We start from the raw sequence: 55,400 nt of genomic DNA, 5'->3' as shown, positions 1-55,400 counted from the left end.
TGTAAATATTGCCATAACGTGAATTTTAATGGAAAATTTCCCCACATTTGCGTGGAAACTGAAGTTTGAATACGAGTAGATGTCGCCCCATTTGTTTGGGTAAACAATAAGTAAATGTAATTTAGCTTTGAAAATCCATTTTGGTACCTTTGTCAGATAAAGGGTTATTTAATTTTATAAGTCAGTGGCAAAAGGTCAAAATGGGGAGACAGCCCAACGTTCATATTAAAACACGTGTAGGTACAACTAATAGAAATCCTATAGGGAACATTAGAAGAAAAATAAATTGGTAGGTTTCATTTCAGCCANGAAGAAAAATAAATTGGTAGGTTTCATTTCAGCCATAGGACGTCCACTGCTGAACATAGGCCTCCCCCAATGCTCGTGATCCGGGGAACGCGGGTGTGGTCCCCGCCGCCGCTCGACTATTATGGTGAGCTCACTCGTGACACAAGCATAACGAGGGGCTAACGGGACTATTAGTAATTTGTGTAATAACAAATTAGTAATTTTTTTAATCCATTGGAACTAATGCCATTAGAGAATTTACACCATTTTTAAGCAGTTTGTATATTCTTAATACATTTTAAGCTTGTAATTTTATCATTTTGTAGTTACGAGGAATTTTGTTATTGGCCACACCTACCACGTTATTGAAATTCCACTTTGTATCGCTGTATGATGAGTTTTCAATAAATAAATAAACAGCTTACAATTTTACCAGACTGCGTACTTCATTAGTTAAATCAAGGAAATAATCAAACAACTCAAATAAAGAATCTAATAAGACAGTGAATAANTTATATGATTAAAATCATTTCGAAATCTGCCAAATTCTCGATTTCTGCATGAAAAATGTGACAACGCTCTTAAAGAAAGTTTTTAAAAATTTTGATGCCAGATTGGAAGAAAATTGTAACCGTCAAGGAAATTATTTTAAAGATGTAATTTAAAAATAAACATTGAACTACAAAATTATACAGTAGTAGGCTTAGTGAGGCGGGTCGTTACATTCCCTCTAATATGGTCGAATGAAGCGATGGCTGGTTCACTCGTCATGTCTGTGAACAGGCGCTGCTTTCGGGGACTGGTCAATCCAAGTTATCCTTTATATGAGAGTCATTACTAGGTAATAATTACTAGGTAGGTATTTAAGTATTTTAATCTGTAAGTCTAGATATTAGCACGTCACTACCTTGTTTTTAACCGACTTCAAAAAAGGAGGAGGTTATATGTTCGACTGTAGGTATGTATTTTTTTTTCTATGTATGTTCACCGATTACTCCGTCAATTGTGGACCGATTTTCAAAATTCTTTTTTTGTTCGATAGGGTACAATTCTGAGGTGGTCCCATTGTCACCAAGTCAGGATCTGATGATGGGATCCTAGGGAAATCGAAGGCAACCCTCAAATTTTATAGGCACGTATATCGTTTTTCAAACTTTTTCTTAAGTTATTTAAGTATTTGCTCCTGGAAATCATCATCTCATATTGATGAGCTGATGATAGAAGGTAAAACTCCTTAATGCTTAGGAGTTGGAGGATAATTCTTTTAATTTTATAGATAAGTATAGTTTCTAATGTTATTCAAGTATTTACATCAGATATTCATCATCTCATCATGATGAATTGGTCATGGTAGGTACAACTCCTTAATGCTTAGGAGTTGGAGGATAATTCTTTAAATATTAAAAGTACAAATAGACCAACAGTTGTATTCTTTCATGTTTTTAAAGTGGGCTGACGGTTTGAGGTCTTTTAGGTTTCCTATATGGTAACTTGTATTTTGTATGGAATATTATTTACACTAGACATGAAGAATTATAGTGTCAATGTACTGCCTACCTTCAGTGGTAACATCAAGGTAATAATTAGTTAACTAAAAAGCACGAAATAAGTAAAATTTTATAAAAAAAAATAAAACCGACTCCAAAAAACCTACACTAAAAAGTAGAAAAATAATTACTAATTTCCTACTTATTTATTAGGACGAATTAATATTTATGTAGGTATACCATGATTGATACTTTTGGAGTCGGTGCAGGCAAACTTTACATGTTTCATAATCTTGGCACCGACTCCAAAAGTATCAATCATGGTATACCTACATAAATATTAATTCGTCCTAATAAATAAGTAGGAAATTAGTAATTATTTTTCTACTTTTTAGTGTAGGTTTTTTGGAGTCGGTTTTTCCTTGAATTTTCAAAAGTGCATTTGTTTTTGGGCCAGCCCGTACTTTAACGTCCAAGTTAACTCAAAACTCCGTAATTTCCTTACTTGTAATTAACATTAGCATATTAATTAAGCAGATGTTTCCTCCCCTTACATTCTTAATAGGCAACTCAAAAGGCAAATTGAATTTATTAATGACCCGAAGTTGTTAATTAATTTATTCAATTACACTGATAGCGTTGTAATTTTGTGTGAAATCGATTTGATTGGGTAGAGGAAAATTTGTTTATTTATTTTATCTATATGTCAATTATGGTTATTTATTTGTCCTTACTTAATATATAATATATACTAATATTAAAAAGAGGTAAAGTTTGTGTGTTTGTAATTTGTTAAATTGTAAGGGGTAATCTCGGGATCTACTGAACCGGTTTTAAAAATTATTTCACCAATAGAAAGCCACTTTATTGCTGAGTGTTAATAGGTTATATAAAAAGCCGAAAAATTCCACGCGGGCGAAGCCGCGGGCGGAGCTAGTGACCCAATAAAGCAGTTATTTTTACGAATTTTTGGAATCGTTTTTTTTTTTTGTTTTTTTTTTTCTTATTTTTAGTTGATTCTGTTTTTACAAATGAAGGTTCACTGTGACTATTTGGTGACCCCAACATACAGAGAAGCAAAATCCGCAATTTAGTTTTATTTTGAATCTATATAGAGCTTTCCGAGATTCATACAAAGATCGTAATCTAAATACATATTACTCAAAGGACTGGCTGACAGGCTGACTGACTGACTGACATAGTGATCTATCAACGTACCACTGGACGGATCGGGCTGAAATTTGGCATGCAGGTAGATGTTATGACGTAGGCATCCGCTAAGAAAGGATTTTACGAAACTCCACCCCTAAGGGGGTAAAATGGGATCCACGCTTACGAAGTCGCGGGCGGCTGCTAGTAAACATATAACATTGTAATTAATCTGTTGAAATGGAAGAATTGTCTGACATATCAGCGTTAAGCCCAAACTATTGGGAATAAAAACTAATTCCTTTTCTAAAGTAGATGAGCACCTACTATACCAATTTAGAAGTGCTGTCTCCTACTAATGATCCGCCACAATATGCATCCGTCATGGCTCAAACTCTATAATTTCCTGCCTTATAATCTTACCTTGCTCATTATACTCAGATTAGCAATCAAAGGTGCTTTTAATTAGTGACCAGGATATTGAGGTAATTATGAACTAATTAATTTAATTATTGCAGATATTGGTCAGTTCAGTGGATTGATAAAATTATGTCAAAGCTATACAGTGTACAGCTTTATATAAACCACGAAAAAACACCTAATAAACAACCGCAATTTTATGGTATTGAATAATTTGAATTATTATTAATACTTACTTAAATAGAATTTTTTAATGTAACAGTTTAAGACTGGGTTGCACCATCTTACTTTGACATAAAAGACAATCTGTCAAACAAACAAAGTACAAATAAATAAAAATTCATTTATTTTTCAAAAAATACTTGTATACAGAGTTATTACCGAATCCTCCCGGTAAGAATACAAAATACCGGTTATCATTATAGTTACGGTTAAAGTTAAGTACTGCAACTCAGCCTAAGTATTTATCACTAAAAGTACATAAACCCTTCGAAATAGGCTAGTTTCCTAAAAAAATTTTTTTAGTCCGTCATGTTTAATATCAAAAAATATTGGACACATATATTTTTATTTGTCAATCTAACAAATAATTACATAGTTATGGTGCGTTGAAGTTCCGCACGACGTCACAACGTGCGGCACTTTTATGCAAGCATTAACGTCACGGGCCTCTTCTTATGAACTTTGGCGTGCTTTATCTCTTTAAATTTTCATTAGTTTGAAAAAGTGAAAAATACGTGTAGAGTATTTTTTGATAAGTTAACTGACGGACTAATTAAAACTCTTGCTTTTTGACCCAGGAAACATCCCTATTAACTTTATCATCATCAGATAATTTCGTCTCCACTGCAGAAGGAAGACCTTCTAATCTATACTTCTATACTAATATTATAAATGCGAAAGTAACTCTGTCTGTCTGTCTGTCTGTCTCTTTTTCACGCCTAAACCACTCAACCGATTTTGATGAAATTTGGAATAGAGATAGTTTGAGTCCCGAGAAAGGACATAGGATAGTTTTATCCCGGTTTTGGAAACAGGTACGCGCGTGAAAAAGTTTTTCTGTGACAGATAAAATTCCACGCGGGCCAAGCCGCGGGCGGAAAGCTAGTTCATCATAAGTAAATAAAAGATATACTGGCAAGACGGGTTGGGGAAGCAAGAAAACTGTTTCAAAGATGAATTCGGAACATGAAATATACAGTTTAATATACCAGAAGTAAATTGGTTAAGCTCCAAAATACCGTAACTTATGGTAGAGTTGACTAAACTTTTGCAAGCTCTACAATATTGACGTGACACTTCGCCGCCATTTTTAATTAATTCTGTCACAAAGTGGTATCTGTGCGATGCTCAGTTCCCAAGGGAATTAATCTAGATTAAAATCCACTTGGAAAGGATCGCAAACAAATCGTTGGATAGCTTGTTTTAAAAAATGTAATTCCTTCTCTTTGACGCTGAAGTGATGTGCCACTTTCCAGTAATCCGGATTTAAGCACGCGTGCGGATCTGGCCCTTAAAATTAATATACCTAGCGGTACAAAGCAACAAAGAACTGAGTGAGCGAGATGTCACTAGCAGCAACACTGGTATTTATTGTCCGTGGTGCATAATCTTTTCTTAAAGGTTTTAAACCTTTGTTTGTCACCTGTCATCCGCTTTGCAATGGAGGGAAGTCGAACCTTAATTTCGAACTCCTATGTTCTTCTGATTAATTTCGTTGCGGGTCCAATGACAGTTTAACTTTCCCCCGGGACAAACTTGACCTTCTTTGGTTGGGTTTTTGTGGCGGTCAAGCTGTAGATAATGGCTACACAGGAGTTGCAGTGGTGGGAACGAGAGGTGGGAATAGTCCCGTTAGCAGCAACACTGGTATTTATTGTCCGTGGTGCATATCTTTTCTTAAAAGTTATTGAACCTTTATTTGTCACCTGTCATCCACTTGGAGGGAAGTCGAACCTTAACTGCGAACTCCTCATAATTATGTTCTTCTGATTAATTTTGTTGCGTGTCTGACAGTTTTACTTTTCTCCGGGACAAACCTGATCTTCACTGGTTGGGTTTTTATTGGCGGTCAAGCTGTAGATCCTGGCTACATAGAAGTTGCAGCGGTGGAAACGAGAGGTAGGAATAGTGTCTATTATACGCAAAGGCATCAAGTTAAAAAAGTATTCTTCGTAAATAAAAAGCTTCGTAGCCTGAAATCTGAAAACGTAGGCCATTAGGGCATTTCCTTTAACAATAAAGGTAACTATTGCTTGTCTGTCTGACAATAAAGGTGATAATCGCCTGTCTCTAGACGATGTAGCAACACTGATAATCCAGGACAAAAGCAAAAAAGCCCTCAAGCAATAAATGTGTTTATCGCAGGTCTCATCAGGAGACAAAGTGATTTCGCTACTAAACTACAGTTTTGTTGTTGAAATGTAAACGGAAACTCAGACATATTTTTTTTTTATCCACAACGAGGAAGCTCTTGGCCTGTATCTCACCTGATGGTAAGTGATGAGCAGGCCGAAGGTGGAAGCAAGCTTCACCCGGAATCCTCAACCACGGAGGAAGTGGCTATCTTACCTCGAACTGCCGGAACACAACAATGCTGTTAACATTGCTGTTATGGCGACAGACTTAGGTAAGATGGTGGTAGCTAGCTAGGCGGACTTAGAACAAGCCCTACCACCAACCAAACCGAACAGAAAAATCTGCCCCCACTGGGAATCGAACCCGGGACCTCTGCGTCTGAAGCAGGTGGTCTTACCACTAGACCACAGAGGCGGTTATCAAAGCCTTCCTATCTATTTTATGAATTAAAATACTGCCTACATGTGCGGCATGTAATGCTGTCATAGTAAATGGGATAGATGATAAGTTTTACAACATGCTAGGTTGATGTAATTTCTACTCGAAATCGCGAAACTAAACCGCAGAATATAATACATATGAGTTCGAATCGACAAAGCCTTGTAGATGTTCCTCATACATTGTATGTATGTAATTTTAATATTATACAGGGTGTTGATTTCAATCCTCGCCATATTTACGGAGTTGATTAAGTAGCTTATTCTGATCACGAATCAGAAAAAAATTGACTTGAAAATGAAAACGAACTTTAACTTTAGTTATTCAAAGAAATTAACCTATTTACACTACCTACTTTACGTGGATTCCTTAGGCCGTAGGCTATCCGACATGAAAGCGAGTGATCCGCGTAGCTCGATGGTGCCGCAGTGTAAACGTATTGCAGTTGATTGCGAGCCACATACTCGTACAGTTGATTTCGCATGGTAAATATTCGCAAAGAATCGTCTTTCGTTTGTAATTATTTTTTGGCGGATAATGTGTTTATATAAGTCTTAGATCACCTAATTATATATGGCGAGGATTGAAATCAACACTCTGTATTATCAAATCTCTTGTCACACGGCTCTTTAGATTACGAATATCTTTCTGTCAATATAGGCACTTACGTTACTTACGCCCGTATTGACAAACGATGGCTGCTTAAGTGAAGCAGCAAATCGAACGTGCAGCGTTGAATAGAGCTCTGTGATTGATTCGTGTGTTACCCTGTGCGTCCACGCGCACTGTGATACCTCATAGTAATGTTTGTGAATACGGGCTAAAATCCAGGCTGAATTTTAGCCGAAATCTCTTCCTATCTAACAATGATGAAATGACGTATCCCAGTTCTTTACAGGCTTTTAGCTTGTTCTAAATCGAGAACACTGATGTACTTATTTTAGCATAAAGTCACGTAACACACGCGTCTTGCGTACATTATTATACCCAAACAGTGATATGTAGATTTTAGAGATGTAGGACGTGTAAAGTGCTTTTCAAAACAAAGACTTGTTTGTATAATTTGTATAAGTAAAGTAGAAATATGTAGTAATGCTAAACATCATAGCACGGGGATGATTAAGCATTTACACATAGAAAACCCCCAGTTTTAAGTAAGTACCTACGGAACCGTAAAACACTTATTTATTAAATAACGCATTTATACAGAGTGATTTTGCAAACTGTTGACCCAGGAGCGTCAGAATCATTAACTTAATCAATTTATGTTTACGTTATAAATTAAAAATAAAAAAAACTTTTTTAGAAAACTTTTTTTTTCATTTCATTATTTTTGACAACAGGTAAAAATAATTAAACATTAAAAAAGTGTTTACGTAAGGGTCCTTCCTTCCCACGGCAATCCAGTTTTGCGGTATCCAGTAATGCAGGATCCTGCAAAACTGGATTGTCGTTTACGTAGGCGTTACATAATACAGGCTGGTCGCATTAATATTACAAAGCACCTCGACACCTCCGTCGGTTTTATTTTGCCAACCCTTTTAGTGTTGCCGTTTGTGTGAACCCTAAATAGGGTTAGCAGTTCTTGTAAATATTTTAACTAGATTTTGCCTACAGCTTTGCCTGGAAAAAAATCAGTTTGTCACAGAAATAGGTATGCTGCACACCGGCTTCTTGACCACGCGGAACGACTGGCCAGCAAAAAGAACTGGATTTTTTTTTCATCGACGAATTGTATCTTGACTCTGATTTTTCTCACGTAATGCTTTCTCCACAACTCGACGTTTTAATATTTTTTTAAGTCGGAACACAACTATTATTTTAACGTTTTTTACCACATAATCTCTAGCAATGCTTTATTTACTACGCATTGGAACCACGTACTTAACACACATGATTTAGATCCGCCCTCAACCAGCCACCTAGCGTCAATTAATCAGTTATTCCGTACCCTTTTACAGTATTAGAGCATCTAATATTATCCTCCTCTTTCTTACCTTTTCTATTGTTTTATTTCCAACAGAATTAATTTTAAATTGTGACAACCCTATATTGGATTACGTAGCGTTTTCACCTTTGACTGACTTGCTGAAAAGAAGCCTTTTCACATTTACATGTGTCGTACGTTTGTAGAAAGAGGGCAATTTCTTTGGATTTAATTAGAACGTTTTAATTGCCGTTTTAGGTTTCTAATTAGTTTATTTTTGTGACCTAGATGTTTTTATAAGTATATATGGTGATAATTTCACATCATAGTTCGTTAGCTCGTTTCAGCCTAATGACGCCCACTGCTGGACAAAGGCCTCGCCCAAGGATTTCCATAACGACCGGTCTTACGCTGCCTTCATCCAAGTATTTCCCGTGACCTTCACGAGATCGTCAGTCCACCTTAATCAGGGCTTGCCCACACTTCGTCTTCCGGCCCGTGGTAGAGCGAACTTTTTTACATAGCTGACATAATTAAATACCTGTAAATGCTTTTTCACTCGAGTTTTAAAAACACCTAGGTTAGAGAGTGGGAAAACTATAGAAGAGCATTCTTGAAGTAGCTATCTGTCTTTTTATCCCACTGCGCCAGAAGGAGGGTTATGTTTTCTTTTTTTCATCTGACTAATGAAAAAAATCCTTAACGTCAATCCATTCACTAAATACTGCAATATTATGCAATAATCTGAGTGTAGTGTGACTATAGTCTGTACTTTAAAACTTTAATGGCCACTCCGCTACCCGCGAGTGGCTCACGAGTGGCGGACGAGTGGCCGACGAGTGGCCGGCGAGTGGCGGAGTGCCAGACAAGTGGCAGTGCCACGTCGAAACTGAATCGTGGTTTTACACAATCTTGCTAAAATTTAACGCATGGACTAGCTCAACATTATGTAGTTGTAACATTTTTTTTTCCAAAAACAGCCCCTCTTTTAGAAAAATATGTGTTTTCTGATGTTTCATCGAATAAGTTTACCAACTTAATGATTATTTTATAAATAAAGCTTGAAAATGCTTCATTGATAGTTAGAGGATCTGGTATGTATACGGTATACCTAACTAACTACGTTAAAAGAAATGGTTGTGTTTCTTTTTTAATATCATTACAGGTAGAAAAAATTCTCCAAAGTATCTTTCAGAAAAATAGCTAGTATCCTAGATAGGTATTACTTTTACGTTGAATGTATTTTTTATTAATATAAATTCATTTCCTTGTTCACAGGACTGCAGCGGAGACGTGAATCGTGTGAACAAAATTTGTGAAAGTAGAAAATCTCGAGTGTTCAGTGTTCACGTAGAATTTAGCAAACCAGTGTAAATTCAGTGAAACCATATTCTAAATTAAAAACCTAAAGCAAAACTAGTGTAAACAAGTAAGTAGATACCTAAATTTTAAAAGCTTCGAGTGTGCAAAAAAAAAACAGTTTCAAAATTCGAGTGCGACAAAACAAAAACCAGTGCGTGAATTTTAAAACGAAACAAAAGAGTGCGTTAATATTTAAATTTGAATAAAAAAACAAAGCCAGTGCGTAAATTTGAAATTGGAATACGAAAATCAAACAAAAAGTGAGCGCATAATTTTGAAATTCGAATACAAAAACAAAAGACAGTGCGAATGTTCGTCACCCGCGTAAATCAACAGAAGACAATACTCAGTGACAGTGACACTGGCAGCCAGTGGAGTAGTGAAGGGTTAGGCGGAGTAGTGATGTGCCAGTAGTGTTGGGATTGATGGTGTTGCCACAAATGCGGGCGAGCGGCCCGGGAGGCCGGCAGGTCAATGACATCGCCGGCACTGACTGTGCTGTTTTTAGCACTTGGTAAGTGTTCTTTTAAAGTACATTACATTAACATATATCTATATTTTTACTAGCCAATTTGCCTAAAAAGAAAAATGTTTAGTTGTTTATTTTAATATCTAGAGGCGACAACGATTTCGGTGCCAATTCGACAGTCACTAGTTCGATTCCCGTCGACCGTTGAACTATTGTGGGTAGGTAATGATAATATTAGTCAATGGACAAGACAAAAATCATGTCTAATGTCCGTGTTGCAACCACTCCTCTGAAGGTTGGAGACTCTACACTCGAAGTTGTTGACAATTATGTATAGGTACCTGGGACAAACAGTCCACCCAGTTAGGTAGTTGAAAAAAATCCGAAATTCACGCATTATGCTGAAAAAAGCTAACTCTTTCCATGAACCGTTTTTTTTATCAACAACGAGGAAGCTCTTGGCCTGTATCTCACCTCATGGTAAGTGATGATCAGGGCGAAGAAGGAAGAAGCGCAATGAAAATATACAAGAAACATAAAGATCTTTCAGATTCATAAGATTCCTGACTATAATTGCTTGCATAATAATCCCATAGTTCCTGTATTTTGTCTGATAATTCCATCGTCAAACGAAGATGAATCTTATTTCCTTATAATAAAGACTGTCTATTTATCTTATACTTTATGTATTGTATTTGATAAATTCATAGCCAAACGATAGTGAATCTTATTTCCTTGTATTAAGAATGCCAGCTATATTATCCTATACATCTTGTATTGTATTTGATAAATCCATCACCAATCGAAATTGTACTTTATGTCCTTGCAATAAAGACTGCCAGCAATATTATGTTTAGTATCGGATTAATGTCAAATATCTTTGGATATATCGTGAGTAGGGGTTATTGGTTTGACCCCAATAGGGAAAAAGAAGGGGATTTTTAATGGCATCTAATATAGCAGAAATGTATGTATTTAAAACCTTATTGCATACGAAATAAGGTACAGAACCGTATTAGATAAAATAGTAAGATCTCAGATCACACTATGATCTGAGAGTAAGATTGTAGAGATAGTTTAACGCTCGTATTCACAAACTCCCACTAGGTGGACCGACGATCTGGTGAAGGTCGCGGGAGGTGCCTGGATGCGAGCGGCGCAGGACCGGTCTTTGTGGAAATTCTTGGGGGAGGCCTTTGTCCAGCAGTGGACGTATTTCAGCTGAAGCGAACGAACGAATTCACAAACATTACTATGAGGTCTCACAGTGTGCGTGAACGCACGGGGTGACACAATAACCGGCCACAGAGCTCTATTCAACGCTGTGCGGTCGATTTGCTGCTTCACTTAAGCAAGCATCGTTTGTGAATACGGGCGTAACACTGCACTCAGAGGATTTTTTTATCCTGTTTTTGGAAGGTTTACAAATGAACGCTCTCGTATTCACAAACGATGCTTGCTTATCTAAGAGAAACAGCAAATCGAACGCACATCGTTGAATAGAGCTCTGTGACTGGTTCATGTGTCACCCTGTGCGTCCACGCGCACTGTGAGACCTCATAGTAATGTTTGTGAATACGGGCGTAAGTATTTATGTGACAGACCAAAATTCATATTATTATTAGCGACTCACAAGCAAAAGCTAGTAAGGTACAGTCAGCGTCAAATAGTTCGTGACACCCAAAGCAGCCAAAAAGTTCGCAACACGTCTTTGTTACAATTGGAATAAGGTTGAATTGTCAACTTATACCCACGATAGCCCAACGGTGATCCGTGAGCCGATCCGAGCCCAAGTGGTCAAAGTCAAAAGTCAAAATTTCTTTATTTGTTTAGACTAATAAATAGTTCTTACAAATCGTCATTTTGCTCTTAAGGAGCCTCTACATGTCTCATAATCTTTTTACCCTACCAGCGCTTCGAGACCAACATTTGGCAAGTGCTGAGAAGAAGCGCCGCAACAAACTCAGTCACCACNTAATATAAATAAATAGAAATAGTAGTAGTAGGTACATTCGATTCAGGAGCAGTTCACTGAATTTACCATGCATTCTTGTATGGTGTATCTTATAAGAATGGGTATACAAGATTGCGTGGTATATTAAACAAGGTAGTGACGTGCTAATATCTAGACTTACATATTAAGATACTAGTAGAAATGACTCGCATACATAAATTTGAATAACTTGGATTGACCAGTCCCCGAAAGCAGCGCCTGTTCACAGACATGACGAGTGAACCAGCCATCGCTTCACTCGACCATATTAGAGGGAATGTAACGACCCGCCTCACTACGCCACCACCCCAGAGACATTTTAGTGAGAATGACAATTCTAAGTTAGGTCGGACTGGCCGACTCGAGATCCGAGGAACGCAGGTTCGAATCCCACCGCCGCTCGACTATTGTGGTGAGTCCACTCGTAACACAAGCTTATTTAGCTTAACACGAGGGGCTGCCGGACTATTAGTAATTTATGAAATACAAATTGCTAATAATCTTTAAAAAAAAAACTTTTTGGCGACTATAGGACTATTTCTGATTGCATGTAAGAAAATATAGAAATAATAAATCGCACTATTAAAAAACTATTTACGATCCGTTTTTCGGTAATAACGTATTAAAGCTATAGGCCTTTAGCCTCCGTTTTAGCCAATTCAACATTTTTTCCTAACATAAGTCCAATTCTCGCTCTTGTCGGAACAGGTATTTATTATAAGGCTTATTACCCACTGGCAATGAGAACGATTAGGTATAGGTTTTATTATACTTAACTCAGTATTAGGTATACTTAACTCAGTGCCTGAGGTATGGAAGCAGTACAGTGTGCCTACCATGAGTTCACGTTAGGTGTGCTCGCTAGCGACTGCGTAAAAAATGACATTTAAATGTATGACATATTGTGCAGCGCCCCTAGCGGCTACTTTCAAGAAATAAAATCTTCATAGAATTTTTTGACGTATTCGCTAGCGAGCTCACCTAACGTAAACTCATGGTAGGCACACTGGAGGGTGTTTTTGAGACGTCAAATAACTTCAGATTTCTTTCAAACTTGTATGCTCTGTCACGTCAAATGTCAATGCACTCAAAATTAGTTTGGTTACTGCTTACACAACAAAAGTGACCACCGAACTAAGTGTTAACTATAACCAAACTAAGTCTAGCTCACTACAGAATTATTTGTTTAATTTACACAACATTTTTTTCCTCATAACCAAAGTGTTCGGTGGTCACTTTAGTTGTGTAAGCAGTAACCAAAAATTTTTTTCCATGCCTCAGCTAGCCTCAGCTACTCACTCAGAGTCACTAGACCTATAGTAAAATCGTATAATAGCCAGTCCAGGCCAGGTAAGCTCTATAATATGCTTACTTTAGTAGCGGTTCACCTCAATAGTCCAGCGGCCGGAAATCGGCAGTTCACGTCTAAATAGGGCTACCTTTTTCGACCTACCAAAAATAGTCGTACAGCTGGATAAAGGCCTCCCTCAAAGATTTCGATAACGACCGGTCCTACGCTGCCCGCATCCAAGCTCTTCCCGCGACTTTCACCAGATCGTCGGTCCACCTAGTGGGAAGCCTGCCCACGCTACATACATACAGCTCGCTTCCACCTTTGACCTGATCGTCACTTACCATCAGGTGAGATACAGGCTAAGAGCTTCCTCGTTATGGATAAAAAAAATCTTCCGGGCCGCGGTCGCCACTCGAGAACTTTAAACACGAGAAAAATAGTCGATGGGGGCAGAACTCGACTTCTCAAATCGGCAGTGAATAACCTTAACTTACCAAAAACTTGGCCATTTAAACTTCCCGAGTATAGGGCTATTGTCACTTTTTCGACCTACCAAAAAACTTAAACCATTCAAACTCCCCCGTGAGCACGTAGCTTTACGACAGACCTAATAACGCTTACGCGGCGCTTCGTTACATGCTCGAAACGTGTCCGACAAAACATAAAGTTTCCTACAATAAAAGCTTAGAGATCGTGGTTTATTTAGGTGCGTAAATCGTATAAAAACTATTTCTATAATCGTATTTGTTAGTGTATTAGGTATCTACGATATAGGCCACACTAATAGAAACTGACAATAATTTAGAGTAACTATTGATGAAAATGGACTCAAAAAGATTCAATATCCTTAAAATTACTTCACTTTGCAATCAATGGAGTATCTACAAGTATACTCAAAGCACTAAATACTTTACGAGAGCTCGACTTCTTCAACTTTATTTCTTTGAACATTATGTTACATCGCTTAAAGTAAAGACTACTTAAAAACATAAGTAAAGACTACTTTAACTTCTAATAATTTAACTTTGCATTTCAATTAGGTACTGAAACATCTCCTACACCATCAAAGTACCAATTTGTAACAGCACACAGTGTGATATTAATTACAAATAATCAATTTTTAGAATGAATTCTGTCATATTTACTTCACAACGCACTGCCCTACTTGTAGGGTAGAGTACCCTTTTTGTAGCCTAATAGGCTTTGCCTTGCAATTCTTGACTAATAGGAATGAAGAAATTGTTATTTTTATTACTTTAATGTACCAGAATGAGTGTCTGATGAAATAAACATGTTTTTATGAAATTTCCTTAGAGCGTAAAATTAAAGATTGCGAAATCGTAACAATAAACATACCAAGTATAAAAGCCCACAAAAATATAATAAAAATGTGTACAAAAATCGCTCCAAAACCACAACAATACGCCACATTCCCACCCGGTGCTCATCAATCAAACGTTCTGTTTACAAGTCATTTCGCACTGTATTGGCAACAAAATAATAATGTTTCGGAAGAAAATATTATATTTTCAGCCCTCATATTATGTTGTATTTCACGGAGCATTTATCTACCTATATAGATATATCTGTCTGTGGTTCTGTTACCTTTTTACCTTTTACTGATTTAGGGTTAGACTAAAAGCATAGAGATAGTTTGAGGGTAAAACCTACCATCTGTTCATCTGTTTGTCACCTGTTCATACCCAACTGATTTAGACGAAAGGTATAGAAATAGTTTGAGGCCCAGGAAATAGGATAGTTTTTATCCCGGTTTTCGAGCTCCGAGCTTTCGGCTGTGGAATATGCCCGCTATAGTGCCGGGTGGAAATTTATGCGGGCGAAGCCGCTGGCTGAAGCTAGTATACGAGTATCCTTATTTCCCTCGATCACTTCACCAATTTCATTCACATTTTATTTTAGTTTTCTTGCACTGTAGGTTCTTATGGAAAAAGAAATCAAAAAACGCGCACAAAAATTGGTCTATTTCCTATCAAACGAAGTTAAAATGGCTCTACTAAAAGTATTGAATTTTATTATTGAGTTTATAATTATAAATTTTCCATGAAATCTTATTCGGAATATTTTAAAACAAATATGTACTTATTTTCAAACCAGCAAATGATTTTCACCAAACATTTTATTTTCTATGAACTGGTATTTTGCCAAATATTTTTGAAACTTTCAGCGAAGCTTATGAAAAAAAAACTTCCAATTCTCGCGTGTTTGATATTGAAAACACTATCACTAATACTTATTTTTAAAACTTTTATGTCTGTTGGAATCGTTAGGCTGGAATTCTAAAATAGGTTTTGTAAACTGTATTTGAAAGATTTGTACAGTCAACAGAATAAATAAAGACATTTTTTTTTTCATTTTTGTATATTGTCTATCAATTGGGTAGTAGACTAACAGTAACCAAGTTTTAGTTAAAGAGCAACCAATTTCAGCCATATTAGTTTAAAATAAAATAATATTTTCTGACGTTTTGAACTCAAAAGTTTTGTCAATAGAATTAACAAACTTGATGTCATAGGTAGTAATTGGAGGCCTGAACTTTTTTTTTTGTTTATGTCATCCTTTTTTGTCGAAAAAAAAAATACATACTTACCGCAAAGTCAAACAGAACAGCGTCATCTCTTAATCAAATCTAGAACTAATCCCAACAGATACAATTCACTATCTTAAAAGCTACCTTAATTTTAACCGTTACTATAATCGGTGTTTTTGTTTGGAGTTTGACAAACTTTTGTTAAAGTTAATGTAAGAAGATGTGCACCATCAACTCAGAGTAAATTTTTGTCGTCAACTGTACCGTGCAGTGTGCATAGAATTAAATTACACAAACAAACATAAAGGTAAATGTATATAGTTTAAAATTTAGCTATCTACCCACGTATGCAGCTCTAACCGTTTGGTCTAGATAACTGCATCAGGTGCAATTTAGCTTTTATAGCTATGTTATTTAGTTAGAAATTTACGTTTGCATTTTGGCATTTAGATGCGAAATTGTTGGGGAAATCCTCAATTCTGTGGACGGAAATTGTCTTTTGGAGGTCCTGTGGAGCACTTTAGTCTTTACTAGCGGCCGCCCGCGATTTCGTACACGTGGATCCCGTTTTAGCCCCTTAGGGGTGGAGTTTCGTAAAATACTTTCTTAGTGGATGCCTACGTCATAACATCTACCTGCATGCCAAATTTCAGCCAGACCCGTCCAGTGGTTTGGGCTGTGCGTTGATAGATCACTATGTCAGCCAGTCAGTCAGTCAGTCACCTTTGAGTTATGTATTATATTTAGATCACAGTACTTTTTTCTGGTCAGCAATTACATTTAGAATAGCTTTTTGTTGCATTAGGGTAAATGTGCCTAAAACATTTGAATGTGCTAAAAAAGAAAAAAGATCAGAAAAATGAATTATCATCATCATAATTTCAGCCACAGGACGTCTACTGCTGCATATATGTTGGTCTCCCCTAATAAATAATAATATAAATAAATCTTTGGACAATTTCACACAGCGCCAGCTAGCCCCAATGATTTCCAAAAAGGAAGAATGATTACAAAAAATGTATGAATAAAATAATAAAAGCAATAACTGTTTCTAAAATTGAGAGGTTTGCAGGTTTCCAGACTACAGTCTGGAAATTTTAATAAGAGTTATATAAGTTTGAGAAACCCTGTCCTAATATTTGATTTGCCTGAACTTTAGTGGAAAAACAACCATACGCCACGCTCACGCTCGCGCGCTTTTAATAGGATAGGGTCATTCCGCCTATTCTCGTCCATCTTATTTTTATTGTTAGAAAACTGACTTTTATTACTGTATTATTTTTATTACTATTAAACTATTTTGCCAAAAGAGTTTTCCCAAATAGTTCTTACATTGGCACCTAAACGTCGGATCCACTCTTAAAACAGTGGAAAATAACCATAAAGACTTCTATGATTGCTTGAATGAATGACAGACGATATTCCTGAGTAATTAAAATAAGTATTATATGACACCCACGTTCAATTCATTGTTATATTATCCTGTTTCTCTAATTACGTTTTTTTTTTGTTATTCCTTAACTAGTCAATGATTTTTATGCAGAAAAATGCAGGTATTTGACCGCAATAACACGTAAGTGCCTACTCACTCTCGCATTGAAATGTTTTGTTAACCTCTCAGCCCCCAAGCGGTAGCCGGCTAACGCACCGCGTAACAATTGATTATCTATTGTGTCTGGATTCGCGGAGCTTGAAGGATTAAATTGAGAGATCTGACTTGATGGCCGCAAACAGGTGACGTTACCCTATAACCACGGGTAATATCTCGCTACTGGCGTCAAAGGCTTCGTAATTAGTGCCAATAAAACCCCTAATAGTGCACGAATAATTACTTATACGAATATTACTCACCGTTTAATAACGACGCGTTGACAAATTAGACCTAGTTAGATTTATATTAACGTAGCAATTGCTTTGATATTAAAATAAGAAGGCTATTTTGATATGCTAAATATAGACACAGACAAATTAGATTTAATATACTTAGTGTGATGTATATTAAACAAGAACTAAGTAAAGTAAAAATACTAAACAAATAATAAGAGACCTTTCAGTTGTAAATAACTAGCTTTTAAAAAGATTTTGAAGAACCTTTTCATCTTAATCGGTTTAGGGTGGATTCGACCAAACAAGAGTAAATATTAATCTCCGAATAAATCGTCAGTTTTGACACCTACTTCCCATACTGAAACTGTCAATGTGCCAGTTATACCAGGAGTTATTCTCGGATAAAAGTTTGGTCGAATCGGGCCTTAGTGGTTTAATCATAATAATAATCATAATCATAATCATTTATTTAAATTCCAAAAGGCTACAAGCAGACAGTTACTTTCACATTATCTAATAATTATTAGCACAGATGAAATAATAAGTGGATTAGACTAAAGACTAAAACTAACTTAAACAAACAATTTCTCTTTTTAATCGAACTGTAATAGATTCACCTTTTACAGGTAAATTAGTTCAAAAGTTGGACTTTCGACAGCTTTGTGGTTGTCAAACTATCGGTGACAAGGGTAGCCACTAGAGACAAGTTGGAACATCTTTGATTCGCTTAACTGTCTGCCATTGCTTCGTTGTAACAATCTGCTTTCAAAGAAAAGCTTTGTAAGGTTGGACAACACTGAAGCGTCCCATAATACATATGTCATTTACAGGATGATACTGTCAATACGGGGTTATTAATTCCGTTTTTTGCCAGGGTGACAACACAGAAATCCTACTTATATTTATAAATGCGAAAGTTTGGATGTCTGGATGTTCGTTACTCTTTTACGCAAAAACGACTGAACGGACTTTGATGAAACTTTACAGTATCATTGTTTAAAACCCAGAATATCTGTGATAAACTAAATTTTACGCGGGAGAAGCTGCGGGCAAAAGCTAGTGTCCCAAGAGAAGACCAACTGGCCAAATTACTACACGGGTAAAAAGCACAAAGAAAAAAATATTCTGACTATAAAATAAGGACTTTTCGCTGTCTCTCCAATCTCCATGTAAGTAAGCTGACAAAATACAGATGTTTTAAAAGTGCATTTTACATTTTTCACTATACCTACGCTTGAGTGACTTTGTGCAATTTATTAAATATGCGCGTAATTTTTTGTGCTTTTCTGAGCATTAAGCTTAAATAGCTCGTGTCTATGAATAATGGTTTAATCACAGTGATACGAGACTATTCCCACGTCTCCATCTCACAGCTGCAACTCATGTGTAGCCAGGATCTACAGCTTCATCATCATCTTCATCATCATTAGTTCAGCCATAGGACGTCCACTGCTGAACATAGGCCTCCCCCAATGACTTCCACATCGCACGGTTGGTAGCGGCCTGCATCCAGCGCCTTCCTGCTACCTTTATCAGGGCGTCGGTTCACCTTGTGGGTTGACTTTCCACGCTGCGTTTCCCGGTACCTACCTACGCGGCCTCCATTCCAGAACCTTGATGCCCCATCGGCCGTCAGTTCTGCGTATTACATACTAATGCAGGGCACATACCTTGCCCACTGCCACTTCAGCTTGCTATTCCGTCGGGCTATGTCAGCGACTTTAGTTCATTTACGGATCTCCTCATTTCTGATTCGATCTAGTAAAGAAACATAATAGTAGATCTACAGCTTGACCGCCAATAAAAATCGGACGACGATCTGGTGAAGAAGTGAGGCAGCGCAGAATCCGGTTGTCAAGGAAATCCTTGAGGAAGGCCTTTGTCCATCAGTGGACGTCATTTGGCTGAAACGAACGAACGAACTATATTCTCGAAATGTTAAAGGAATCTACGCTAAGCGATCGTTCTAATTTCTTTCATATTTGACGTCATTGCCTATTTACCGATTCAAATTTTGATTCAACTGTTTTTCCACGAGTAACTTTAGGATAATTTCTTTTCAAGTGGTTAAACGTTGTCAATAAAACGATTGGTTCTTGAATAAAAACTTACCCAAGCAATACTTACCCCAATAAGGTCTCGATCTCCTGCCGACCCACCTCAGGGAACGGACGGACAATTAGTTCCGCTTTGCGTCTGAAAAACGTTCTTAGGTTATTCAAGGAGACTTAATTATTTCAATGGTACGGCCTACGGGTATAGGCTTAGAAATGCGGAATACTTTTTACCCAATTTTGGTTCTTTGTTCCCACGTTTTGAGAGTTCCGTAGCCAAATGGCAAAAAACGGAACACTTATAGATTCGTCATGTCTGTCTGTCTGTCTGTCCGTATGTCACAGCTACTTTTTTCCGAAACTATAAAAGCTATACGGTTGAAACTTGGTATGTAGATATGTATTCTGTGAACCGCATTAAGATTTTCACATAGAAATAGAAAAAAAAGCAAATAATTTAGGGGGTCCCCAATCCCCATACTTTACAACTAATTATTCCTACATCACATTGTACATTTTCTAGCAAGTAAGATTATTCCAGAAAAAGTATCGAATAGCAAAGGGGCAAATACCGACGACAGTATTTGAAAGGGTTCTACCTAAACTGACATTAGATTTAACTCAGAAGCTACACAAAACCAGCTCTCGCTTCGCCTTTTTCGGAGCAACATCTGCGCTCTAATACGAAAACCATAAGAACTATAAAACTGCCATGGCATTCTTGCTGCAAACGGTGGGGACTTAGGCACTTCGCTCACGGCGACTTTGTAGTGATGCTGTCGCGCGTTTCGTAAATGACAGCATAGCTACCAACGCGCGTAAGTCGCATTTGCAACGCGCTACAGAAGTGATACCAACGCGCTACTACCGCGCTACGGCAGCGCGACTGTATCGATCCAAACGCGCGACCGTGTCGGACGACATCGGGGAGAAAACGGAGGGTGGCACGGCATCTGCAGCGATTGCAAGTAATTTTGTACCGTTACTGAATCGCGTTTGCATAGCGACAGTATCGCGTTTGCATCACGACTGAATCGTGTTTATGTGGGCGAGGGCACACAGCTAGCGACCGCATTGCGACTGTATCGATGCGAACGCGCGACAGAATCACTACTGCATCGCTACAAAAAGTCGCCGTGGGCGAGGGGCCTTAGTACTTATATCGTACATACGACAACACAGCAGACGTAACTTGAAGACCATGATATAACCCCTATTTGTCGCAAAATAAGAGCCACTTTTACTTTAAACTTGATGAGCTGTCACTGAGTACTGTACATCCACTCGAGTAAACAGCTTCTGAACAAATTAACTACCTTTTTGCATTAAATTTTGTGCGAAGTTGTCCAAAGTTGTGATATTCTAAATAAATTAATTACAATGTCTCTCAGGCGTCTGTGTATTAAAGTCAAGTTAAATTAGATTATTTTGAGCTAAATGAATATGAAAACTGCTGAAATGGTTCAATTATTTTGCTATCAATTCGGATGACGACTGGGTTACGAAATTATCTATTTAGTCCGTCAGACAGATATTAAAACTATAACTGTCTTTACGGACAAATAATTGAAATTTTGTAGTCTAGCCTCAGGTACTTGAACTTCACTTGATATATTATATGGCATTGTCTTCCAGTCAACCTTTTATCTACAATACCAAACCTTTCCTTACGCAGTAATCTGTTTTCAGGGCTGATTTTAATAAAACACCGCAAGGCTGGCCCGGTGCCAGACGACGCAGCTGTGTGCATTAATAAAAAGAGGCCAAGTGCACCCGCTCTTTGGGTCGAGGGTTCCGTACGACATTATAAGGCAGCCGCAAAATTCAAAGATTTTGAAACGTCAAGTGGTAAAAATCATTATCCCAGTATTGATAGTAGCGCCCTCCTGTAAATGTCATAATTATATGGTTGACTAAGCCTAGGCGCAGACCATCGATTTTTCGTCGTCCGATAGTTAGTCGGGCAGTTGATCAGTATGGGCATATATGGAAATGCGCACATTACGCCGATTCAATTTGGCCGATTCTTTATACAAATTAAAATCGGGCCCAACTATCGGCCTACTAAAAATCGATGGTCTGCTCCTAGTCTAACGTGACAAAAATCGTAACTAATAATCGAGTATTGATAGTAGCGCCCTCATGACCATGTCATAGCTGAGACGTTCCAGTGTAGGACAACTATAACCGTAGCAGAACCAAAAACTAAAGTTACCGATACTGTCACTTAAGTGACAATAGTTTCCCGCCTATTGTCAGCTTTACTACAGCACGTAGAGCTGGCCTTTGGGGCAGAAAAGTTCTCGAATGGTGACTACGATACGTATGTACGATAACGGAATTTTACCGTCGATCCATCTAGTGTGTCTCTTTTCTTATGGCCCGAATCCAAAAATGCAGCGTCTTATGTCCAGAAAAAAATATTTTATACGGTCTACATCTAGAAACTATATTTCAATTTCATTTTTTTTATTGACGTACAAAACTGTTTACAGCAAAAATATGAATTTCATATACAAATTAATTTTATGGACTAGGTTACCCTTACTATGTAATTGTATATTCATCCAATATAATTTTCGATTAAAATTTCGATTACTCATTAGGTCAGGTTGAGTTAGTTACTTTTCTATGAAATATGTTTTCCTAGAATAATAATTAACATGAATGCACGGGGTTTACTTTTTATTCGACAACTGGCCCCTAAAACCACCAATAACCAAACTAGACCTTTGCGGCAAAACAAATCTTGCTGACAAAGGAAGTATTTGGGCTACCTGCAGAATAAGTATTTTAGGACAAACTTGGGTTTTTAATGGAGAGGATCGCCTTGAGATTGTTTTTGGTCTTAAGGAAAATACAGGGTGTAAGAGAGACTGGTGAAAATTAAGCGGCATTTTAGTTAGTGACAAAAATGACTTCCTTCCCAAGTAACATTTTACTCCATTTAAGAGTTCACATTTAGTTCCAATGTGTACTTAAAGCATTAGTACAGTTCACTCGTGATGTATAAGCTGTATTATTGCAATTAATTACACCTATACCTGTCTAAGGGACTTATAGGAGTGTAGACTAGTGTAGAGTTATACTTTTATACGATTGTTGGTGTTATAATACTCTAACAACTATCCTTTAGTCAGCCATCTGACTAAGAGCATTATAGGAGGGTAGAATTTGTACCACAGGGTTACTAAATTGGATTTCAATAAATTTCAAGCCTTTAAAAAAACTATGGCAAAATTTTATACGATACGTTCTTAACAAATTAGGAAACGAAGAGGAACAGTAGTTAATAACATAGACAATCGATATTGTTTTACACGTTATCACGATTTTGAGTACAAGTTTTGTAATTCCAATTATCGTAACGCACACTTGTACCTAATCTACTTTGCCAGTCTTTTGCTTTCATTTATTGTTAGTCAAACATAACTACGCTATTAAAACTTTAAAATATGATTTACTAAAAAAAAATTCAAAATCCTTTGGTAAAGTTCCATACAACTTGATGTGGTACAATTTAGCCGACTAGGTGATAGTGCTTTTAAAAAATCGGTAAAAAATATAGCTTATAAATACCGAAAAATGTTTCAAATAATTTTAATCCACACTAATTTACGCTTCTAAATAATATATTAGAAACACCCTGTGATTAAATTTAACAAAATTACAATATAAACATGTATTGTCAAAAGTTACTTGAAAACAATGAAAAAATACTTTTCAAAATAAAACACACGTGTTTGTTGTCACGGCAAAAACCACATGGCCGATATTAATTGATTTTAGTTGTGTATCGCTGAGTGTTGCAATTACAGAAATTCAATAAATACTTTACGAAATATAAGGGTGGTACAATTTACCCGGCGGTACAATATACCGAACTCTCCCCTATGTGTTGTCCATTAACATCAACAGCAGTTTATTTGTCCACAAGTACTACTCTTATTTGCTTTAAGCTGAACACGAATGTGAATGTGATATTCTATTACACATTTCCCCAAGCCTGTTTTTAGTTGTTCATGGTGGTTCTGTACATGATGCAGTTATGCCTGAACCTGAAATTTCCCTTCAAAATATACCAGATATCAGAGTGTGATGATTGCAGTTCTTGTGATAGTGAATACCATTTTGATTTGGACAATTATTTAACCTTTCGCAAAAAAAAATAAGAACATGGGCTATTGAAAATCGTATTCCTCATTCCGCTTTGAATAAATTGTCAAGCATAATAAACGAATTTAAACCGGGAACACTACCGTCTGATGCTTTAGGTATTCATACTTGACTATTAGTACCTGGGCTAGGCGATTTAACGGACATTAATATTTTTTATTGCGGATCTCTAAAATTTCAGTATTTGAAAGAATTAAAGATACACAATTGACCTGAACTAGGTACATCTTAAAGCTGTACATAAGTTCACATTAGAATAAATTTATAGACATTAGCGCTGTAGTGGTACAAATGTGGAACTTCATATAGATAACAGCATTCTAACAGAACACATGTGAACCTAATATACGCTCACCGCATTAAATTGGAGTTATAACAGTTCACATAGCCGTATTTCATTTCCACCATTTTGTTCTACATAACCTAAAATATTTACCAAATAAATCTCCAAAATTAATGCAGATTTATCACAAAATTCGCAGATAGAGCGATTGAGTTTTGGTTTCATGTTATAATTAATTACCGTAATATAATTATAATGCCAATACAATATCAAAAACTGAAAATTGTAGATTTCCTCTCAGCCAGTTTTAAATATTTTAAAATGAATATCGCGTTTTTACAGAGGCGCGTAAATATTTTAGCTGTAAATATGTATACATTTCACGATAAAGTTGCATTCCCAATGGCATTAACATTATTAAGTATTTAAAACCCGTGTTATTATTTGCATAAATGATTATCCGCCCGAGTTGTTTCCCTCTTGGCACTCACGTACAAATACCAAACTAATATTAAAATGTGGAAATAATTTAAGACACACGTGAACTTTAGGTAGCATTGGAGTACTTTTGTCGGACTTTATAACTTTGAAAAAGCTGTGCATTTAGCCACTTGTTACTCTTTATTGTCCTCACGTACGTTGTATGGTTCACACTGCGTCCCATATAGTGCCGTAAGTCAGCCATAAGTACGATGTTACTACTTAAACTGCTATTATAATGCTATTATACTGCTAATGTACAGCCATAGTGAACTTAAAGCTGTCTAATTTGTGCCCAAACTGGTTCTATAAAAGCATTATAGCAAGCTATACAGCTCGTATACAGCTGACATACACAGCTTGTGGAGTACATGTGAACGACTATTGAACTCTTAAATGGAGAAAATGTTACTTGGGTTGTGCTGCTTCTTCTAATACTAGGCCACATTATTAGAGAGCGTCCATTAATTACGTGAGACTTTTAGGGGACGGAGGGACCCAGAAAAACCTCACTTAATCTCACGTGGCTGAGAGGGGGAGTGTCGAGAAATATCACGTAATTTTTTTCTACAACAAACAGAGTAAATCCTCCGTCTACATTTGTGAACACAGGCCCAGTTTTTAGATCCGCAGTTTGCTACCAATGCTTAAATATTAACAAAATGTAAACTAATAGTTAAAAACTTAAATAAAAGTAAAAAAACTGGACCTAAATTGTTTTGTTTTATCATTTCAGGGAATTTTTTTACGCAGGTCGGACTTTTTTATAAAATCTAATATTTTTGAAGCATGGATTATCTCATTTACATTGCAAATAGGCATTTTGGCAAATCTCACGTGAGATTAGGGGGTAGGGGAGGGGGTCTGGCAAAATCTCATGAAATCTCACCAAGGGGGGCGAGGGGGTTAAAAAATAGCCAAAATTATCTCACGTAATTAATGGACGCCCCCTTATCCAAAAACAGTGGTAGGTCTTGTTCCCACAGAGATATCCCGTTTTTTGCAGGACCTGTCTTTTTGAAAAATCCGGCCTCGGTTTTCTGCGGGACACTGCAATCGGGATTTTCATGTGAACGTTAATATTAAAACACGAATACTACTAAACGACATGCTGAAAAAACAGTTCCTGCAAAAAACACGTTCTCTCTTTGTATACCATTAGGACTGAATCTGAAATAAGTTTTTTTTTTAAAGATTATTAGCAATTTGTATTGCTCAAATTACTAATAGTCCCATTAGCCCCTCGTGTTAAGCTAAATAAACTTGTGTTACGAGTGGGCTCACCACAATAGTCGAGCGGCGGTGGGATTCGAACCCGCGTTCCTCGGATCTTTGTTTCTAAGACGCATAAATTTTACGTAATACACTGTTTTATGCTGACGATATTATAATTACGAGTGAGTTCACTAAAAACGTTTTTATGGCTTATAAAGAAAGTAGCGTCCAGTTTTGAAGTTATTATCGACGATAAAAATATAAACTTGAAGCTTCCTAATTTGGAAGACCTTAAGCCATGAAAACTGGAGTTTTTATGCAGCTATACGCAGCAAAGACGCACTTATTATAAGCATGTAAGATACCACAGTGTTAGTCCATTATCTTTAAATTATCTCCTTTTTAGTACTAACTCATATAATAAATACCACACTGCGCTTGCTGGTATGTGGCCTCCATCCCAGAATATTTCTGCCCCATAAGCCCTCAGGTCTTCGTGCTATGTGCCCTGACCACTGCCACTTTAGCTTGCTAATCTTTACAGCGACCTAATTGTCTGAAAAAATATGATTTCGTACTTTAGAAGGATTGTCAATTGCCGTCTCTAATTACCTATCAGTTTTGCGTACTAACTATGTACCTACACTGCCCACTGCACACTTTAGCTTTCTAATCCATAGTTTCCATTCGTACTTCAGAAGACTTGTCAAACGCTTATAGAGTTTACGTTCCAACTTTAGGTAATTGTGATCTCAGTTATTAAAACTCCCATGATAGAAGAAGAAATACATTTAAATATCTTTATGACAGAAAATTAATATCGGACTTATTATACCATACTAAGAATTGTCACGTACAATTTCCTCCTAAATGAATGCCTCTTTAAATCCCAGAGACGGAACGACATCATCCCTATGAAATTTCTTTGCTACAATATTTTTAAAATATTCGCACTCACTTTGCAGGAGGCTGCATAAAAGCGCTTCTTTCCAGCTAGTATCAAATAAACTGGTAGCTTTCAGCGCTTTTTGTTGACGCTTGAATGAAGCTAGCCTATTAGGGGTGGGACATCACTGCGGGATCTTACGGGAAAATTTGAAGTTGTTAAGCGGTGCAAATTGTTGTCTTCCTTTTAACTTAAAAGTCGCGGAAACAAGCCTGCGTTTGTACCAATACAAATAATCTATGTTCTTATTATTATTTTGATTAGATGTAGTGTAGCGAAGCGATTATCTCTGATATTACAATATTTACAATGTTCGGTAACTTCGGTAAAAGAAACAAAATGACTTACTTATAACTAAAAATAATCGTTTGCGACATGAAACAATCATGGTTTTATTAGATACAACCGTTTTATATTTTAAACTTTACTTTTATCATTATTAGTTGCCACTTTTTTATCTGTCAGTTTTAGACTATTCGAGAAGGTTATTAAATATTTTTGTCAGGCTGTATAATTTCTTTGATTTGTTTTCATAATCTATAGATATTTTTTCCGGGACTCATAATTTCTCTTCCCCTAAATCCCGGGAATTCCCACTATCAAGGCGCATCACTAGTCGTCTGGAGCAGGTCCCCGGGGGCGCGGCCCGGGGCAGCACTAATTTATTCATCGCTCATTCTGCCCTAACGGCCTGTGTTCGCCGGCTGCTAATAAAAAGTTACGGATACACCGCCCTCTAGACCTGAACACCGTAATTAGGGCTTTGTCAAAGGGACTAAATTACTGGGGCTTTTTTACTGTCACTCTCCTTTTTGGCTGTGGAGTTTTTTGTCTGACTATTTTGGCTGCCATTTCTTTTTCTTTTTATTTAAATTCCTTATTGGTATGGAGGCCTTTTTAGGGCCCTTGAATACGTTCCAAATATAGCTTGTCTTACCAATACTTCTAGAAAACATACTTTCATACTAAATCGCACATAATTTTATGTTTTTTAAGGTATTATCAATCTCAGAACCTCACTATACGCGATGCGAATGTTCGGGTTATCGCGATGAGGGTAGCCAAGTATTCGAGTCAATAGGTATTGCATTGCCTTTTTGTATAGTCGCAAGACTTCGCTCTGTTGTCGCCCAAATGTTGTAGCGATGTGTGTGGCTCAGGCATAACAGAATAAGCCGTAGATGACAGAGAGAAAACAATAACTGGCATCATACATTTTCCTTATGTCAATAGCAACTACTTTTCGTTGCCACCATTTATTATCCCTTAATAAAAAATGAATTGAACCCGGTCAACAAGAACCTTTTTGGACGTCTTTTGTTTCAATTTTCAAAAAATTATGTTTTATTCTTATTTCGATTACCTACCGCGAAAAGGAATATAATTTTAGGAGTCTAATGCAACGGGCATGTCTGTTTTACCATCAATCCCTAATTTTAAGTGACCCCTTTGAAAACAAAATTCCTATTAAGTGTTACTTAAAAATTAGGGATTGATAGTGAAAACGGGCATATTAAGTAGGTATACAGGGTGGACTCGATAAGTGATCTCACTCGATTATTTATAAACTATACAAGATATTGAAAAACTGGTTACTGATCCTGGAAGTGCTTCACGAGCTCTTTCAAGCAGTACCAATAATAGGTTACAAAATAAACTGGATATATTATCTAAAAATTTTATGTTTCAGTTGTTGATCACTTATCGTTTCCACCCTGTATATTTTTGTATAACCGTTTAGGAACTTTTAAAGTCAACATCAAGGAGGTTGCCGAGAGGATGAGCGATCTCCAAAGTTAGCAACTACAGGGTGTGGATAAATGAAGGGCATTACGCAAACTGCTACGCCGACGCGTTTCAGACGCGTTTCAGGGGCGTTTCAGGTTGTAACTTATGGGCTGTGTGTGAGGGTACTTGTGTTGTACAGTCAGCCGAAAATATTATGAACTTTAGACACCTAGCCAAGTCAAATCAAATCAAATAGTTTATTCAGTACATAGGCCCTTTCATACACGTCCCAAGTATAGCTTGCTCTACCACCACTTCGGAACATTTGGGCTGGTGCTGAGAAGAAGTGGTGGAAGAAACTCAGTTACCTTTGCCAGTCAGCCAGTCAAGTACCTACTAGGTGGACCGACGATCTGGTGAAGGTCGTGGGAAGTACCTGGATGAGGATAGCGCAGAACCGGTTGTTTTGAAAATCTTTTTTTTCTTCTTTTCGTTTGATCTTTGAATCATGTCGACTACTTACTTATGTATTTTCTATGACATTTGACAACATGTCAAAAGTCAACGACTCATATTAATTTAGGCAGGCCTGTTCATCTCCGCGAGTTTACATCGAAAACAAAACACGCACGATGGCCCACCTACAGGATACTATTCGACAAGGCCTCACATACGAGCGAACATTGACTCACGTACGCGTACTCTTGTGTATGATGGAAGAAAATAAAAAAATGGTGTACTAAATACTGTGCAGTATTTAACTAAATAATAATAAAAACACAAAATGTACTTTTTTAAGTTGCCTCAAGACACTGAGAGGTAAATAAGTAGTTAATATTATTCATGATAATTCATGCTAAATCATGTATTTCCTCCGCCATTTTCCGCAGTTTGGCACCTCACGTCACATCATTTTACCGAAGTCAGCCCTATAGCTTCGGCGCAGTACCGATCACTGACGTTTGTCAACAAAGTGGTGCTTGACTCTTGAGACAGGCTAAATTACACCATATTGTTAATGACATTGAGCATATATTTTTTTAAATAATTTCGCGAAGTAAAACTTCTGTACGTAGTACTTATTATTATTCTGTGGTTTAGGGTTTAGTGTGTGAAAAGATATCGAATAAAACCCACTTAATTAATAGCATGTCACCTAATGTAAAATAAATAATAATTGGGTATGCGCCAGAAACCAGAGTTAATATTTTCATTTAATTGCAAACACTGAAACTTTCAGGATAATGAACTCACTGGTTTTAATTAAAGTCTTCATTAATATAATTGAAGTTTGTTATTTCAAATTGTGCAAATCTAGCAAAATATTCATTTAAAAACCAACTGATAGTATGATGGCAAAACTTGATCTTATTCGTTCCTCATTCTTATAAATTAAAAAGAAAACAAACAATAGTTTAATAACTATAAATAAATATTTTATGATTGCTTTTATCGCTCTTTTTCTCTATAAAAAACAAAAAACACTCCATAAAAACAATTGGCAATCGTTCAGCTATGAATGAAAGTGTAAAATCTATATATATATAAAAGAAAGTCGTGTTAGTTACTTCGCTTATAACTCAAGAACGGCTGAACCGATTTAGCTGAAAATTGTCAGGGAGGTAGTTTAGAGCCAGGAGAAGGACATAGGATACTTTTTATCCCGTTCGAAATTAAAAAAAAGTCTGCTTATTTATTGCCATTAAGGCGGAACAAAGTTCGCCGGGTCAGCTAGTGAAATATAAAACCATTCGTTGTCTACCGTTCATCAAAATTTCGAACAGCGATTCTCACTTGTTTTTGTAGTGTATTTTGTTTTTATTTCGTTTGTGGGAGCAAAAGAGTAGAAAGTAATGGATTCTTGTACAGATGCGAGCACAAAAGTGGCTTTTACGAACGACATAGTAATCATATCAGTGTGCCTACCATGAGTTTACGTTAGGTGTGCTCGCTAGCGACTGCGTAAAAAAATGACATTTAAATGTATGACATATTGTGCAGCGCCCCTAGCGGCTACTTTCAAGAAATAAAATCTTCATAGAATTTTTTGACGTATTCGCTAGCGAGCTCACCTAACGTAAACTCATGGTAGGCACACTGTACATATTGTGCTATTAGATTATGTTATATTACGACAGTCAGTTTCTTGACCATTTTGCTGCGCAATTTTTGTTTTGTTCATAAGTAGGAATATTATTATTTTGTCTCTATCTGCTCGTATATCGAATCAATCAGGTAAGTTAATTGAATTGATTATACTATTAAGTACCTAATAAAAGAAAATAGAGACCCAATAATGAAATCGAATATTGTCGGAGACCCTGAATACTATGACGTAAGTACGTCTCATCTCAATTAAAACCATAATATAGAATCTTTTACTTCACCACATAACAGGACATGTTAGTAAATATGGGATTGAACGTTATTCAAAAGCTTTAGTGATAAAATACCTTATTTCTCTAAATCAAACAGATATCTAAAGATAAAAAATACTATGACTACAATTTAGGTGATCGATCGTGGGGATTCTTGGATGGCTTAAACATGGAGTGCAGGTGCGGTTTTGTTCCCCAGTCGACGAAGCACCTGATGTCGTGCCCTGAGTGCCCAAGCAACTGCACTCAGGAGGATTTGATGAGTACTGCTGAGAACGCCACTTTTGTGGCGGAGTTTTGGGCTGACTCTGTGTAGGTTTGTTGTCGACACGAAAAGAAGAAGAAGAATAAATACTATAAGTTTCTCCCGCCGACTGTACACAACAGCTGCGCATAAAAGTTGGAGGAAAACCGCGATAATATGACGGAGGGCCCACAATGAGGTGTAAAGCTCCAACACCTTTGTTACCAGGTTTCCCGGAGAGCCGGGGATTTCTCTATTTACAAGATTTACGCGCTGAATATACTTCTAAGATATAATGTGATAATTTGCGTGTAAAAGAGTGCACACTTTCTCACTTCTGTCAATTATCTTGTTATCAATAGTTTATTATAAAACTAGCTTTTGCCCGCGGTTTGTGTCTGTCACAGAAAAACTTTATTCCGCGCGTCCCTGCTTCAAAAACCGGGATAAAAACTACCCTATGTCTTTTACCGCGACTCAATCTATCTTTCAAAAAACGCTTCTACACGTCCCATACCACTGCTTCGGGGCAATAATTGGGACAGTGCTGAAAAGAAGCAGCTCAAGAAACTCCGTCACTATTTAACAATTTATTAACATGGTTTCTCTTTTGTTACAGTGACGTCCACCCTTGGCGTAACAATCGGGCGTACAGCTGATTATGACAACATCCCTGAAAGCATGAAGACGAGCAAATTAGCAAATAAACCAAACATCAGAAACATGGAAACCTCTTGGACCAATGTACATAATAGGCTAAGTAGACAACAATTAAGCGATAATGATATTGTACATAAATACGATGAAATTTATAAAGAAAACGAAGATCTTGTTAGTAATAAGCAAGTAAATTTGAAAAGTACAGATGACAAGATGGGTGGTGTGAGAAATTTTGCTGAAACTAAAGTAGGTTATGGTAAGAAGTATGATGGTGCTAGAAAATATTCTAAAGGGAAGAGAAGAGTGAAGAGAGAGGATGATCCATGTGAACCCTTCAGGTTTAGGAACCCTGAACAGCAGCAGATTACGCATCCTCGCAATAAGAACAATACAGACACGTATGCGGGTGGGATGAACTGTAATACTACTATTCAAGGTAAGTTTGATCTTATAGTATCAGTTGTAAGGTCTTCTTTCCTTTCATCTTTTCCTTTAATCCGGATAGCTGATGTTGTTGCTGAAAACTTGTACTAAATTGTATTTTTCATACTACGAATTTCTGAGTAACTTTTTAATATTATCTTACCGCTGCACTTCTCTGCAACGTAACATAATGCACATCTGTTTCCAATATCGCAAATAAAACCCTTATTCTATTTATCCATCTTCACCTTAAAGGCCGGCATCGCATCTGTAACGCCCCTGGGACTGCGGGTGTCTATGGGCGACGGTAATCACTTACCATCAGGTGATCCGTCTGCTCGTTTGCCTCCTGTCACATAAAAAAATACGTTAGAAACCTCCCGTTTTCAGTAAAAAAAAACCCCTCCATCAGTCTTACAGGTTTGATTATGCCATTCAACAGCAATTTTTATTAATTTGCAGGTCCAATAGGAACTGTAATCGAACTAACATTCGTAGACATGTTTCACATAGAGGATCACCCAGACTGCATCTACGATTATTTAGAAGTGAGTATCTTGTAATATTTCATATCCCATATTCCATAGAGCCTGAAGGCAAAAGTTACAGGTGACTAAATTGGTCTATCTAGTACAATTAAACACATTCTCCTTGAAATGCCTACATCGAAGACAAGCTTTAGGAAGTCATGTTTAAAAGCAGGTTTCTCAACATTTTCGATCAGTTAAGATATCTTTATACAGTCGCCAATACTTTAATTAATTCAAATGACAAAGCATTATTTTCAACCGAAAGACGTCCACTGCTTGACAAAGGCCTCCGAAGATTTCCATAGCAAAGAGGTCCTATCCACTTCCAGGTGGTTTTGATTGATTATATTTTTGAAAGATTGGCCTGTACCTACATTATTATTCTATTCTAAAGGAACATGGTGATAATGACCATCATTATTTCGGCTATAGGACGTCCTCTGCTGAACATAGGCCTCACCTAATGATTTCCATAACGGCCGGTTGGTAGCGACCTGCATCCAGCGCTTTTCTTTATGTGGTCAACGGCCCACCTTGTGGGTAGACGTCCTACGCTGCGATTTCACATGACCTCCAGAACCTTGCTGCCCCATTGGCCAATCTAGAAGAACGTTTCAAAATGATCCCAATTGCAGATCCGCGATGGTGCGAAAGGATATTCGAAAGAGATCGAGACACTCTGCGGCCATCAGTTCCCTCGTCAGATCGTGACCACCGGGCCCTTCGCGTGGCTCAAGTTTGTGTCGGATGACACCATCGAGTACGAGGGGTTCAGGATCAATATCGCGTTCAGACAGGAGCCTAAAAGTCGTGAGTATAGTGTCTCATTTTTGTAGGGCTCTTTCCCTGTTTTTAGTAGTTCGTTTGTTCATTCGTTCGTTTCAGCCGAAAAACGTCCACTGCTGGACAAAGGCCTCCCCCAAGGATTTCCACAAAGACCGGTCCTGCGCCGCTCGCATCCAGGCACCTCCCGCGACCTTCACCAGATCCTCGGTCCACCCAGTGGGAGGCCTGCCCACGCTACGTCTTCCGGCTCGTGGTCGCCACTCTTAGTAGTATACGTATTTTAATAGTAACTTTCACACGAACATCCCATTTGCGGTGTCCCAATCCGTTCGAATTTGAAATTATGAGTTCACAGAAAAATTTTAATGCGTTTTAGAAAAGTTGTGCAGAGGAGTTTTTTGTAACCTCTTTCCAATTTAATAACTTTTTATGACCTGTCAAGTCAAAGGTACTGCTGAACTCAAGGTTCCCTCAATGATTTCCAGATCTGTCGATTCTTCATAGATGCGACATAACGAAAAACATAATTATCACATCACTTTTGTTCGCTCACTAAGTTCGCTTAAGGACGTAGCACATTCATCAACCTGAAAAGGGATCATAATCGTATCAACTCGAGGCGTTCAGTATTCTTCGTATGAAACTTCATACTCCAAACGTAGAAACGCCTCGCCTCGCAGTTGACAGCGCGCGAAAGGCGATACGGTGTTGATCGCTTTCCGAGTTGATAAGTCTGCTATGACCCTTATTATTTTCTTACAAGCAAATAAGGATGCTTTTTTAAACTGATGTCTTGTACATTGTTTTGTTCTAGATATAGTCCCAAGTGACTGCTACAACGAACCAATAAAAGGCATGCACGGAGAAATAGGCATTGGTAAAATCAAACCGTCATGTTTAGAAGAAAGCAAAGGACAGGCGCTGGACGTGCTATGGACAATAAATACGCCTGAAAATACCAAGGTAAGACCTTAGACACTTACTTAAGAAAGAGTCTATAACTTTCCTCTGGGACGAACTAGACCATCACAGGGTTTTTATTGGCGGTCAAGCTGTAGATCCTGGCTACACAGGAGTTGCAGCGGTGGGAACGAGAGGTGGGAATAGTCCCGTAAAAGAGTCTGTAATGGTCTTTTCTCCAATTACAGATAACTTTAGGAATTTCTGAATTTAGGAACCAAATGACAACGACCGAACTTATTTTATCTTTATTTTCCAGATCTACCTCAATTTCACAAGGTACGAACTTGAATTCCCAAACGAGTGTGAAGAAAACGTCATACAGGTGTTTGGATCAGTATTAGAGTATCACGCTAAGTAAGTCATTATTTTTAACCGACTGTATGCCAACAAACGTATTATGTTTTTCACGATTTAGGTACTTTTCAACTGCTAAATTTTCAGTCTTATTGTGCATTTCTGTTCCATTTCTTAACTTTAAAAAACATCAGCATCAGTTTATAAAAGCCCACTGCTGGAGATGCCTATTTTATCAGTACAGCTACATTTCAATGGAGGCCGTAAAATACTGTCCACTAGACGGACCGAGGGTCTGGTAAAGGGGAAAAGTACCTGTACCAGAAATCCTTGGGGGAAGCCTTTGTTCAACAGTGGACGTTATTTGGCTGACAAAAAAGTACCTACCAAATTGTGGCAAAATAAAGACTCATACAATAGTCTTTGATTGATGATGATGATGATGAAAACTGACTAAACTTTGTCTAGTATTAAGTAACATGTTTGAATTTGTATAATTTTCTTTCAGACTAGCACAATACTGCGGCTCCGTCGCCAACTCCGTTACAAGCTTGGGCAACGAGATGTACATTCGATACTTCGCTTCGTTGACTGCCAGGGCGGCGAAGAAGGGAGGTTTCAACGCCACCTTCACCGCCTTTAGAAGCTTGAATCCTAATAAGGATGGTTCGTATCTCAAGTAGAATAACTGTAGGTCTAGCTCTTAACTAAGTCAGTGTCTGAGATATGGGAATGGCACGGGAGATTTGGAGACGTTAAACGTCAGGGACAGATGCTTCAGATTTGCATAATATATATATAATAATAAATAATAATAACTTTATTGTGTCTTTAACAATGCTCATGGTATCTTCACGAAAAAATTACATTTAATAATAGGAGCTGTATTAAGATAGGGATCATTAACGTCTATACTAGTTACATTTAAACTTTGTGACAGACGCTAATTCTTGCACCAATTTAATTTAACAGTTGTAATTTAGTTGAAAGTGCCAAACACAATTTTAATTAAGTACTATAGCTTTGGTAAATAGGTACCTACTTACATAGTGACATTGTATGTGTAAACAAACAACACCATCCACCAGCACACCTCCAGATATCAGTATGGAGCAGAATCAGCGCAATAAAAAATAGCGCAATATTTTGTTGCAATTTCTTACAAAACTTGCGCACAAAAAGCAAATCTAGTATGAAAATCATCAAACTTCTAATGCTCGTAACTCAGTTCAGACTGAGTTTAGAGGTATACATGCCATAGTAAGTTTGGTTTATTACACTATTTTGTAATCAAAAAACAAAGTTTGGTCGATGGCCGCGCGAAAAAAAAAAGACGCCACTTTCCATACAAAATCTGGCATTGCCATTTACTTGCGGCAACTGCCTAACTCAAAATTGCGCCATGGCGACCAACAAGTTACTTTCACTTCTAAATATCTATTCCTTACTAATTTGACTTTTCATTTTGTTTCATCATGCTCAGTTTATAATTGAGTTGTATGTAAATAGCCCCAACACTCCAGTTAGCATCGTACGCTAACTTCATTGACAAAAAAAATGACGTAGAACTATGAATAAAAATTATTATATTCATTTACCTACCTGAATTTATGAATTCTAGATCAAACAACTTTTGGGATAATACAATCTACGTTGAATTCTTTCAATTTAAGTATTCGAGTCATTCATACTAGAACGAATGAGAGCCAAAATCAAGTTGTTATATTAAAAAATAATGACATTTTCGTGAATAAATTTATATTGTTTCTATAATTTGTAGATAAATGTGACGCAGAAGAGGAATTCGACTGTGAAGACAACACCTGCATAGCAGCCGAGCTACAGTGCGACGACGTCGCCCACTGCAGGCTGAAGACTGATGAGGACAAGGACTTGTGCAAGGTTTGTTGTGCTTTAGAAGCTACAATATCATACGAAGACCTCATGAAGGTAGCAGGAAGGCGCTGGATGCAGACCGCTACCAACCGGCCTTTGTGGAAATCAATGGGGGAGGCTTATGGGCCTAGAAATTCCTCTGCGAAGACAATTCCTGCATAACAGCCGAGCTGCAGTGCGACGACATCGCCCACTGCAGGCTGAAGGCTGATGAGGACAAGGACTTGTGCAAGGTTTGTTGTACTTTAGAAGGTACAATATCCCAATACAATGACTTCGTAAAGGTAGCAGGAAGGCGCTGGATGCGGGCGCTATCAACCGGCCTTTGTGGAAATCAATGGGCCTAGGAATTCGACTGCAAAGACAACACCTGCATAGCAGCCGAGCTGCAGAGCGAAGACATCGCCCACTGCAGGCTGAAGACTGATGAGGACAAGGACTTGTGCAAGGTTCGTCCTAGTTTGATGACCAGCTCGATTATGTGTTGTCCATCATTTCAGCCACAAGATGTCCGCTGCTTAACATAGGCCTTCGCCAATGATTTCCGTATAGGTAGGCCTGCTGTGCACCCAGCGCCTTATTGCCCTCTGCCTTTAAGAGGTCATCTGTCACATTTGTGATTTCGTCTGCTGCTGGATAAAGACTGGATGGATTAAATCATAGATTTCCACAAGCAGTCTAGCACTGTCCGCAAGCAGGTGCTTCTCGCGACCTTTAAAAATCGTCAGTCCACTGAACGGCAGTAACTACACTAGTTTTCCGGTCCGTAAGCGCCACTCGAGAGCTTTTCTGTCCCAACAGCTATCAGTTCTATGAGCTATGTGCCTCGCTCATTGCCACTTAAGTTTGGCAATATTAACTACATAGAATTGGACAAAGGCCTCTCCCCAATGATTTCCACAGCGATTGGTACAACGCTCACCTCAATCAAGAACAGTAAAATCGATGAAAGAGCAAAATAAAATAAAGTTATTTGAAATCTTGTGACATATTAATGGTAATGTTTTATTATCTTTGTCCACAGTTAGAGACCACTTCCATGATCAGCCAGCCGCACATCATGGTGATCCTGGTCATCTTCTGCCTCATCCTCTCTGGGATGAGTTTCATCTTCCTCTTCAAATGCATACGGAAGCTGTATCAGGACCATAAAATTATTAAGGTAAGTTTTTATTCCAATTCTGTGTGACTATGTAGAGCTCTAGCTCGTGTTTTGTCTTACACAATCAACAAACACATGTCAACATTCAACACAAAACATTGTTTATAGCAATGAAAATTGGTATTTCTATAGATTTCAATGTGCTCTTTACGAATTTCAACTTTGCGACCTCGTATGGTTGCCGCTCGCGCCGCCATATTGGAAAAGTGCTGCCTAGTAGAAACTACTAGAATGCTGTAGTTTCGGATTAATTTTATGACAAAACATGCTTAGAAAAACTAAAACTAGAGAAAATTTCCTATTTTTGATGTCTGCATAAACTTTTTGTAAAATCAATAGTTTAGGCGTAGGAGTTCCGCAAAATATACTTCTATATTAGTTTTTCTATTTTAGGAAAAACGACATTATATTTTATTAAATCATAGTTACCTTAATTGTAAGGTTGTAAAATTACAATTTAGTGAAGCGAACGGTTTACTTTCTTAGCAAAAAAGTAGTTTTTGAAGATAATACAATATGGCGGTTCTTTTAACGAATAAAATAAGTACATTGTTCGTGCTAGATGACTAAATCCGATAAAAGTATTTTCAGAAAGAATACTCCAACGTTTAATTTAACATTCCATGTTGGAAAAAGATTTTCTCGTTCCTTTGTCTTTTTTATATGAATTTGGAGCAGTTTTAATTAAATTTTAACCAAAATTTAGTTTAGAATTTATTTAATTTTGGTATAAAAGATTTATTTTATTTTTATTTTATTTAGGAGATCCACGAAGCTACATCGCAGGTAATAGTTTGCGGCTAAAAAAGCTTATTTTTCTCAGAAAAGATTTCACAATTAGTTTGATACATTCATTTGCCATATTAATAAATATTTACCAGAAACATCAGTACTAGTCATTCATAAAACATGCAGCTAAATACATTACACTGATTAAAAATTAAACGCCCGTATTTACAAACATAGCTATAAGGTCTCACAGTGCGCGTGGACGCACAGGGTGACACACGAACCAATCACAAAGCTCTATTCAACGCTGTTCGTTCGATTTGCTGCTTCACTTAAGTAAGCATCATTTGTGAATACGGGCAAATTAAGAAATCGTTTAGGGACCTACATGTTACATTACAAGCAAATCAATGACTATCAACGCTGTGTGTGCTTATGTGTGTCACTAACCATAAGGCAGGAGTCATTTAGTGCCTGAATGGCAAATGACCTAGTCTAAACTACACCTTGCTAAGTTAATAGTTCACATTTCCTAAATTAACTCCCTGACGTGATATTAATGGCATAAAGCTCAAATTATAAATAACTTGAATAAATCGAACTGCCTAATGCGGAAACTGAACCCACGACCTTTCGTTTGCTAGATGAACCAGTCGTTCATCCAGTGTCTAAGTAGTTCAGATGGAAGAGCATTCGCCCGGCAAGCGAAAGGTCGTGGGTTCAATCCGCCTTAGGCAGTTCGATTTTTTCGGGTTATTTATTTAAAATTCAGTTTGAGAAACGACTCTATAATTATGCTTAGAAATTTTAATAACGGGTGGGATAAGTAATAAGGGTGGAAACGATAGTGATCTCACTGGATTATTTCTAAAATATAAGATATCGAAAAACTGGTTACTGATCCTGAAAGTGCTTCACGAACTCTTTCAAATGGTACCCAATAATAGGTTACAGAATAAACTGGATCTATCCGAAAATTCAATGTTTCTAGCTTCCATACATTTACAGCCATTGGGTAGGTACAGCCACATAGTTTAGATATAATCGAGTGATATCACTGATCGTTTCCACCCCTGTATAAAGCTCAAAATCTGTGAGAATATAATTTTGTAGTAACTTGACTTGCGACAGAACTTCAATTGCTATCAAAACCGTGTGCAGTGTAGAATTTTATTTGAATACCCTGCAATATCAGGGATAATATGCAATATATCGGATTGAGCTTTTTCGCGGTGGCTTGGCTTTGAGTCGGCAGAATCGAGTTTTCACGAAAGTAAAGTTACTTTCGTTAGCGCTTTGAATGCGCTGACATTGCATTTTGGACTGTAAATTACTTCTGTGAAAGACCATTTTGCAGATGGTGATAGAACCAATTCCATTTCATGATTGATAAAGTAACGTTGACACAGCAAAACTCTATATTATCGTCATGACGACAAAGTAAGTGAACCGATTAAGATCAACTGTCTGCTGGATAGACCGACGACCTTACAAAGAAACGCACTGACTCGATGAGAATGCGGGTGGTGCTTTATAGACGGCCATAGGTTTAATTAAATAGCCTAGGAGTACAAAGCTCCTCCAGTCTCCTAAGACTAAATCGTAATAAAAGTAATTAACGCTATTTGGATCAAATATGTAATTGCTCAATAATGAATAATAAATAAATAAATAAATAAATAAAATAAATAATAATTTAATTTCTACAAATAAGCTTTAAAACCCGCTTTTGCATGTCCAAATTCCAATATTACTTTAACCCTACCAATGTATCGGGACCATAAATGAACCAGTGCTGAGAAGAAGCAGCGCAAGAAACTCAGTCACCAGTAAGCTCCGCGTATTCCCCGCAGCATTGATTTCTAACTTTAAGTTGGCCCTTAAGAAGCCTTTACATTGTTTACATGTCTTTAGACTTAGACTTACCTACTCTATTTGTCCCACCAGGAACACATCAGGCAGTCCTGCGAAGACCGACTGGACAGCCTGGTAGGCAGCCGGCTGACCCTCGACGCTAAACGGCTCCAGAGTGACAGCGAACCCCGCGCCAGCTTGGAGAGGGAAAACCACACCAATGAGATGGTGAAGCGGCAGAGAAGCTTCTCAAAACACAAGGTTAGTGTTCATGCTGTAAATGAGACTATTTCCACCTCCAGGTCACCCTTTCCCACTGATTAAGGGCACGTGGTCAGGGTCCAACTATATTTCTTTCCCTTTTGTAGATTAAAAACGGGCTCCTTCATCCTTAAATGTCACCTGTAAGCTACCTTTCTCACCGATTCTGTTCTGTTGGTCGACCGCCATATTGGCGCGCCAGTAAAAATCCAGCCATGAAGTGTTTTGAAAGTGGAATTGGGCATCGACATTAATCAGAATGTTTTGTACAGTCAACAGCACATTCTCTATTACAACGTTAAGACGCCACATCAGTGTTTATATTAATGTACAATAGAATCCACCATTACTTGACTCGCTAAAAACCATAAGAGACGGTAAACGAAAGATGACAATAAAAATACCTACACAGCTATTCTCACAAACACCATGTCAAAAAGTCTTTTTTATTTGGAAACACTGTAGTTTTTCACTGAAGCCTCCATTTAGTTTAGCCAAACGATTTTCCGTCATATTCAATAGACGGCACTAATTGGTGGTTGCAATGAGTGGAACTATACATGCTAGGGTTGCCACTGAAAAAAAAATGTTATAAAATAACATTAAATACAACTATTTGACTTTGACAATCGTATAGTTATGTAATTTTATTTTTGTACTATAAATAAATAACAAACATGATAGTAATTATACTGTGAAATTGATCTGTATAAATTAAACCGTCTGTAGTAATTAAAGCAAACAGCTCAGAAGCCCGAACTAGGGGAACTTTTTGCGCTATTTTGTACTAACGATCGCCAGTAAATTGATTTACCACAAAATTACTGTTTTCCCCAATAGAGATGTCTTTAGTAAATGGCCCAAAATCAATCAAGATTAGATTTTATGCTAGATTTCCTAGCAAATGTACAGAAGAAGGCACATTTAGTTAGACACTATACTTGTGATAAGCCCCAATTTTGCTACTAAAATGTATTATAGTGAGTTTTGTACAGTCTGCGTCAAATAGTTCGCGACATCCAAAGTGGTCAAAAAGTTGACAACCTTATTCCAATTGTAACAAAGACGTGCGGCGAACTTTTTGGCTACTTTGGGTGTCACAAACTATTTGACGCTGACTGTACTGTCGTCTGTTACTTTTGGCAGCCCTGCCCAATGAATTTGGACGACCATTGAAAAAGTGTAATTGGTCGGAAACACGGATTTCTACCCACATCACCTAAAAAGCTTTAGTTTCATTTTCTAACTGTTGGGGATAAAATGAGATTTTATTCAACTTTCGCCACGTTAAAGGTTATAATTAAGAAACTGACTTTTATTTCTTAAATAAGGTCAAAGCTAGTGGCTAAGATGATTCATCATCATCATCATCATTTCAGTCACAGGATGTCCACTGCTAAACATAGGCCTCCCCCAATGACTTCCACATCGCCCGGTTGGTAGCGGCCGTCGGTCGTCGTCGTCGTCGGTCCACCTTGTGGGTGGACGTCCTATGGTGATTCATATTTTTGAAATTTTAGAAGACTTAAACTAAATCCATGGTCTTTAACTCTTAACTTATACATAACTGCGTCCCCAATCGTAATATTTTTAATAATATGAATCTAATACCAACTTACATCATCAGCTATCCTTTCAGCCAAGCAGCATCGACTCGGACTTCATTCCAGACGTCCCCTTAGACCCTGAAGACGAGCCCTGGAGGAGATCAGTAGACCAGGTCCCAGTCATCACTGAGAACGTGCGAATAGAGCACAACGGGAGAACGAGACGGAGCGACACTAGCAAGAAGGAAGAATCCGTGCGCAGGAGTGTAAGAGAGAGCGAGGAGAGCAAAGCTAGGGAAAGGAAAGAGATACGAGATGTTTCTGTTGGGGCACCTGATACGAAGGAATCCGGATGTCAGACGAGGGAGAGTCTGTTCCAGACCGAAACGGCGCCGAGTTCTGACGGTGAGTAATTTAATTTGTTTCGCTATAGAGGGTGTTAGGTAAATGGGTATATGAGCCGACACTAGCCCATGTTAACATATGCATATAAATTGTATGGTGAAGTCAGAAATTGGATATCATCATTTTAATTTTTTAAATGTTCATACAAAATAAAATTTATAAAATCAGATTTGTATGAAAATTTAAATAATTAAAATGATGATATCAATTTTCTGACTTCACCATGCCATTTATATGTATATGTTAACATGGGCTAGTGTCGGCTCATATACCCATTTACCTAACACCCTGTATGAAGGGCGTAATTTTATTACCTTAAAATATTTTTCATTATTCTTCTCAATAACGGGTTTAACGGGACACGTCTAGAATGAAAAAAAAACAGTTTTTGTTAATTTCCTACAACGTCGATTTGTCACATTTTATGTTACACTCCATACAGTGACAAATTGACGCGTAATCATTCACCTGTATGATGAATTGACTTTTACCGTGTGAAATTACAAGAATCGAGTATTCTTCACAGAAAAAAAATAATCATACCATACATATACCTACCATATTATACCGAATGAGGGGTTTCGCAGGTCCAAATGCTGCATGATTGGTTATTTTTGACATGACATTGACAGATATGTCAAAATCCACCAATCACGCAGCAGTCAGACCCCACATCCACGTCCCGCCATCTAGCGGATCTTTCATTCGCGAAAACCCTTATTAAGTATGTAGCCTATAACGTAGCTCACTTATCGACCCGGAAAGGGATCGTAACAGTATCAACGCGAGGCGGTCAGTGTTCTTTGTATTTAACACACTTATCCGGAAAGTAACTTTAAACGCCTCGCCTCGCGGTTGACAGCGCTCATAAGGCGATGACAGCTCGCGAAACGCGATATAGATGACCCACGCTGAACTGTCCCACCAAACTCAATGACAGGGGGCGCTACCATCGCTCAACTATATGGTTTCCAACATGGCAAAAATCGGAACCAGCGATCCGGTATTACATTATATTATTAATACCCGCTGTCAATGTCATGGATAGGACAGTTCAGTATTTTGGAACTATACGGGTTTGATCTCTTTCCGAGTTGATAAGTCTGCTATGAGCTGTGGTAAAATGACAATAACTCCTCAACACACCTATTTGTTTGTTCTTGCGATGCACTTGGATCGTTACAGCGATATGAATACAAAGGAGTCGGCTTGGACACAAAGCCGGTTTTACAGTCAAATGCAACATCAAAGTTATATACTCAGAGGTTCCCAAACATTCGAATTCAAAGTCAAATAATAATAGGTAACATACTGTAGGTAGCACTTAACTCAGTCAGTGCCTGAGGTATGGGAATGTGAGGCATGGGTGTTTTTGAGACGTCAAACCCGGTCCCGGGTTCGATTCCCAGTGGGGGCAGAATTTTCTGTTCGGTTTGGTTGGTGGTAGGGCTTGTTCTAAGTCCGCCTGGCTAGCTACCACCATCTTATCTAAGTCTGTCGCCATAACAACAATATTAACAGCATTATTGTGTTCCGGCAGTTAGAGGTAAGATAGCCAGTTCCTCCGTGGTTGAGGATTCCGGGTGAAGCTCGCTTCCACCTTCGGCCTGATCGTCACTTACCATCAGGTGAGATACAGGCCAAGAGCTTCCTCGTTGTTGATAAAAAAACGTCAGTGTGACTTTAGATTAGAGATGAAACGGATATCCGGTAACTATCCGGTAGGCCGGATATCCGGCCTAAATTTACTGTCCGGCCGGATACCGGATAGTAACTCACTATCCGGCCGGATACCGGATATTAAAAAACTACGACAATTTCCTATTAATAAAATGAAATACATTAAATCTTTGGGGTAAATAAATATCAATAAAATGGCTTATAATAATGACGGCTTTTATTAAAAGTCCAAAAAGTTACAAAAAAGCCATATTAAGGCCTTTCAAAAAACTAATTACTTTTTCTGGGCTATTAATGCTATTATCTCTAATGACGAATACATAAATGGTAAATATCTGTTAATGTCTAAATATTGCCAAATAAATTTTCGCTATTCAATCACACACTCACGATGGCAACCAAAATCGCCCGAATTAATCTGCCCCCTAGACAAGTGGCAAAATCTGACATTCTATTCGGATGAATTCGATTTTCGAAAAGTGACTAGTCTAGTCTACTAATAGACCCACTGATCGCGTTCGAAACACCTGTGCAGNTCTACTAATAGACCCACTGATCGCGTTCGAAACACCTGTGCGGCGCTAAACTCGTCACGACATGCAACGAGACAATGGGCCAACTATCCGGCCGCCGGATATCCGGCTATCCGGCCTAGCAGCTGGCCGGATATCCGGTATCCGGTATCCGGCCAAACAACTATCCGTTTCATCACTACTTTAGATACTTATGCTTCAGATTTGTGTGCTCTGTCACGTCAAATGTCAATGTCACTCTTCTCGTGCCGCTGCCATACCTCAGGCACTGAGTTATGCGCTAGTCCTACACTACATCTCGCTCCTTCGAAAAAATAATAAGTCTAAGAGTAGGCGCACACCGTTGATTTTTAGTTGGCCGATCGTTGTGCCCGATTTTAATTTGTATGAAGAATCGGCCAAATCAAATCGGCGTAGTGTGCGCACTCCCATACATGCCCATACTGATCAACTGCCCGACTAAACTATCGGCCGACGAAAAATGCCTACTCTAAGACCATTGATTTTTTATGTATGGGAGTGCGCACACTACGCCGATTCGATTTCGCCGATTCTTCATACAAATTAAAATCGGGCACAACTATCGGCCAAATAAAAATCAACGGTGTGCGCCTACTCTAAATAAACAAGAATGACCAGGTTATCGTGTAAGAAAATGTCAGTTAATGTAAATAGATTTCATAATAATCGTAATCGAATCTTGATTCGAAATCGACAACCGTCATTTATCAACGAAAGCAATAGGCTAGTTGCCTAAAAAAATTTTTTTAGTCCGTAATGTTTAATATCAAAAAATATTGGACACGTATATTTTTATTTGTCAATCTAACAAATAATTACATAGTTATGGTGCGTTGAAGTTGCGCACGACGTCACAACGTGCGGCATTTTTAAGCAAGCGTTGACGTCACGGGCCTCTTCTTATGAACTTTGGGGCGCTTTATCTCTTTAAATTTTCATTAGTTTGAAAAAGTGAAAAATACGTGTAGAGTATTTTTTGATAAGTTAACTGACGGACTAATTAAAACTCTTGCTTTTTGACCCAGGCAACATCCCCATTAATGCGTGTCCAAGTAAATCAAACACATTATTATAATTATGGTATATGCTAAAATCAACATATTGCACAAATTCATCCAACTAAATACTGACCTTAATCGTTTTAAAACATACAACAACCCCGAAACTTTTGTAAAAACTTTGGCAGCCACTGCTCTACAGCATTACTATTCAAAATTATTATTATGGGTGCAGTTTCGCGAAGATTGTATCTCCAAGAGTTTGTGTATGAAAACTGTTTTTTGTAGAAACATTTATGAATGTTGTGTTGTACGGTGCATTTGAAAGAGAATTATGTTGGTTGCTTTGCATTTGAAATGTTCTGGAAATTTCGTTTTTATTCTGGGAATTCTAGTCTTTGTAGATAAACTCATTTGTTCGCCGTTTTGCCAAAGCTAAAGGCTTCAGATTTTGTATCAAATGGTTTTTATTTCGTGTGGTTGGCTACAACTCTGGGCACAATATATCTGTCAGACTTCCTTAATGATTTTACTCATGTTAGCTCTTTTTTTATGCACATAGGTAAATGGGTACAATTTATTTTTCATTTTTGAGCACTCAGTATAATAATAAGTCTGCGTAACACTGGCCACCAAGAAATCTATAATTTATTTCCACTGCAAAGTTTCAATTTGCTATTCTTTTGTTTTTTCTTTTGCTCCCGTCAATTTTATTTCGCTATTCTCTTGTTTTTCTTTCGCTCTCATTCGATTCTTGACTTTTCTCACGTATTATGTAATAGGGTATTTGACACGACCAATCAATTGGCGTAGTTACTTTTATAAAATTGTCAAAACCATACTCTACCATAGATTTTGTAGGGCAATGACTTCAGTATTTGGCGAACTCAACTGACTGACTTTTTTATCAATTAGAAAGCAACCAAAATAATTCTAAATTTAAGTGTATTTTAAAAGAAATTGTGATTGCTAAATGGTTTCAAATACCCAAATGTAGGTAAAATATTTTTGTCACATTTTTAGATAATTTCCTTTAGGCCCATCGAGCCACTACAAATACTATGGAATTTCTTTATTAGTAAGAATCCTTCGAGTCATCATTAGTTTCAAAGTCCTGCTGCTCATTTCCTACTAAGGTCATAATGCCAAAAGTTCGGTGACATTTGGGTCAGTAGTTCGGGTCCCTAACCGGACTTAAAGGTCCTACGTAAATAGTAGGTAAATATAAAAATATGATAAGTAAATGTAAAAAACGTTATTCAAAATTTTGTTAGAATTAGACGAAAAAAATTACAAAGTCCCATAATTCGGCCGGTTTTCGGGTGGTGCTCAGTACTGCTCAGCCTGAACAAAATTTTCGATGTTAGAAAGAACATATTTTTGCCAATATAATACATAAAGAAACCAAGGTATTTAGTAAGTTACATACTCATTGTTAAAAACGATGGAGTGGACTGTATTATAGTGATAGGCCTGCCGGTGGTGATTATAGGTATGCTACTAGAAGCAAGGAAACTCCAAAAAAGGGCCAAAACAGTAGGTATATTGCAGCTCAAAACATTAACACGAGAGAGTACAAAAGGGCAACTTCAAAAATCTCAATCTAAAACAATATTAAAAAAAGTAAAAAACCATAAACAATTATCAAAAAGGATTGCTGGCCAAACTGCCAGCAACATCCATCATATTAGTATTTACCCACCGCGAGCCTCGAACTAGCTAAACTATAAAATAAATGTTGAATATTCATCACAGGAACTAAGCTAGGCTAGCAAGTCAACCATTTTACATAGTTTCTAAGTAAAGTAATCTTCTTTCTTCTTCTTCTTCTTATATCTTCTTCTTCTTATATCTTCTTCTTCTTATATCTTCTTCTTCTTATACCTTATCTTCTTATAAATAAAAATGAATTGCTGTTCGTTAGTCTCGCTCAAACTCGAGAACGGCGGGTACCAATTTGACTAATTTTTGTCTTGAAATATTTGTGAAAGTTCAGGGAAGGTTTAAACGGTGAAAAAACAGTTCTTATAAAAGAAAAATATAGCGGTACAAAGTTCGCCAGGACAGCTAGTTCATGATATTCTTTTCATATCATCTTTTTTAAGTTCTAAAGCAGCGAAACCCTTGCTACAAAATTACCAACTTGAAATTAATTATTCAAAATACGTAGGACCCTTAACTAACCTTTGTGCATTTCGGTAAAACTTGAGTTTGACACCGGCCCTCGGGTCGAATTGACTTGGAAATTGGCCGAAGTTGTCAACTGAATACCTAACGATTGATATTTATAACATGTGGATGTCTACCATCTTGGGATGGATTCCATTACGGTTCAATTAATCTGAAAATTGGAATCTTGTCAAAGATGGACGTATCAATACATACAACAATGAACAATGATTGATGTGTTTTCTAATGTATGAAATTCTCATGTCACAGTGTTTGTAACAAAACTCTTCTAAAACGGGTTGACCGATTCTTAAATTTTGTGTGTGTACTCAATATCTGACAATATTCAATTATTATCTGGCTGAACTAAATTGTATGCAAGCTAGGAAACATTGAATTTTCAGATAGATCCAGTTTATTCTGTAACCTGTATCTGTATTATTGATACCGTTGGATTGAACTCGTGAAACACTTTCAAGATCAATAACCAATTTTTAGATATCTTGTTTACTTTAGAAATAGTCGAGTGAGATCACTTATCGTTTCCATCCTATATGGTTAGTTAGTGTACTGCTAACACAAGCATTTACGAGTATATTTACCTTAGAAATAATATTCCCGTTCTAACATTTTGTCCACAAAATAATGTCTATTAGGGTGGATTCGACCAAACAAGAGTAAATTTATGAATCTCAGGATAAATCGTCAGTTACTCGACATTTTGAATATTTCGAATTTTGAAGCTGTCAATGTGCCAGTTAGTTATACCAGGAGTTATTCTCGGATAAAAGTTTGGTCGAATCGCCTTAATAATCTAACTACCCCCAGGTTCAGGCAGCAACGGCCCCGGGTTCTCCACCTTCGGCTACTCCGGCGCAACCATCGCCAGGCCCTCGCCTCCGCAGACAAATACCTCGGAGATCACCATCGAGCTGCTCAGCCAAGTGCCTCCGCACCAACCTTCGAAGTCTCGTAAGTTTATCAGTCTACATTATCTTTTTATTGAGCGGTTCTTCTCCTTCTTTGTCGCTACACCAGTTGCCAGAGTGGTCGAAGTCGTCACATCAGAGGGCCTAGTGTGAGTTTACATCAAACGCGCTCACTAGTCACAGGTCGGGTGACAAGCCTTACAATGCGTCGCCATTCCTCCCGCATTGCAGCCTTTCTTGTGCACTCGTGGAGTGGACCATTGAGTGCAGTTTTGACCTGGTCAGTCCAGCGCACGGGCGACCTGCCGCACGCTCTTGTGCCCTCAACCTTCCCCTGCACGACAAATCGTTCAACAGAAGCGTCGCTTCGCTCCGGTGTATTTGTGTTTAGTTAGGTACTTAGCTCCGTGAAGCGATGTTTTTAGTTAAGTTAGATTTTTTGTCATGTGCAATGCAGTGTCCTTACTTGTTTATTATAATAAAATAAATAAATCTCGAAGTTGAATCTGTTACATGTGTTACTTTGTCTAAAGAGATTTGCGCTGCTTTTTTAACTTAAAACCGTTTCAAACCAAAATAACAAACCACTACTAAATATCAAAATGCTGTAACTACTCGTATTTGATTCAATTCGCATTCATCCCATTACTAATTATGAAAGTTTTAATTGAATTTAACTTTAACCCTCAAACGCAACCACTTTGTGTATGACAAGTTGCTAATTAAACTGCGGTTTTGTATGAAAATATTTTTTGAAATAAAGCAATGCAATTATAGCATTTAAACAGAATAGACTAAGAGTTAGTGAACGCCAGACCTACTTCATTTTATAAAAGCTGAAAGTTTGTCAGCGTCTATGCTTCAAATATAGGATAGAATGTTGGTGAATCATGAAGTTTGGGTCATCGTGGCTTTGGCAAACTGTCCTAAAAAAACTGGCAAGGAGTTGGAACTGTAAAAACTGTCTGGCTGACGAGGAAACTACTTCTAACTATTGCCCTAATATTTCTATAAAAATCAGCTTTTATGGTATAGCGTAAGTTAGTTACGGTTAAAGTAAGATACAACTCAGACTAACTCTGACACTTTGTTACAGATAAGAAAATGTCTGACCGTCGCCCGATGAGCGCGGAGACGACTCGGTCCGCCCCTGACGTCATCATAGTCTCCAAACCGATTCGCTGAGGGTGACCTTTGGGGCCCCCTCCGTGGGCCCCAACCCCCCCTGAGTCGTGGGCCTTTGAGCCTCTCCGGGAGGCACGGACCTGCCCTGAGGGGTCCCACACGCCCCACTACTGTCTCGAACATTTCTCCCGGAGCATGACGTTTGACAGTGACGGCTACTACAGCCAATACTTCAACGAAGGACCAAAGTTAATCTACGATTATTGCTTGAAAAGTGATCTTAGTTGTAAGAAATCCAAAACACTGCCAAGGAATCTTGGTTCCTCTGTAGACTTTAAGCCTAAAGTGTATCCGCAGAGAAGTGTGTGCTTTTATGGTGTGGACGACTCGCCGTGCAAGAAACATGGCAACACTTACGTAGTGACAGCTGACATAGAACCGCACAGATAACATAAGTGCAAACTAGATGTTGACATTTTAAAATTTTAGAAGTGTTGTGATAATTAAAAATTAAAATGTTCCAAAGATACTTTTAAAACTTTGAGTGTAAAAAGGTTTGTTAATACGATGTATTACATCGAATAGTTGTTATAGTTTATTTATTTGAAGTTTATACTAACTCGATTGTTTTTACAGCTGTCAAAGACTTTGTTTGTGAATTGGACATTACGAGTAAAGCTCATAGCACACTTATCGACTCGGAAAGGGATCAACACCGTATCGCCTTTCGCGGGCTGTCATTGCCTTTCGCGCGCGAGGCGAGGCGTTTACGTTACGGTGCGGATAAGTATGGAGTTTCATACAAAGAAAACTGACCGCCTCGAGTTGTTACGGTTACGTTCCCTTTCCAGGTTGATAAATGTGCTACATCCTTTAAGACTCTGTCTCACGTCTTTTTCAGGAACTTACAATTTTAATGCTTGCTTTAGCAGCGTATTTTTAAGCAATTATATAGATTGTTATAGTTTTTGTGAAGTTAAACTTATAAATTACTGATAATAATTAAAAATCAAACGCACATTCATCTGAATTGAAACCATTTTAAATAGTGTGCATTTACGTGGTTTGTTGTATTGTTTATTCTAAAATAAACATTGTAACGAGTCTTCCGTGTTAAAATATCAGTTTGTTTGTATAATCATCTTCAAAATCATGTATAGGTATACATACATATAAACTAAAACAATAATTACCAATGGTAATGTTAAAATCTGCTTTAGAATTTAACAAAGTCCCGTTTCTGTTGTTGAATTTAATGAAAGCGTATGGTTAATAATTTATAGAATTCCAAATTGTTTGGATAACGTTTGAATAATTCAACATCGTTGTTAGTAAAACATGCGGTCGCAATACTCGTAATAGTCGAAAGTAGTGTTGGGACAAAGTCGCCATGGATTTTATCGATACTGTTACTTCGATATCGGCCTCTACAGAAAAAACTTTTCCTCAAGATTTGTTTCTTTAAATCAGGCGATGAGAGTGTGACAGTTACAAAAATGCGTTTTTTATGTGAAAATAAAAAAATAATCTAACAGATAACGTGAATCGTATGAATGCAATGTTTTATTTTCTTTTTATTCCGTTTTATTAGTGCGGTAACAAGAAAAGTATTCATGCTCTATCGATAACAAAACTATCGACTGGGGACATCATCAGAGTGAGTAATTAGTACCTAAAACAGTACACACCATTTAACAAGACCAAATTAATCTAATCAAATACGTACATTTGCATCTGTGGATAAACTGCTGCTTTGTATAGAAAATTCATTTAGGAAAATGTTCTGTTTTCAGTACATAAAGGACTTAATTGTATTTTCATTTCGATTGTTTTGCGTATATGTATTAAAATAACGGTGGTAGAATAAAGTTAAATACTTAAATAAAAAATATTTTAATTGGTTCCTAAACTGAAAACTCTTGCTAATTCGCACGAAACACGAATTTAAAACAACCAAAAAACATAATTAACTATACTGATATAATAAGGAAATATAAGCCTAATTAATTATACATCTCCTATTTCGTGTACCTAACAATTAAATAATTATATTATTATCCTCTTACCTAACGATTATTTTATAAATTTCCTATAAACATCTTTAAATTACGAGTCCAAATTACCCCGGAAGTAATATTCCCGATCAAAAATATATTTACGCAATTTTCGCTTTTTACATTAACTTATGGAATTTGTTATATTTTTGCATTAACCTTTAAACAGGTGAACAAAATTTCGGCATTGGTCTAAATTGCCAGCCCTTTGAGCAAGTTCGCAACTGAAATTAAAACTTTTGAAGGTAGGCGCTCACTGAAATGTGCATGTGGATTGAGTGATCCTTGCTTCAATCTTAACAAAAATCGAGGAAGTTTTACTTAAAATATGTTAAAACATTGCGATGAAGTTTAAAAATTTGTTAAACCTAAGATAAAAATGTTATGGCCAATAAATAGGAGCACTCATACCGCACGCTTTAAGAAAACGTCAACATGTTTATTTCAGAAAATAAAGCCTTTCCACTTCTTTTTATAGTATAGAAAAATTGTTAAGAATATGTTAAAACTATTAACAAATTCAGAAATTCCTTGCACGTCCCGTTCCAAAGTTATGACGATTATTTAGGATCACTCACACCGCACACGGGCCGTACGAGTGCTCTTCAAAATAATGACTTTTTATTAATAAATACGTTTTATTTCTGTTGGGAAATGTGTGCAAACTGACGAGCGAATTTGTTAAAGAATAAGTGTGACAAAACTTAAAAGCTGAAGGAAGAAATTAACCTTTATTCTTTCCTCCAATATGCCGTGTGAGTGATCCTTACTTTTACCTCTATCTGCTCATATGTAGTTTAAAAGCTGAAGGAAGAAATTAACCTTTATTCTTTCCTCCAATATGCCGTGTGAGTGATCCTTACTTTTACCTCTATCTGCTCATATGTAGTTCGTAGGCAGACTGAGATAGTATCTAAAATTGTTAATTGTTTTTAACAATTATTTGGCATATATTTTGCTTTTATTAAGGTCATAATTTAAGAAATATCAGGCTTAGATGATTCCTAAAGGAAAATGTTGATTAGGGTACGTATGATTTTTTATTTTGAGAGACTGTTTCGATTCATCAGAAGTTTTCCTAAGGACGTTTTATCAAAAATAATCCTAAAGGAATTATTTGAAAAAATCTGCTACTAGCAGCATTTTTTCAATTTGGTGGCGCCCGCGGAGACAATAGGAGGTCGCAAAGTTGAAATTCGTAAAGAGCACATCGAAATCTATACATTTCTAGATGCCTGCCGTGTGTAACCTGTACTTATAAACCTACATCCTTAATTTTATATGCAGCCTTTCTACATTGTTTATCATGCCATATAGCATGACATAAAGAAAATTACATCAAAAACATAAAAAGTCATGAAAGTCTAACATGAAATTTGTTTTATTCATTTACATGTGAGATTTAATAATATTATTTTATCGTATTTTATAGTCCAATCATCGACGACGAATCGGAACAGTCTCACAAAATAAAAAATCATATGTACCCAATGATATTATAGAACTATAGATATGTTACGTTCATAGAAATTACGATTTTAATCCGTGCCGAGCTATTCCAAATTGCACACATTGACAAATGTAAACTGATAAGTGAAACAAAAGATACGAAATAGCACGCAAATGAAAGAGATAGCTATAGTTTTAACGATTCTGCACTAACTAATCTATGTCCGCAGCGCACGCATCCTTATTAGAGATGGGTAGTGGGTAAAAACCCATTTCACCCGATTGGGTTTAAACTGGGTGATTTGGGTAAAAACCCGGTTTTTTCCCATTATCACCCATTCTGGTGGGTGAAAACAAAAATAGCGTTTTTTTAAAGTGAGAAGTGGTATTTGTTGCTAAGGGGGCGTTCTAGTGTTACGTAATGCAATCTGGGGGGAGAGGAGGTCTTGAAAAACGTTACAATGCGTTACAGTGGCGGAAGGGCGGTCGATTTCAAGTTTTTAAGCAGAAGTACTTTGTAGTTGGTGTTCTTATTTGTAACTTTATACCGTAATGTCATCAAAGAGAGAGATTGGCATCTTTGGCATCCCCCCCTCCATGTCCTTGCTATAATCACAAATTATTGTGTTCCTACTAAATTTCTTTTAAATCGGTTCAACGATTCTTGAAATAACACCATTTTATAAAATAATTGGTCATATCATCATAACGTGATCAATTTTACGATTTGGCCACGATATAAATGCATATTAGTGTTAAATTTGACTTATTACTTATTAATCAATAAACTTAAATGAGAAAAATTCAATAAAAATAAAGAAAAGATACCAATTGAAATAATTATAACATTATTTGTTTTCACCCGGTGTAAACACCCACGGGTGGAATGAAACGGGTTTTTATTGGGTTTTTACCCTCATGTGGGTTTTTACCCGGGTGGAAACCCATCTCTACTTCCTTCAGCTTTTAAGTTTTGTCACACTTATTCTTTAACAAATTCGCTCGTCAGTTTGCACACATTTCCCAACAGAAATAAAACGTATTTATTAATAAAAAGTCATTATTTTGAAGAGCACTCGTACGGCCCGTGTGCGGTGTGAGTGATCCTAAATAATCGTCATAACTTTGGAACGGGACGTGCAAGGAATTTCTGAATTTGTTAATAGTTTTAACATATTCTTAACAATTTTTCTATACTATAAAAAGAAGTGGAAAGGCTTTATTTTCTGAAATAAACATGTTGACGTTTTCTTAAAGCGTGCGGTATGAGTGCTCCTATTTATTGGCCATAACATTTTTATCTTAGGTTTAACAAATTTTTAAACTTCATCGCAATGTTTTAACATATTTTAAGTAAAACTTCCTCGATTTTTGTAAAGATTGAAGCAAGGATCACTCAATCCACATGCACATCTCACTGAATCGGGGAAGTAAGGTTGTAAAATAGTGATGGGACTGTGAACACCTGACTCGAGTATTAGTCAGAGTATTAGCATTTTTTAAATATCTAATGTCCTAAGAGCACAAGTGGCGGCTAGTGACGTAACGATGTAATTTGACTGCGGGACTATTCCCACCTCTCGTTCCCACCGCTGCAACTCCTGTGTAGACAGGATCTACAGCCTGACCGCCAATAAAAACCCAATGGTAACTTGACTAAACTCTGATTTTTAATTCGACGGAATTTTGACATTTCAGAAGTGTTGTCAACACTGAAACATTCCCACTAAGAATGGAGAGCATTTTCATAAATTAAAAAATAATCCTTTCTTGAATTTAAGGTTTAACTTGAAAAACTAAGGCTTAAAAATGTACCGATCATTTCAAAATGGTTATTTGAATTTTTGTTATAATACTTTTGAAGTTAC

General features: G+C 37.3%; 1 protein-coding gene across 3 annotated transcripts; it reads left to right on the top strand.

Annotated features, from left to right (window-relative positions):
- Window positions 1–3,395: 3,395 nt before the first annotated feature.
- Neto (Neuropilin and tolloid-like) lies at window positions 3,396–50,299 on the top strand. Of its 3 annotated transcripts, XM_028317147.1 has the most exons (15): window positions 3,396–3,409; window positions 9,346–9,943; window positions 31,684–32,160; window positions 32,610–32,695; window positions 33,313–33,487; window positions 34,278–34,426; window positions 34,683–34,780; window positions 35,229–35,386; window positions 36,501–36,622; window positions 37,641–37,778; window positions 38,541–38,564; window positions 40,455–40,622; window positions 42,262–42,574; window positions 48,804–48,947; window positions 50,001–50,299. In XM_028317147.1, exons 2-15 carry the CDS (start codon window positions 9,904–9,906, stop codon window positions 50,087–50,089), a joined length of 2,181 nt encoding a protein of 726 aa, XP_028172948.1. In that variant the 5' UTR covers window positions 3,396–3,409; window positions 9,346–9,903; the 3' UTR covers window positions 50,090–50,299. The 3 variants fall into 3 exon arrangements, with proteins under 3 accessions (XP_028172948.1, XP_028172965.1, XP_028172958.1); XM_028317164.1 differs by lacking the exon at window positions 38,541–38,564; XM_028317157.1 differs by lacking the exon at window positions 38,541–38,564 and having other exon boundaries at window positions 42,250–42,574.
- The last annotated feature ends 5,101 nt before the right edge of the window (window positions 50,300–55,400 follow it).

This window comes from Ostrinia furnacalis, unplaced genomic scaffold (assembly GCF_004193835.3).
Source record: "Ostrinia furnacalis isolate ACB-3 unplaced genomic scaffold, ASM419383v2 OfSCF0378, whole genome shotgun sequence".
Classification (NCBI taxonomy): Eukaryota; Metazoa; Arthropoda; class Insecta; order Lepidoptera; family Crambidae; genus Ostrinia; species Ostrinia furnacalis.
The sequence above is the reverse complement of the archived record's forward strand: the minus strand, read 5'-3'. Positions and strand labels throughout refer to the sequence as shown.

Coding starts and splice junctions, on each gene's coding strand:
- Neto (XM_028317147.1), top strand. CDS start 9,904: ATGACATCGCCGGCACTGACTGTGCTGTTTTTAGCACTTG. Junction 35,387..36,500: donor CTTGAATCCTAATAAGGATG/GTTCGTATCTCA, acceptor TATAATTTGTAG/ATAAATGTGACGCAGAAGAG. Junction 42,575..48,803: donor AACGGCGCCGAGTTCTGACG/GTGAGTAATTTA, acceptor AACTACCCCCAG/GTTCAGGCAGCAACGGCCCC.